Source organism: Pelobates fuscus, chromosome 8, assembly GCF_036172605.1.
Source record: "Pelobates fuscus isolate aPelFus1 chromosome 8, aPelFus1.pri, whole genome shotgun sequence".
Classification (NCBI taxonomy): Eukaryota; Metazoa; Chordata; class Amphibia; order Anura; family Pelobatidae; genus Pelobates; species Pelobates fuscus.
Genome location: NC_086324.1, coordinates 176,097,698 through 176,158,645, shown reverse-complemented (window position 1 = coordinate 176,158,645; position 60,948 = coordinate 176,097,698). Strand labels below are relative to the sequence as shown.

The window sequence follows — 60,948 nt, the reverse complement described above, 5'->3', positions numbered from 1 at the left end:
CATACTAAATCAGTTCATTCATTAGTTCATTAGTTCATTCGTTTTTCTACCATCCCCATGTAAAGCAATGAAAAAGCACGAATGGTTTGTGCGTTCGGCAGTTTGAATTCGGTAGTTTGAATTCGGTAGTATGCTCTCGTTCGGTAGTTTGCATTGCAATACATTACACAGAGGTGCTAAAATGTAAATTCACCCAGAGTATAATTCAAAAAGCCGAATGAACGAACAAACGAAAGATTTTCGGCAAACGGCTATTCGTTTGTTCGTTCTTTAGTTTGTATAGCCTTTCGTAATTCGGTATTCGGAAGAATGACCGAAAATGCATATTTTCGTACGAAAATCCATTCGTACGAATACGAATGCCCAAGTCTACTAAACACCTGAGAGTGCCTCTATCCTGGTGGGCATTTGGTTCCAGAGAGCCGCGAGGTCCCCAGAACTCAGCCGAACCCTTGTCCCTCTATGTTTTACCCCACTTCCCAACCAGCCAGAAGAGCGCTATTTGGAGAGGAGGTACTATGGACTAAAAGGACCAATTGCTCCCTGAGCCAAATGGACATTTACTAAGGAACTAATCTTCAATCTTTAGCGGAGATATCCTTTCGAGGTAGTGGAGTTCCACTATGAGTGGTGGCAGCAGTGTGATGCTACCTCGCTGTGGAAGCTAGCAGTAGCTGACCTGCAAGCAAAGTCTCCGAATGAACGGTGAATGGAGACAAACTCTACAGCTCTAAAGCGGACCACATTGAAGGAGATTTTGGAAGCGGGAGGCAAGGTAGCCAGCAACAAGTCAAAGGCTGCTTTGATTGCCGAAATAATGGAGCTAGACCAGTCTAGCAGCGCCTCAACCCTGTCTTAGGCAGACTAGACTGACTTCCAGAAGGAGGTGAGCTGTCCTTCTATGGCGGGCACCCCTCTGAAGAGATAGTGGTGAGAACTCTCTCCGAGGTAGATGCATACCTCATGACACAAGGGTTCAAGAGACCCAGATATGAGCAGCAGTCTCTGGAAGGATCACCAGCAGCTTCACCCACCCTGTAAGGTAAGCTGAAGATCCCCTATAGGGCTTTTAAAAATTTTGTGAAAGCTGAGGAGGATATTGATGGCTTCCTCCAATACTTGCAAATCTGCACAATATCAACGCTACGGATTGGGTCTCAATTTTGACTGGCAAATTTTCTCGCCGAGCAGTGGAGGCATACCGAGCAGTGCCGGACGAAGACATCCGGGGCTATGCCCAGGTTAAGGAGGTTATTCTGGCTCGGCATGCCATCAAACCCAAAGCATACCGGCCACGGTTTCAGGAATTAAAATAGGCCAAAAAAGATTCACACACCAAATGGACCTAACAAATGTGCCAAACTGCTGTTGGATGGATACAAGCGCATCAAATAAAGACAATGGAAGAACTACTCCAACTGATACTCGCAACCCTAGCACCCTAACCGAGCAGGCAAGTACCATGGAAGCCCACTGACATCAATGCCCTAGCCCACACATTCTGCTCCAAAGGAACAATAACTAATCCGTGACCACCTCTCCTGCCTCGAAGTGGGGGGACCTTTGAATCCAACACCCCCCAGGTTCCAACCATAAAGTGGAGTCCAGTGTCACTAGTGCCAGCATTTTATCAAAAGAGACTGTACTCAAGGAAGGGAAAAAGCCCAGTGGGTATGGCCAGGGCCACCTTCAACTTCCAGAGCGGATGCCCACTGCTATCACCCCAAGGTAGCCCCATGTGTTCATCTACCGAACACTTGGAGAAAGCCTGGGGCATTCTACAAGAGGCCAACCCAATTCAAGCTGCAACAAATAACGGCCAGCATCACCGGCAGTCCGTTTGCCTTAATGGATGACCGGTGCAGGGATTACGGGACACTGGAGCCCCTCTAACCCTGGTCAAGAAGCACTTATGTCCAGATTCCACTGGAACAGAAGGTTCGGTAATTGGTCAAATAGCAGGGGGATATGTCTACTGCCTGCCCACCGCAAGCATTCAGAATAGTGGATGTTGGTCGTATGCAGGAGTTACCAGCAGAAGTTTTGCTGGGGAATGATTTGGGCCAGCTCACCTCTGTCTTTGTTTCACAGCCGGTGCCCGAGGAAACCTGTCCCGTAACCACCAGGAAGCAAGTCCGCATCACCAATGACCGTTCACACTCTGAGGTTCTCCCTGTAACGGAGCTCCCTGTACCCCTGGCTGGGTACCTCAGCCAAGTACCGCTTCCTAGATGGAACAGGGGACAAACCGCAGCACTTCTGCCCACAGGGCCCTGGAATCGCTCCTTCTTGGAGCCAAATGGGGAATTAGTTCTAGTCCTTACAAGGACTTTCCCCGTTGACTCCCCTGTAAACTGAAACAGCAGACACAGAAGTAATTCTTCTTTTCCTCCAATAACAGGACGACATACAGTTTTGGAGTGTAAGTTGGAATAGATTTTAAAGGGAAACTCCAGTGCCAGGAAAACAATCCGTTTTCCTGGCACTGGAGGGTCCCTCTCCCTCCCACCCCCCAATCCCCGGTTACTGAAGGGGTAAAAACCCCTTCAGTCACTTACCTCAGGCAGCGACATGTCCCACGTCGCTGCCTGCTCCTCCCCCGCCGCTCCTCCTTCTTCCTCCGTCGGCCGATGGGCGAGACTGATCCCGTCCACCGGCCGAGGAGTCCCAATGCGCATGCGCGGAAATGCCGTGCATGCGCATTGGCGCACCCCATAGGAAAACATTGAAAATTTATTTCAATGCTTCCCTATGGGGAATAGAGCGACGCTGGAGGTCCTCACACAGCGTGAGGATGTCCAGCGACGCTCTAGCACAGATAATCTGTGCTAGGGACCAGGAAGTTCCCTCTAGTGGCTGTCTAGTAGACAGCCACTGGGGGAGGACTTAACCCTGCAAGGTAATTATTGCAGTTTATAAAAAACTGCAATAATTACACTTGCAGGGTTAAGGGTAGTGGGAGTTGGCACCCAGACCACTCCAATGAGCAGAAGTGGTCTGGGTGCCTGGAGTGTCCCTTTAATGGTGCCATGCAAGTCCCCAAGCAAGGGGTGTGCCCACATGGACCTTGTTGGGGACAGGGACAAAAACGTCCAAAGCAATAACAACACATTTACAATGTAAGGCACTCCAACATACGGCAAACAATCCCTCCCCTCTGCCTGGGAGATAATTAGATCAGATACCGCATTAACCCAATTACCTCCAGGCATTTCTAAAAAGTCCCATCCCCCTGATTGCCCTGATATGGGTGACCAACATATCCAAATACCACCCAGATCAGTTCAGGGGTTCAGAAATTCTTTGGAAGTCATTTATTTGACCGACCGCAGTCATGCTCCCATGCCCAAAGCAGTTCCAGAGAATCAGGGCTTGCAGTCGGTATAGTTCGGTAGTTTGAAAATGAACAAACTACCGAACAGAGTCAATGGTCTTACCCTGGAGCTTGTTCCCTTCATCCAGACGAATGATCTCAACGAACAGTGCCTTTCTAAGTTGAATAGAATCGAACACAGGTGATGATGGAAGAACGGTTTTCGGGAGTTTCTGTATGCGATTTTAGTTCCATGAGATTCATGCCCAAACACCACTGTCTGCGTTCATGCGAACAAGATGGCCACCGTCTATAGGAATTGCGGCCACACAGACGAACATTTAGAACACTGTGGTGAGAAATGTTCCAAGTTGTTAATAGGTGTTACCAAGCTCCATATAATCTCAATTGCACGAGCAGAGAATTTTACATTATTTTTCACAGGGTCCATAGTCTGTGGGCAGGAGGCTAGCAAGCAGGCTCCTCCAGGAGCTCATGGAAAACTAGGGTAAAAAGGGGAGTTTGATACAAAACCGCAGCACCTTTGTCCCCAGTCGCTGTGGCTTGACTGGGGCCCTGGGACCGCTCCCTCCTGGAGCCGAATGGGGAACTGGCTCTATCTACTCCCAGGCACTGGACGACACTCAGTCCTGAGAGCTCTAGTCCTTACAAGGACTTTCCCAGTTGAATCCTCCACACTGGAACAAGTTGGAGTAGTGATAAGCCCTTTCCCCTCCCAGTAACGAGACAACACATAGTTCTGAGAGTACAAACTGGAATGTTTTAATCTGGCCAGATGGCCTGCTTTTATACAATTTCAAACACAGTTAAGCATGCCCCCTACACTCCCACACAAACAGAATAATCCCTCTCCTGGACCTGTGAGGGGATTAGTTACAAGTACAAACTCCTCCTCTGTGCCTGAGAGATAAGTGAGTAAGGAACTGAACTAACTCAATTATCTCCAGGCACAGAAAAACATACAATATTACAAACCCCCCAGAATACAAAAGTTACATCCCCTTATAGCCCTGATCTGGGTGACCAACATATCAAAAAATCACCCAGATTGGTTCAGGGGTTCGGAATTTCCCTGGAAGTCATAAATTGACAGCCGGCACATGAGGCTCCTGCCCAAAATAGTTTCAGGGAAAAAAGTGGTAGCGGTCGGTCAAGTTCGGTAGTTTAAAAGAGAACAAACTACCAAACAGAATACATTGCCATACTGTGGAGCTTGTTCCCTTCATCCAGATGAATAATCACACCAAACAGTGTTCTAAGTTATATAAAACCGACGGAAGTCCATCGGTGTTCGGGAGTTTCAGTATCCATTTCCAGTTCCTGGAACTCGACGACCAAAAAACGCTGCCTGCGTTCGTGCGAACAAGATGGCCGCTACCACGTGTTCATGCATATAAACAGGCCCGAAACCCAAACTGCAGCCACTATCCTTCCCACTATTGCCCCAAACTATATGTTTGTGTGTCACTTTATTCTGTGTAAATGTGTGCGTGTGTCAGTGTCCTCTGTGTGTAAATGTGTGTGTGCAAGTGTGTCTGAGTCTTCTCTGTGTAAGTGTGTCAATTGTGTCTGTCTGTATGTGTCAGTTTCCTCTGTGTGTGTTTGTTTCAGTGGCCTATGTGTGTGTGTGTGTGTGTCAGTGCCCTCTGTGTATAAATATGTGTGTGTATTGGAGTTCTCTGTGTGTAACTATTATGTGTGTTTTATATTTTTATTTTGTGACTTTTATATGTCAGATAAATAGTTGATACACTCCTCACACACACGATATTCACATTATCTCATATATATTTTAAAATACTCTTTGCTTTAATCAGACTTGTTCTCCAATGCGGAATTAATATTCATGTCTACACATTTCACTTGGAATCTAAATCAATTGGAATTAGTTTCTTGAGCCATAGGTACTTGGGAATTGTATTAAGACCTGCAGAGATACTTCTCCATAAAAAGGTGAGAAAGTGATCGAAAAAATGCTGGATGGAGGAAACGGGATCGTATAGAAAGGAACTTTCATCTAAAACTGGGGATATATTGTTACAAAACTGGGGATATATTGTTACAAAACGGGATATATTGTTACAAAACTGGGGATATATTGTTACAAAACTGGGGATATATTGTTACAATAAAGTAAGAAAAATTATCTCTAAAATAAAATAAACATTTAGCACGGACACTGGCTAGAAGGGGTTAAATGGAACAGGAAGTAAGAAAGCACAACGTGTAAAATACTTTCACTTTCACAATTACTCCAGCTGAGCAAAGTCTCGAAGCAACATTTCATGGTGAGACAAAAAATATATCGCGGCTGAATGTGTAATACAAAGAGTTTTTATAATACAGAGAGCAGACAGACGGGTATATTAAGAGGCAGAAATACTGAGCAATGTATTTAAAACACGGTACAGAGAGGGAGACACAGATATTCCCCAGATATTATTTCAATGATATAATTTTTCTTTCATGTCTGCAGCCGAGAGAGAGCAGAAGTCCAATAATATGGTAAGATCCAGTTATAACGGTTACTAACTGTCTATCTATCGCTGCCTGTGAAACCCTCTAAAACCATCTCACATTATTCTATGCAAATACTCCTTCACTTCCTGGCACTGTCTCTTACCTCCCTACCCTCAATACCCCTTTATGGCATCAAATATTTTTCTGAGAATAATTGGTTTTTTTTCCCTCTATTTCTTTTAGGCATTTTTGAAGAAAATAATTTTACAGATATGGCTTATTTTTAGCGAGTTTTTGCACTCTATATTTTCCATTAAAAAAAATCACTGCCCAGTCATCGGGATATTCTCTCGAGATGAATGCCCTCCGTTGCTTGTTGATTTCCTACGGTCTCATAAATCTTTGATTAGAGAGGTGAGAACCTTCTATATATCCAACAATGGGAAGCGAGAATTTAAGGAACAGATTTCCGGGTGCGATTTTGGCATCCTATATCACACAAAAAGGAGAGGAAGGGTCAACATTACAGACGTGACGGACTCTTTGTACGATACGGAGCTGGTTGGAATGTCTGAACAACTAGGTGAGAACTAATATTTACCAGGAGATCAATTTAAAATAATAGTCCTATCGATCTTCTTATAATTAGTTATCAGTTTGGAAGATAGTTTCACTGTGACTTGTGTTATTTATTTATTTTATTTTTACCAAGACATCCAAAGTGACATGTCTGCTTTTACGGCGAGTCTCGGGGGGAGTAGTAAGGGAAATGTACTTACCTGATGCTTACACCTCAGTACCACCATGTTCATCATCATCTATCTCTTCAGTCCATTGTGTACTATCACACATAAGCAAGAAAAGAAAATGGGGATCTTTGAGCTTCCAGAAATGTCAGAAGCCAGATGTCGCCTGGGGGAACTGTAGATCCGGTGCTGGAGGCAGCCTTTGGGGTTAAAGCGTTTGGTTTAGCGCCTTTAGGTAAGAAAGTGCCTCGGGGCCACGGCCACCATAACAACTTAATTTAGATAAAGTTGATATGGTGACCAGGGTGTTCCTTTTAGAATACCCAATTAGCAGCCATCTGCTAAGCAGTTTTTTCTGTCTCGGCTTAATTTGGGCACTGTCCCTCTAATTACTAACAACTCAATGCTTTAGTTTATTGAATTTATAGCAGATAGCCTGTTGTTTGTGGGCTGTGCACTCTCCTAACGGCTGACAGAAGAGATCACACTAGTAGCTGCGTGTATGTGAAACAACCTGCCTGTTACACGCCGATTGCGGTAATTGACAGCGCAATGCACCAGCCTTGTCAGTGTGGCCCACGGGCAGGCGATGCTAATCACTGAGCGGTTCTGCTGTCCCTCTTGCTACTTACTAAAGCACTGTGGAGTTTTAGCACATTAGAACTTCAGTCCCGGAATCCGGCTTGCAGCACAGGGGCCCCCGCATTACGGTCATCTATTTTGGGGGGGATTGTGAGCTCCAACTGGATCTTATATTGCTATTTTTTGGACTGTTGGAGGTTTCTTGTTTGTTTTGGGGAGAGTTTTTCATCATTTTGGTGATAAGAGCCCTTTTTGTTTCTGCTGAGCAGGGCCGGACTAACATAGGGGCTGATGGAGCTGCAGCTCCAGGCCCAGGCCCAGGCCCATGGAATAGGCCCATTTAAAACGTATTTTTTGTTTGTTTTTTTTACACACTACTCTTAGGTTTGCCACCTGACTGGTATTTTACTGGCACAGCCGGTATTTGTGGCTGCCTGGCCATGCCGGTATTGCAGTAATACCGGCAATACAAATGCAGGTATTTTTCTCAGAATAAATGGAGATTACTCTGCAATACCAGCACCGGCCAGTAGGGGTCACTGTGTGTGGAGAGAGGCAGGGATAGGAAGTTACAGCATATCCCTGCCTCTCTCTACTACTCACTGGTCCGTGGGGGAGCAGCAACACAGCACAGAGTCCAGACAGCAGCTCTACAGCTCAGGTAAGTGAGGGATGGGGGGGAAAGGCAGCAGGGACACATGGGGACACTGAGACAGTAGGGGACACTGAGACACTAGGAGACACTGAGACACTAGGAGACACTGAGACACTAGGGGACACATGGGGACACTGAGACACTAGGGGACATATGGGGACACTGAGACACTAGGGGACACTGACACTAGGGGACACAGACACTAGGGGACACAGACACTAGGGGACATATGGGGACACTGAGACACTAGGGGACACTGAGACACTAGGGGACACATGGGGACACTGAGACACTAGGGGACATATGGAGACACTAGGGGACACTGAGACACTAGGGGACACAGACACTAGGGGACACATGGGGACACAGACACTGGGAGACCTGGGGACACATACACTGGGAGACCTGGGGACACAGACACTTGAAAACATGGGGACACTGAGACACTAGGGGACACTGAGACACATGGGGACACAGACGCTAGAGGACACAGACACTAGGGGACACATGGGGACACAGACACTAGGGGACACTGAGCCACTAGGACACATGGGGACACAGACACTGGTAGACCTGGGAACACTGAGGCACTTGGGGACACTGGAAAACATGGGGACACTGAGACACTAGGGGACACTGGAACACATGGAGATGCTGAGACACATTGGGAGACACTGGGACATGGAGACACTATGTCCCCATGTCTCCCAGTGTCCCCATGCCCCCCAGCCAGTGTCTCTAGTGTCCCCAAGTCTCCCAGTGTCTGTGTCCCATGTCTCTCAGTGTGCCTAGTGTCCCCATGTGTCCCAGTGTCCATATATGTCCCAGTGTCCCCATGTCTATGTCCACAACTGTCCCCATGTCTCCCAGTGTCCCCAAGTGTTGGTCTCCCAGTCAGTGTCCCCTAGTTTCCCAGTGTCTGAGTTACCATATCTCTGTGTCCCTAGAGTCTTAGTGTCCCCAAATGTTTCAGTGTCCCCATGCCTCCCAGTGTCTGTGTTCCTAGTGTCTGTGTGCCTAGTGTCCCCATGTCTCCCAGTGTCGCTATATTTCCCAGTGTCCCCATGTCTATGTCCACAACTTTCCTCATGTCTCCCAGTGTCCCCAAGTGTGTCTCCCAGCCAGTGTCCCCTAGTCTCCCAGCGGCTGTGTTCCCATGTCTCTGTGTCCCTAGTGTCATAGTGTCCTCAAATGTTTCAGTGTCCCCATGTCTCCCAGTGTCTGTGTCCCTAGTGTCTGTGTCCCCATTTCTCCCAGTTTCCCTAAATGTCTCAGTGTCCCCATGTCTCTCAGTGTCCCCATGTCTCTCAGTGTTCCCATGTCTCTCAGTGTCCCCATGTCTCACTGTGTCTTACTGTGTCTCCAGTATCCTAGTGACATGGGGACACACTGAGACATTGGGACACTGGGAGAAATGGGGAAACTGAGACACTGGGAGACTAAGGGACTGGGCGACATGGGGACACTGACACTGTGATACATAGGGACACTGGGGGACTTGCAAGACTGAGACACTGGGAGACAGGGAGACACTGGGAGCAATCCATCTATACAGCAGAATCAAACTGTGAGTAGTTTGTTGGTGATTTTTGCAGAATTTTCTCTGATGTCACTCCTTGTGATTTACATCATGTGATGTCACGCATAACTAATTAATTATACAAATGATTAAGGCTGGTATTTTTTTCCAAGAAAGGTGGCAACCTTAACTACTCTTCACATACTCTTGCTTAAAGGAGCACTATAGGGTAAGGAACACAATCATGTATTTCTGACCCTATTATGTTAAAACCACCACCCTGGCCCCTTCTTGCTTCCCTAAATATAGTAAAATCTTACTTGTATTCAAGTCTTCATCTGCTGGCTCTGCCTCTGAACTGACTGTCTGCTGACATCATCAGAAGTGGTGGTCTGAGCAAATTACAATACTTCCCCATAGGATTGGCTGAGACTGTCAACTAGGCAGATCAGGGGCAGAGCCAGCACAAGTCCAACGTAGCCCTGGCCAATCAGCTTCTCCTCATGAAGATAAATTGAATCAATGCATCTCTATGAGGAAAGTTCAGTGTCTGCATGCAGAGGGTGGAGACACTGAATGGCAGTGCTGCACACTAGGCAGTACTGCCCCAGGAAGACCCTCTAGCAGCCATCTAAGGAGCGGCCAAAGGAGTTATTTTCTCTGAAAAGAGTGTTTACTGCCAAAAGCCTGAATGGAATGATTCTACCTAGCAGAACAAATACAATAAGCTGTGGTTGTTCTGGTGACTATAGTGTCCCTTTAAGTTTGGAAGCTTAAGAGGGATGTATGGCAATTAGTTTAGGTAATGCAGACGTTGGCATCTCTAACACTGTGGCATGTTCCCTTTCTTCTATACTCACTACATACACCTTTTCTCTGTCTCAGACTATATACCAGGAACTTCTGCCTGATAGTAAGAAGGTAAGGAGACAAGTGGACCAGCGAGTGCTAGGGTAAAGTCCTTAGAAAGCATGGAGTGAGCGCATCATTAGACGCATTTATGTCAAGCTCAGGGTGCTGCCTGCATAGTATGCCCTTAGTTGGACAGCCTGCAGAATTGGCAGGCAGCCTGACATGCATTCATGCCAGGCTGGCCTTCCAATTCTTTGGACGAACATGCCCCCTTTTTGGGCATGTTCGCCCCTTTTGGCAGGTCTGGTCATGTGATTCGCACCAGTGGCACACCCTTTTACCCCGCCCAGTGACTTCCTGCTTCACTGGACACTGCTGTTAGGGGGTTATGGATTTACTTGAAAGATGAAAGCATACATTAGAGAGAGATTAGCATAGGGTATGTGTTTTCTTATAGCCGCATCCTATGAGTTTCCCTCCAGCACCATCTCCATCAGATACATGACGCTTGGGAGGTATGACTGTTTTAGTGTTTTTGGTCGGTAAGATTCCGTAATTAGGCCCATCATAATTGTCAGCACCAGGCCCAGTGTGCTCTTAATCTGGCCCTGCTGCTGAGCAGTGTCACTTTTTATTTGTTCCCTATATCTATTGTTGTTATTTAGCAGCGTGAATTTGTGACTAAATCAGCACTATTATTGTTATATATTTATGTTTTTTGATTTTATTAATTAGTTTTATTTATTTATTCCATTTTATTTTATAGTTTTAAATAAATTAATTGTTTATTATATTTTTGTGCGCATCCACCCATTTGTAAATATCTGCTAAACAGTGCCCTGATTAGATATCCATTGGAATAATGGTATCCATATTTCAGAAAAAGAATAATTTTTTTTTCTCTTCTTTCCAAATCGAATATCAGATGACCTGAAATTAAAAAATTCATGAATTGGATAGAAACAAAACTAAATAGTTGTTATGGTCACACAGATCTCTATCAGAACTCTAAGTAGTGTTTGATGTTTCTAAAACAATTCCAGGGGCAGCTTTGCAGTTCCATATGAAGGAATGAGATATGTTGTTTTCTCCCTGCGTTGCTGTATTGTTTGCCTTTGTGTAGTATAATATGTTCCTCCGATTTAAAGGTAAAGAGAAGGTCATTGTCTTGGTGGATGATCTCGATAGCAGCGGTTCACAGGAAAAGGAAAGAATCCTGAACAATCAGATCAGCATTAAGAAATACGCCCAAGACCTGATTCTCATCAGCTGCGCAGAGAAAACCGCGTATCAGACAGCTAATGGCGATGACTCAATACGAGAGAAATTGGACACTATGCTGGATATCATCAACACTGGAGGAGGTATTGGACGTTAATATATCGAAAGCAAGGCTTTGTTATATGATAAATATTTTATTTGATTAATCACAAGTTAATCTCTGTGTGCCTATAAACAATCAATGCAAGCAGTTAAGCCCAGAGTTTTGATAATTCATTCTGTACTGTAGAGGTAGGCCTCCTGTGGTAAAGAGTAAAAATCTGCCATTTTTTGTTTACCAAAAAAGGTAAAACTGTATTTCTGTTTTAATAATAATCTTTAAGGATAACTGACATGGAAACTTCACATTTCACTTTATGTTTTTTCAACATTATTAAATTTATTGAAACTTAAAGGAAAACTATAGGGACAGGAATGCAAACATGTATCCCTGACCCTATATCGCGTTAAAACCACCAGGTGGCTTAGGTGGCTTGCTCCCCCCAAAAAGTAATATAACTTACCTTAATTCCACCGCCCCCAATCTGTTTCCTTGCCTGACATCATCACCTATAAAATCTCAACTAATGGGATTGGCTGAGATTGGACAGGAGGCAGAGTGGGGGCAGGACCAAACACAGGCCTGGCCAATCAGCACCCCCTCATAGAAATGCATTAAATCAATGCATCTCTATGAGGAAAGTTCAGTGTCTGCATGCAGAGAGAGGAGACACTGAATGTCAGTCACACTGTGCAGCACTGCCCCAGGAAGCATCTCTAGCAGCCATCTGAGGAGTGGCCAGTGACGTTATCACTAGGCTGTAATGTAAACACTGCATTTTCTCTGAAAAGACAGTGTTTACAGCAAAAAGCCTGAAGGTAATGATTCTACTCACCAGATCAAATTGAATAAGCTGTAGTTGTTCTGGTGAATATAGTGTCCCTTTAATGATATATATATATGTATTTATTTTTATGTTTTATGTTGAGTTATTTCAGAAAATGTCACTTTTTATCTGGCTGAGCGGCCATGTAGCAGCCTAACCTGCAGGATGCTGTGATTGCTCTGTGGGAACCAGCAGCAGGAGACAAGTTGGGTTGAGCATTGGTTGGTCAGATTGATGTCTCTGAAAAGAGTACAATATTGCCCTATGTAAGCTTTACTCTTTTCAGAGACATCAAGACAAAGATCTGCTTTATGGGTACATGTATTGTATATCTTTCATATTGTGTAAAATACCCTGATATATTGTCTTGGGTTTTCAGTGCGCTATCCACTTTACATATATATACTATACATATTTTTTGCTTCATGCTTTTCTGTGAAACTGTGTGGTTGATTTCACTGTGGTTTTAGCAGCACATCATAGCGCCACATTACCACCACCCTCTCTTTTTGGCTAGTGGTGTTGTGCAGAGAGGCACTGAGGCTAGTGGTGTTGTTGAGAGAAGCATTGAGGCTAGTGGTGTTGTTGAGAGAAGCATTGAGGCTAGTGGTGTTGTGCAGAGAGGCACTGAGGCTAGTGGTGTTGTGGAGAGAGGTATTGAGGCTAGTGGTGTTGTGGAGAGAGGTACTGAGGCTAGTGGTGTTATGCAGAGAGGCACTGAGGCTAGTGGTGTTGTGGAGAGAGGCATTGAGGCTAGTGGTGTTGTGCAGAGAGGCATTGAGGCTAGTGGTGTTGTGCAGAGAGGCATTGAGGCTAGTGGTGTTGTGCAGAGAGGCACTGAGGCTAGTGGTGTTGTTGAGAGAAGCATTGAGGCTAGTGGTGTTGTTGAGAGAAGCATTGAGGCTAGTGGTGTTGTGCAGAGAGGCACTGAGGCTAGTGGTGTTGTGGAGAGAGGTATTGAGGCTAGTGGTGTTGTGGAGAGAGGTACTGAGGCTAGTGGTGTTATGCAGAGAGGCACTGAGGCTAGTGGTGTTGTGGAGAGAGGTACTGAGGCTAGTGGTGTTATGCAGAGAGGCACTGAGGCTAGTGGTGTTGTTGAGAGAAGCATTGAGGCTAGTGGTGTTGTTGAGAGAAGCATTGAGGCTAGTGGTGTTGTGCAGAGAGGCACTGAGGCTAGTGGTGTTGTGGAGAGAGGTATTGAGGCTAGTGGTGTTGTGGAGAGAGGTACTGAGGCTAGTGGTGTTATGCAGAGAGGCACTGAGGCTAGTGGTGTTGTTGAGAGAGGCATTGAGGCTAGTGGTGTTGTGCAGAGAGGCATTGAGGCTAGTGGTGTTGTGCAGAGAGGCATTGAGGCTAGTGGTGTTGTGCAGAGAGGCACTGAGGCTAGTGGTGTTGTGCAGAGAGGCACTGAGGCTAGTGGTGTTGTGCAGAGAGGCATTGAGGCTAGTGGTGTTGTGCAGAGAGGCATTGAGGCTAGTGGTGTTGTGCAGAGAGGCACTGAGGCTAGTGGTGTTGTGCAGAGAGGCACTGAGGCTAGAGGTGTTGTGGAGAGAGGCACTGAGGCTAGTGGTGTTGTGCAGAGAGGCACTGAGGCTAGAGGTGTTGTGGAGAGAGGCACTGAGGCTAGTGGTGTTGTGGAGAGAGGCACTGAGGCTAGTGGTGTTGTGAAGAGAGGCTTGAAGACTATGGTGAGGCCTAATAGAAAGCAGTTGTTGTTGGGGGATTCCATCATAAGAGGTGTGGAGATGGACAAGGGTGGTCTTGTGAGGTGTCTTCCTGGAGCTACTGCTCAGAGACAGGAGACGTATATGTAATATTGTTAAGCAAGCAAAGCAGGAAGGGGAATTGGATGTACTTGTCCATTTAGGGACACATGACTTGGCTTGCAATGAGGTTTCAGAGGTTAAGGAAGTTTTTAGTTTTTTTGCCAATGATATACGGCAGGTTGCTTCCACACTGTCATTCTCTGAAGTTCTGCCTGTGCATAACACTCAGAATGACAGGCGGATGCGTATTAGGGACTTTAACTTGTGGCTTGGTGAATGGTGTCGGGAGCAAGGATTTGGCTTTATTGCTCATGGTAGCTCTGTTTGGAATGGAAATAAACTGTACAAAAAAGATGGGATGCATCTTTCTCAAAAGGGAACAAATGTTCTCAGTGAGCAGTTCAGAGGTTTTGCTAGGATGTATTTAAACTAGGAGGGGGGGGGGCAAAAGGGTGATAAAACATAAATCCAATTGTCCCCCAAAACAAGGACAGAAGGTGCCTGTAGCAAGTGTGTTAAAAAATGATAAGCTTAGAGTCATGTCTACAAATGCTCGCAGTTTAGGGAATAAGATCCATGAACTTGTGGCAATAATGGCAACTGATAGTGTAGATTTAGTCGCTGTTACTGAGACATGGTATAATGAGAAAAATGACTGGGACATAGCAATACCAGGGTACTCTTAATATAGAAAAGACAGGGAAGGCAAGAAAGAGGGAGGGGTGGCCCTGTATGTGAAGGATAGCATGAAATCTAGCCTAATAAAAGGTTAGTGAGGCGAACATAGAGTCAGTTTGGGTTACGTTAGAATTTGGTAATCACACAGTAACTCGTGTAGGTGTGATTTATAGGCCCCCAGGACAAATTGAAGAGTTAGATAATCTACTAGTTGAGGAAATAGCTAAAATGACAATGAAGGGGGAAGTTATCATCATGGGTGACTTTAATCTTCCTGATGTGAATTGGAAAACAAAAATAGCTACTTGTGCCAGGATCACACAAATTCTAAACTCCCTACTGGGATTGTCTCTAAAACAAGTCGTTGAGGAGCCAACTCGTAAAGAGGCCATACTAGATTTAGTGTTAACTAATGGAGATTTGGTATCAGATATTACTGTAGGTAAAAGTTTAGGATCCAGTGATCATCAGTCAGTGTGGTTTAATATAAGAACAGTGACTGAGTCACACCACACAAAAACAAAAGTTTTAGACTTTAGAAAAACAGACTTTTCTAAAATTAGAATATGTGTAAATGAGTCATTATCAGACTGGAGCAATTTAAATGGAGTCCAAAAGAAATGGGATTATTTAAAAGTTGCACTACTGAAGGCAACAGAAAATTGCATTAGGCTTGTCAGTAAAAGCAAAAAATTCAAGAAACCACTGTGGTACTCCGCAGATGTGGCCAAAATAGTAAAAAACAAAAAGTTAGCATTTAGTAATTATAAAAAAAAACAGAGTGAGGAAGACAGAATGATCTATAAGATTAGGCAGAAAGAGGCTAAGCAAGTTATAAGAGCTTCCAAATCACACACAGAAGAGAAAATAGCACAGTCAGTAAAAAAGGGGGACAAAACTTTTTTTAGATACATAAATGAGAAAAGAAAAGTAAAACAAGGATTAGTTAGATTAAAAACAAAAGAAGGAAGGTATGTAGATGAGGATAAAGGTCTAGCTGACTGCCTCAATTAATATTTTTGTTCGGTATTTACAGATGAAAATGAAGGAAAGGGACCTCAGTTAAGAAAAAGGATAAATGAGTCATTTATTACACGTGAATTTACAGAGGAAGAGGTTCTATTTCAACTGTCAAAAGTGAAGACAAATAAGTCAATGGGACCTGATGGAATACACCCAAAGCTATTAAAAGAGCTCAGTGGTGTACTAGCAAAACCATTAACAGATTTATTTAACCAATCATTGTTAACAGGAGTAGTCCCAGAAGATTGGAAGTTAGCGAATGTTGTGCCCATTCACAAGAAAGGTAATAGGGAGGAGTCGGGCAACTATAGGCCAGTAAGCCTTACTTCAGTAGTGGGGAAAGTGATGGAAACCATGTTAAAGGATAGGATTGTTGAACATCTAAAAACACATGGATTTCAAGATCAGAGACAACATGGGTTTACTTCAGGGAGATCATGCCAAACTAATCTTATTGACTTTTTTGATTGGGTAACTAAAATTATAGATCAGGGTGGTGCAGTAGACATTGCTTACCTAGATTTCAGTAAGGCTTTTGACACTGTTGCACATAGAAGGCTTATCAATAAACTACAATCTTTGAGTTTGGATTCCAATATTGTTGAATGGGTAAGGCAGTGGCTGAGTGAAAGGCAACAGAGGGTTGTAGTCAATGGAGTATATTCGAAGCTTGGGCTTGTCACCAGTGGGGTACCTCAGGGATCTGTACTTGGACCTATTCTCTTTAATATTTTTATTAGTGATATTGCAGAAGGTCTTGATGGTAAGGTGTGTCTTTTTGCGGATGATACTAAGATATGTAACAGGGTTGATGTTCCAGGAGGGATAAGCCAAATGGCAAATGATTTAGGTAAACTAGAAAAATGGTCAGAGTTGTGGCAACTGACATTTAATGTGGATAAGTGCAAGATAATGCATCTTGGACGTAAAAACCCATGGGCAGAGTACAGAATATTTGATAGACTCCTAACCTCAACATCTGAGGAAAGGGATTTAGGGGTGATTATTTCTGATGACTTAAAGGTAGGCAGACAATGTAATAGAGCAGCAGGAAATGCTAGCAGAATGCTTGGTTGTATAGGGAGAGGTATTAGCAGTAGAAAGAGGGAAGTGCTCATGCCATTGTACAGAACACTGGTGAGACCTCACTTGGAGTACTGTACACAGTACTGGAGACCGTATCTTCAGAAGGATATTGATACCTTAGAGAGAGTTCAAAGAAGGGCTACTAAACTGGTTCATGGATTGCAGGATAAAACTTACCAGGAAAGGTTAAAGGAACTTAACATGTATAGCTTGGAGGAAAGACGAGACAGGGGGGATATGATAGAAACATTTAAATACATAAAGGGAATCAACACAGTAAAAGAGGAGACTATATTTAAAAGAAGAAAAACTACCACAACAAGAGGACATAGTCTTAAATTAGAGGGACAAAGGTTTAAAAATAATATCAGGAAGTATTACTTTACTGAGAGGGTAGTGGACGCATGGAATAGCCTTCCAGCTGAAGTGGTAGAGGTTAACACAGTAAAGGAGTTTAAGCATGCGTGGGATAGGCATAAGGCTATCCTAACTATAAGATAAGGCCAGGGACTAATGAAAGTATTTAGAAAATTGGGCAGACTAGATGGGCCGAATGGTTCTTATCTGCCGTCACATTCTATGTTTCTATGTTTCTATGTTTCTATGTTAAACAAACATCATTATGTTTCATTAAATGTAATAAACTTTTAAAACATGAAAAGGGAAATTATGATTACAGTTGTCCTTTAATTACATAAAATATTTTTGTTATCCAATTACGATCTCCAAACTGAACATGTTTTTCCCTCTGTTTACATTTACAGATTCCTGGTTGGCACAAATAACCAGGTTCCTAGTAAGTATTCAAGCATCCTGTCTGCTCTACTCTGTGTGAGGTGGGATGGGTTTATTATTTAGGTTATTCACTAAACTGAGACTTCAAAGTGAATTTCATATATCAGGGCAAAAACTCTAATTTAGCTATGCTTTCAGATCAAATGCTTTGGCCTTAAATTTGAAATTCACTTTGAATTCCCCAATTAGTGAATAATCCTGTAGTTATGATAATTAATAAAACATAGTTAATTGGAGGTTGCCCATTGATGAAGTGCAATGAATGAAATTTGCCCCCAGCACAAGCTATGTGTTGCTGTTAATGAGTCGATATTTCCAAGAAATATAATAACCGTAGATTCAGCTAGCGTAGTGTACCTATATTATTAACTTTATAACATGACAGACGGCTTCATATTTTGCATGAAACTCTCTTGACTGCTGACCCACATAAAACCACCCGTTGCCCAATAAATACACCACACCTGTATAGTGGATAAGGGCAACGGCCACACCTGATGGGGGTGATTCTTCCACCAGACAGATATCACATTCTGTTCCCAGAGTCCAAAGCAGCCTGCCTTCCATCTTCAGCCCAAGCAGGCTGCGACTCCCCAATCTGACTTGGCACTTGCCTTCACATGCGCTGGCGAGGTATCGCGCTGGTATCCCGCTGTGACAAAACGAAAAAAGGAACAACCAGACACAGACAACCACCACAACCACCACCAACCTTACAACGCACATTGCAATATTACCACACCAACGTCACGTCCCGAAACAGCACCATACAAAGGGCAATATCATCCTTTATGTCATGAATTAGATCAACTGTATGGACCCGGCCCAGGTCATTACCCCCTGCATGAATGACTAATATCACCGAACTGGGAACAAACCTGCTCAGGAAACGGCACTCTGGATACACCTGGCTCCATGACAAACCCCGAATGCCCCTCCATCGGACCCGAGCTAGGTCATAGGAAAACCCCAAGTTGCAACCAGACGGGCGCTCTGTGGCAAAACCAACCTCGCCACTGGGCATTGGAGAAGCCTGTTTGCCCGCCTCCTGCCTGCTGACTATGGCCCCTGGGAGATTTGGCCCTTCAAGTACAATATTTGGGCATTTTGGATTTGTATGGTGCTGCTGCTGGCCCTTTAAAAACCATCTGGGGACATACTGTGACTTTTGGGAACAATGCCTTTAAGGCAGTGTCCCCAGACTTATTTGGGACAATGTCCCTTTAAGACGGTGTCCCCAGTGTCCCCAGACTTATTTGGGACAATGTTCCTTTAAGACTTTGTCCCCAGTATCCCCAGACTGTTAATATACTGTGTTCCTGGCTTTCTCCCACTTTTTTCAGTAAATGGGGCTTACTGAACCAAGTACCACACAGGCGGACCACCAAGAAGTGGAAGTGTGCAGGCAATTTACCTCCCAGGCTGGGAGCCTGCTGTAGGTAAATTGCCGAATGCTGGGTGGCCGCCATTCGACAGACGAACACGTGGCGGCGGCCATCTTTAATTCAGCTGAAGTTTTACCCTCTCCAGACTTCAATGCATTCGACAGAATCCTTGGTAATCATCTAAGCTACAAGGTCCAGACAGTCTAGGACAGGGGTAGGCAACCTTTTAGCAGCACTGTGCCGATATAGGATTGTGATGTCCCGTAGCGTGCAGATCCTCAGGCCCGTCACTACCAGGCAAGCTAACCAAGCAATTGCTTGGGGCCCCGAGCTGGCCTGGGCCCCCAAGCAGGGCCGGCCATTTCTATAAGGCTGCAGCCGCCTGAGCGCTCTATAGAGAGCCTCAGGCGGCTGCAGCACTGCCTCTCTCGTCATCTCCCCTTCCCTGTAGCGTGGCCGAGCTCCTCTTCCTCCTGTCAGTCCGGCTGGGTACCACGCGGTACAGGAGATTTAGTTTCCTGTTCCCGGCCGGACTGACAGGAAGTGCACCCTGAGCTCGGCCACACTACAGGGAAGGGGAGGTGAGAAGAACACAGGGAATTTTCAATTGTGGAAAATGTTCAAGTTTTATGCACATTATATGCAACAGCAGTATTTGCACTGTAAACCTTTTTATTTATATAAAGTGTGGGTAAACTTAAACTGTATGGCTATGCTGTGGTTCCTGTAGGCTTTGCGTGCGGGGAGGAGGGCACCATGTCCATTTTGCATGGGGCCCCCAAATTCCTACAAACGGCCCTGCCGATCCTATTTTTTTAAAGTGAGGTGTGTGTGCTGCCGTATTCTGCTTGTGTTAGTTATACTGTAATTGCTTTGTATCGTTGTATTTGTGCGTATATGAGCTATTATATTGTATATGTTCATTAGTAGTTTATGGTATCGTGTATGATACATATGAATGTGGGCTGTGTATGAGGGCTGCTTGTGGAATTGTGTGTGGATGGATATGTCACATTGTGTGTAGTGTGTGGGGGCTGTTTGGGGTTTTGCATGTGAGAGGCTGCATGTGGGATTGTGTGCATGTATGTGGATTGTTAGTGGTGTTGTGTTAGTGGCGATTGTGTGTATGTTTGTGTGTGGGCTGTTCATATTATTTGTATGAGGGGAGGCTTATTCTGCAGGTCTGTGTATATCTAGCAGTGTGGGTGGCTTCCCTGGGTTCCAGTGGGGACCAGCCTAGGCAGGTACAGGTCAAGGACAGGAGCTGCAACATCAGCTGTGGGCTGCTCTACTACAGTGTGGATTCCTATTCACAAGTGCTGGAAGGAAGTGATCTGAGATCACTTCCTCTAAGTGCTGCAATGCATAAATTGAGGATTGTCCTTCACTACCTCTTTGTATTAGCAGATATCTGAAGTTTCACTGAGACTCCTGATAGGCCAGACCCTGTTTGGCTCTAGCAGCCTTGAGTGCCGTGGAAAGACAACTCGAGTGCCGTGCATGGCACTAGTGCCGTAGGTTGCCTACCTCTGGTCTAGGAGAACTAGAGAATGGAGTTCTCCATGAGGATCTGACAGTAGAAGAGATAATTCCAGCAGGTATGGGAACCATGATTGACTCAGCCTGAGGCTCGGCAATGAGAAGGAAGGATATCCCCTGGATGTGAACCTAGTGAAGGACATCTGACCTGTGCAGCTAGGCAGGAGCAGCAATAAGTAAGTGTTTGGGCTGTAAGGGTCTTATTTGGCATGGTATCTCTTATCTGACTGGTTGATTTTTCTTATTTTAATGACGTTTCGTAAAGAGAGTTTAATGCAATATATGAAGCCACCTGTCATGTGGTAAAATCACAGCGGCTACACAATGTTTATAGTGTAGTATGTGCGTGTAGAGGAGAAGAGAGTAATATATAGTGCAATCTGAATATAAGAATTGGAATGAATTGCTGAATCTAGGTTAAAATAACACAATATCTAAATAATTCTCAATTTCCAAACATGTTCCTGTCATTGTGCCATACTAAATCCCATTGCCTCCCCTAATTTCCCACAATTCACTGCTTAGTGAATGGTCCCCATTGTGTTGGGCTTTGGAGTTCATCATATGACAAACCGCTTCACGTCTGCTTCACAGAATGGGATTTGCTTGATGTTATGAATTCTGTCTGTTTCCTGCATACTCCATGTTAACATGTTATTGATCTGTGGGCAGAGTGCATGCTGGGTAGGATGTCATGCAAAATATCTAGAAATTCTAGTAACTGGTAACTTTGTCTTTTTCTACACCAAGTTAAGGACACTCAAGATGATAAGTCATACAGTCTTCCATTTCCTGGTAAGTAATGCTATGGAAGACATATTAAACAGGGAATATTTACATTATATTCACAGACATCCCAAAATGAAAACGCATATATACTTTCATTACTTGGTAAGTGATGCTAGGAAAGACATATTAAACTGGAAATATTTACCTTCAATTCATGCATGGTGTGATGGAGCTCCTGTACTCCGACCAAGTACCCCAGTCCATTTCCTAGCTGCTTGCCAGGACCCTGGAACTCTTCAGCACAGATTTGTTTGATGTTATTATACTCCGACTGAGTATATCCATTGTAATTCTCCCAAGTCCCAAGTGAAGCAGTGATTTGAGCTCTGAGCTAGTCAAACATCAGCCGTGACTCGATGAAGGGTACAAGAAGACTGTTGTATTATGGCCCAGTATCCTGCTTATATACACAACTCCCAGCAGGGGGTCTCCACACAATACAATGCAAGCCCCTCCCATAAATTTCTGTGCATGGGAGATAATTGTGTTAAAGACCGGTAAGCTAATTATCTCCCAGGAACACAAAGGCAAACATAAAAATATAAAACATCATAAAAAAATATAATAATCCCACATGTTTAAATAGCCCTGATCTGAGCACCCAAGTTCTCCAAATAGCGCTCAGATCTATGCAGTGTAGGGGAAACGCCACTGTGGTAACAGTTCCAGGGCATTTGGTGCTTTTAGCTAGGATATGGGGAAAAAGGTAAAGTGGCTACCTATATGGCAACCACAATATCTAATCTCCAAAATAGAGGGAGGTCACCTAAATAGTGCTCTCTGAAAGTAGGGGTGTATAGAACGATAAACAGAAGGTCTCACTGAGTCCTAATAAGTCTAAGAACTTGGTGAGGGAGAGCACAGTAGGAAAGAACAAGTGTGTACAAAAGATAAATGTAACAAGGGGGAGCCCTAATTAAAACGTGAGGACACTAGGGGAGGATAAATACCAAACTAAAATAGTCAGTAACAGGGATAACTATCAAAAAGGAAACCCTCTTGGTAGGAGAGAGGTTCTGGATTGTAGATGAGGACCAAAGCTAACTATTATTAGGAAATAGCAAGCAGACCCCAGAAAACGTACCATGAGTCTAGGGAATAGACCAAACGTGTTTGTGGTGCTAGCTTAGGTCTGTAGCAATTACTGGGATACAAAATCTCAAAAACCCTTAGGCAGACCTAAAAGAGCCCAGATAAATCTCAAGATGAGACAATGTAGTACATCACAGCTGGTCTTAAAGTAGATACACATACTCAAGCCCTGTATAAAGCATCCACAGAACTAAATAAACTAAGGTCCACTTAATGGAGAGGAAAAATCCAAATCTCATTTGGTGCTATTGCCGGTCAACTTTCGGGAGCTCCTGCAGCCGCAATACGGGGTGCTCCGGCTGGCTCTTAGTTAGCGTTTGTTCTCCTTAGTCTCAGGCCCCTTCCCTCCAAAAAGCACTCTCCTGGCTAAGTCCCAGTAAGGTGACTGGGAACCCACAGAGTTCTCATGCCGAATATAGTTCCATAACAATTGCAGCTAAGTACCACTGAGGACAATTTGTGGGTTTGGATCATGCGAATAGCCGCCATGGAGCCAGCTTTCAGTTCCATTCACATGAAGGGAAAGTGCCAAACCAGGGATACCCAGGGCAAGCAACTAATGCCTGTTGGGGATATTTAACTCCCGAACAGGGTCTTTGCATATGGCCCATAGTCCTGGGGCAGGAGGCTAGCTAGCAGGCTCCTCCAGGAGCTCGTGGCATGAATTATGAATTCTGTCTCCATGTTAACATGTCATTCATTCTGTGGGTAGAGTGCATGCTGGGTAGGATGTCATGAAAATATCTACAAATTTTAATAACTGGTATCTTTCTATTTTTTTTTTACACCAAGTTAAGGACGCTCAAGATGATAAGTCGTACAGTCTTCCATTTCCCGGTAAGTAATGCTATGGAAGACATATTAAACAGGGAATATTTACATTATATTCACAGACATCCCAAAATGCAAAAATGTATTTCAGGAGGTGGCTTCACCCCTCCCCACAAACACACACACCCACCAAATATATATGAACACCTTGACACACAGATACACACACACGCACATGCACACACTCAGATATACAGTGACACGCAGATACACACACTGACACACACTCAGATACACAGTGACACGCAGATACACACACTGACACAAACATCCAGATACAAACATAATAGGACTGTATAGAAAGCACACAGACTATCTCAGCATAGTATGACCGGCTCAGTACACATAGACCTCTAGCTCTCATTAATAGGACTGTATAGAAAGCACACAGACTATCCCAGCATAGTGTGACCGTCTCAGTACACATAGACCTCTAGCTCTCATTAATAGGACTGTATAGAAAGCACACAGACTATCCCAGCATAGTGTGACCGGCTCAGTACACATAGACCTCTAGCTCTCATTAATAGGACTGTATAGAAAGCACACAGACTATCCCAGCATAGTGTGATCGGCTCAGTACACATAGACCTCTAGCGCTCATTAATAGGACTGTATAGAAAGCGCACAGACTATCCCAGCATAGTGTGACTGGCTCAGTACACATAGACCTCTAGCTCTCATTAATAGGACTGTATAGAAAGCACACAGACTATCCCAGCATAGCGTGACCGGCTCAGTACACATTAACCTCTAGCTCTCATTAATAGGACTGTATAGAAAGCACACAGACTATCCCAGCACAGTGTGATCGGCTCAGTACACATAGACCTCTAGCGCTCATTAATAGGACTGTATAGAAAGCACACAGACTATCCCAGCATAGTGTGACCGGCTCAGTACACATAGACCTCTAGCTCTCATTAATAGGACTGTATAGAAAGCACACAGACTATCCCAGCATAGTGTGACCGGCTCAGTACACATAGACCTCTAGCTCTCATTAATAGGACTGTATAGAAAGCGCACAGACTATCCCAGCATAGTGTGACCGGCTCAGTACACATAGACCTCTAGCTCTCATTAATAGGACTGTATAGAAAGCACACAGACTATCCCAGCATAGTGTGACCGGCTCAGTACACATAGACCTCTAGCGCTCATTAATAGGACTGTATAGAAAGCACACAGACTATGCCAGCATAGTGTGACCGGCTCAGTACACATAGACCTCTAGCTCTCATTAATAGGACTGTATATAAAGCACACAGACTATCCCAGCATAGTGCGACCAGCTCAGTACACATAGACCTCTAGCTCTCATTAATAGGACTGTATAGAGAGCACACAGACTATCCCAGCATAGTGTGACCGGCTCAGTACACATAGACCTCTAGCGCTCATTAATATTACTGTATAGAAAGCACAGACTATCCCAGTATAGTGTGACCGGCTCAGTACACATAGACCTCTAGTTCTCATTAATAGGACTGCATAGAAAGCGCACAGACTATCCCAGCATAGTGTGACCGGCTCAGTACACATAGACCTCTAGCTCTCATTAATAGGACTGTATAGAAAGCACACAGACTATCCCAGCATAGTGTGACCGGCTCAGTACACATAGACCTCTAGCGCTCATTATTAGGACTGTATAGAAAGCACACAGACTATCCCAGCATAGTGTGACCGGCTCAGTACACATAGACCTCTAGCTCTCATTAATAGGACTGTATAGAAAGCACACAGACTATCCCAGCATAGTGTGACCAGCTCAGTACACATAGACCTCAAGCTCTCATTAATAGGACTGTATAGAAAGCACACAGACTATCCCAGCATAGTGTGACTGGCTCAGTACACATAGACCGCTAGCTCTCATTAATAGGACTGTATAGAAAGCACACAGACTATCCCAGCATAGTGTGACCGGCTCAGTACACATAGACCTCTAGCTCTCATTAATAGGACTGTATAGAAAGCACACAGACTATCCCAGCATAGTGTGACCGACTCAGTACACATAGACCTCTAGCGCTCATTAATAGGACTGTATAGAAAGCACACAGACTATCCCAGCATAGTGTGACCAGCTCAGTAGACATAGACCTCTAGCTCTCATTAATAGGACTGTATAGAAAGCACACAGACTATCCCAGCATAGTGTGACCAGCTCAGTACACATAGACCTCTAGCTCTCATTAATAGGACTGTATAGAAAGCACACAGACTATCCCAGTATAGTGTGACCGGCTCAGTACACATAGACCTCTAGCTCTCATTAATAGGACTGTATAGAAAGCACACAGACTATCCCAGCATAGTGTGACCGACTCAGTACACATAGACCTCTAGCGCTCATTAATAGGACTGTATAGAAAGCACACAGACTATCCCAGCATAGTGTGACCGGCTCAGTACACATAGACCTCTAGATCTCATTAATAGGACTGTATAGAAAGCACACAGACTATCCCAGCATAGTGTGACCGACTCAGTACACATAGACCTCTAGCGCTCATTAATAGGACTGTATAGAAAGCACACAGACTATCCCAGCATAGTGTGACCGGCTCAGTACACATAGACCTCTAGATCTCATTAATAGGACTGTATAGAAAGCACACAGACTATCCCAGCATAGTGTGACCAGCTCAGTACACATAGACCTCTAGCTCTCATTAATAGGACTGTATAGAAAGCACAGAATATCCCAGCATAGTGTGACCGGCTCAGTACACATTAACCTCTAGCTCTCATTAATAGGACTGTATAGAAAGCACACAGACTATCCCAGCACAGTGTGATCGGCTCAGTACACATAGACCTCTAGCTCTCATTAATAGGACTGTATAGAAAGCACACAGACTATCCCAGCATAGTGTGACCGGCTCAGTACACATAGACCTCTAGCTCTCATTAATAGGACTGTATAGAAAGCACACAGACTATCCCAGCATAGTGTGACCGGCTCAGTACACATAGACCTCTAGCGCTCATTAATAGGACTGTATAGAAAGCGCACAGACTATCCCAGCATAGTGTGACTGGCTCAGTACACATAGACCTCTAGCTCTCATTAATAGGACTGTATAGAAAGCACACAGACTATCCCAGCATAGTGTGACCGGCTCAGTACACATTAACCTCTAGCTCTCATTAATAGGACTGTATAGAAAGCACACAGACTATCCCAGCATAGTGTGACCGGCTCAGTACACATAGACCTCTAGCGCTCATTAATAGGACTGTATAGAAAGCGCACAGACTACCCAGCATAGTGTGACTGGCTCAGTACACATAGACCTCTAGCTCTCATTAATAGGACTGTATAGAAAGCACACAGACTATCCCCGCATAGTGTGACCGGCTCAGTACACATAGACCTCTATCTCTCATTAATAGGACTATATAGAAAGCACACAGACTATCCCAGTATAGTGTGACCGGCTCAGTACACATAGACCTCTAGCTCTCATTAATAGGACTATATAGAAAGCACACAGACTATCCCAGCATAGTGTGACCGGCTCAGTACACATAGACCTCTAGCTCTCATTAATTGGACTCTATAGAAAGCACACAGACTATCCCAGCATAGTGTGACCGGCTCAGTACACATAGACCTCTAGCTCTCATTAATAGGACTGTATAGAAAGCACACAGACTATCCCAGCGTAGTGTGACTGGCTCAGTACACATAGACCTCTAGCTCTCATTAATAGGACTATATAGAAAGCACACAGACTATCCCAGCATAGTGTGACCGGCTCAGTACACATAGACCTCTAGCTCTCATTAATAGGACTATATAGAAAGCACACAGACTATCCCAGCATAGTGTGACCGGCTCAGTACACATAGACCTCTAGCTCTCATTAATTGGACTCTATAGAAAGCACACAGACTATCCCAGCATAGTGTGACCGGCTCAGTACACATAGACCTCTAGCTCTCATTAATAGGACTGTATAGAAAGCACACAGACTATCCCAGTATAGTGTGACCGGCTCAGTACACATAGACCTCTAGCTCTCATTAATAGGACTATATAGAAAGCACACAGACTATCCCAGCATAGTGTGACCGGCTCAGTACACATAGACCTCTAGCTCTCATTAATTGGACTCTATAGAAAGCACACAGACTATCCCAGCATAGTGTGACCGGCTCAGTACACATAGACCTCTAGCTCTCATTAATAGGACTGTATAGAAAGCACACAGACTATCCCAGCGTAGTGTGACTGGCTCAGTACACATAGACCTCTAGCTCTCATTAATAGGACTCTATAGAAAGCACACAGACTATCCCAGCATAGTGTGACTGGCTCAGTACACATAGACCTCTAGCTCTCATTAATAGGACTGTATAGAAAGCACACAGACTATCCCAGCATAGTGTGACTGGCTCAGTACACATAGACCTCTAGCTCTCATTAATAGGACTGTATAGAAAGCACACAGACTATCCCAGCATAGTGTGACCGGCTCAGTACACATAGACCTCTAGCGCTCATTAATAGGACTGTATAGAAAGCACACAGACTATCCCAGCATAGTGTGACCAGCTCAGTACACATAGACCTCTAGCTCTCATTAATTGGACTGTATAGAGAGCACACAGACTATCCCAGCATAGTGTGACCGGCTCAGTACACATAGACCTCTAGCTCTCATTAATAGGGCTGTATAGAAAGCGCACAGACTATCCCAGCATAGTGTGACCGGCTCAGTACACATAGACCTCTAGCTCTCATTAATAGGACTGTATAGAAAGCACACAGACTATCCCAGTATAGTGTGACCAGCTCAGTACACATAGACCTCTAGCTCTCATTAATAGGACTGTATAGAAAGCACACAGACTATCCCAGCATAGTGTGACCGGCTCAGTACACATAGACCTCTAGCGCTCATTAATAGGACTGTATAGAAAGCGCACAGACTATCCCAGCATAGTGCGACCAGCTCAGTACACATAGACCTCTAGCTCTCATTAATAGGACTGTATAGAAAGCACACAGACTATCCCAGCATAGTGTGACCGGCTCAGTACACATAGACCTCTAGCTCTCATTAATAGGACTGTATAGAAAGCACACAGACTATCCCAGCATAGTGGGACCGGCTCAGTACACATAGACCTCTAGCTCTCATTAATAGGACTGTATAGAAAGCACACAGACTATCCCAGCATAGTGTGACCGGCTCAGTACACATAGACCTCTAGCTCTCATTAATAGGACTGTATAGAAAGCACACAGACTATCCCAGCATAGTGTGACCAGCTCAGTACACATAGACCTCTAGCTCTCATTAATAGGACTGTATAGAAAGCACACAGACTATCCCAGCATAGTGTGACCGGCTCAGTAAACATAGACCTCTAGCATTCATTAATAGGACTGTATAGAGAGCACACAGACTATCCCAGCATAGTGTGACCGGCTCAGTACACATAGACCTCTAGCTCTCATTAATAGGACTGTATAGAAAGCACACAGACTATCCCAGCATAGTGTGACCGGCTCAGTACACATAGACCTCTAGCTCTCATTAATAGGACTGTATAGAAAGCACACAGACTATCCCAGCATAGTGTGACCGGCTCAGTACACATAGACCTCTAGCACTCATTAATAGGACTGTATAGAAAGCACACAGACTATCCCAGCATAGTGTGACCGTCTCAGTACACATAGACCTCTAGCTCTCATTATTAGGACTGTATAGAAAGCACACAGACTATCCCAGCATAGTGTGACTGGCTCAGTACACATAGACCTCTAGCTCTCATTAATAGGACTGTATAGAAAGCACACAGACTATCCCAGCATAGTGTGACAAGCTCAGTACACATAGACCTCTAGCATTCATTAATAGGACTGTATAGAAAGCGCACAGACTATCCCAGCATAGTGTGACCGGTTCAGTACACATAGATCTCTAGCTCTCATTAATAGGACTGTATAGAAAGCACACAGACTATCCCAGCATAGTGTGACCAGCTCAGTACACATAGACCTCTAGCTCTCATTAATAGGACTGTATAGAAAGCACACAGACTATCCCAGTATAGTGTGACCGGCTCAGTACACATAGACCTCTAGCTCTCATTAATAGGACTGTATAGAAAGCACACAGACTATCCCAGCATAGTGTGACCAGCTCAGTACACATAGACCTCTAGCTCTCATTAATAGGACTGTATAGAAAGCACACAGACTATCCCAGCATAGTGTGACCAGCTCAGTACACATAGACCTCTAGCGCTCATTAATAGGACTGTATAGAAAGTGCACAGACTATCCCAGCATAGTGTGACCGTCTCAGTACACATAGACCTCTAGCTCTCATTAATAGGACTGTATTGAAAGCACACAGACTATCCCAGCATAGTGTGACCGGCTCAGTACACATAGACCTCTAGCGCTCATTAATAGGACTGTATAGAAAGCACACAGACTATCCCAGCGTAGTGTGACTGGCTCAGTACACATAGACCTCTAGCTCTCATTAATAGGTCTGTGTAGAAAGCACACAGACTATCCCAGGATAGTGTGACCAGCTCAGTACACATAGACCTCTAGCGTTTATTAATAGGACTGTATAGAAAGCACACAGACTATCCCAGCATAGTGTGACCGGCTCAGTACACACAGACCTCTAGCTCTCATTAATAGGACTGTATAGAAAGCACACAGACTATCCCAGCATAGTGTGACCGGCTCAGTACTCATAGACCTCTATCTCTCATTAATAGGACTGTATAGAAAGCACACAGACTATCCCAGCATAGTGTGACCGGCTCAGTACACATAGACCTCTAGCTCTCATTAATAGGACTGTATAGAAAGCACACAGACTATCCCAGCATAGTGTGACCGGCTCAGTACACATAGACCTCTAGCTCTCATTAATAGGACTGTATAGAAAGCACACAGACTATCCCAGCATAGTGTGACCGGCTCAGTACACATAGACCTCTAGCTCTCATTAATAGGACTGTATAGAAAGCACACAGACTATCCCAGCATAGTGTGACCGGCTCAGTACACATTAACCTCTAGCTCTCATTAATAGGACTGTATAGAAAGCACACAGACTATCCCAGTATAGTGTGACCGGCTCAGTACACATAGACCTCTAGCTCTCATTAATAGGACTGTATAGAAAGCACACAGACTATCCCAGCATAGTGTGACCGGCTCAGTACACATAGACCTCTAGCTCTCATTAATAGGACTGTATAGAAAGCACACAGACTATCCCAGCATAGTGTGACCGGCTCAGTACACACAGACCTCTAGCTCTCATTAATAGGACTATATAGAAAGCACACAGACTATCCCAGCATAGTGTGATCCGCTCAGTAACACATAGACCTCTATCTCTCATTAATAGGACTGTATAGAAAGCACACAGACTATCCCAGCATAGTGTGACCGGCTCAGTACACATAGACCTCTAGCTCTCATTAATAGGACTGTATAGAAAGCACACAGACTATCCCAGTATAGTGTGACCGGCTCAGTACACATAGACCTCTAGCTCTCATTAATAGGACTGTATAGAAAGCACACAGACTATCCCAGCATAGTGTGACCGGCTCAGTACACACAGACCTCTAGCTCTCATTAATAGGACTGTATAGAAAGCACACAGACTATCCCAGTATAGTGTGACCGGCTCAGTACACACAGACCTCTAGCTCTCATTAATAGGACTGTATAGAAAGCACACAGACTATCCCAGCATAGTGTGACCGGCTCAGTACACATAGACCTCTAGCTCTCATTAATAGGACTGTATAGAAAGCACACAGACTATCCCAGCATAGTGTGACCGGCTCAGTACACATAGACGTCTAGATCTCATTAATAGGACTGTATAGAAAGCACACAGACTATCCCAGCATAGTGTGACCGACCGGCTCAGTACACATAGACCTCTAGCTCTCATTAATAGGGCTGTATAGAAAGCACACAGACTATCCCAGCATAGTGTGACCGGCTCAGTACACATAGACCTCTAGCTCTCATTAATAGGACTGTATAGAGAGCACACAGACTATCCCAGCATAGTGTGACCGGCTCAGTACTCATAGACCTCTATCTCTCATTAATAGGACTGTATAGAAAGCACACAGACTATCCCAGCATAGTGAGACCGGCTCAGTACACATAGACCTCTAGCTCTCATTAATAGGACTGTATTGAAAGCACAGAATATCCCAGCATAGTGTGACCAGCTCAGTACACATAGACCTCTAGCTCTCATTAATAGGGATGTATAGAAAGCACACAGACTATCCCAGCATAGTGTGACCGGCTTAGTACACATAGACCTCTAGCTCTCATTAATAGGACTGTATAGAGAGCACACAGACTATCCCAGCATAGTGTGACTGGCTCAGTACACATAGACCTCTAGCGCTCATTAATATTACTGTATAGAAAGCACACAGACTATCCCAGCATAGTGAGACCGGCTCAGTACACATAGACCTCTAGCGCTCATTAATATTACTGTATAGAAAGCACACAGACTATCCCAGCATAGTGTGACCGGCTCAGTACACATAGACCTCTAGCTCTCATTAATAGGACTGTATAGAAAGCGCACAGACTATCCCAGCATAGTGTGACCGGCTCAGTACACACAGACCTCTAGCTCTCATTAATAGGACTATATAGAAAGCACACAGACTATCCCAGCATAGTGTGATCCGCTCAGTAACACATAGACCTCTATCTCTCATTAATAGGACTGTATAGAAAGCACACAGACTATCCCAGCATAGTGTGACCGGCTCAGTACACATAGACCTCTAGCTCTCATTAATAGGACTGTATAGAAAGCACACAGACTATCCCAGCATAGTGTGACCGGCTCAGTACACACAGACCTCTAGCTCTCATTAATAGGACTGTATAGAAAGCACACAGACTATCCCAGTATAGTGTGACCGGCTCAGTACACACAGACCTCTAGCTCTCATTAATAGGACTGTATAGAAAGCACACAGACTATCCCAGCATAGTGTGACCGGCTCAGTACACATAGACCTCTAGCTCTCATTAATAGGACTGTATAGAAAGCACACAGACTATCCCAGCATAGTGTGACCGGCTCAGTACACATAGACGTCTAGATCTCATTAATAGGACTGTATAGAAAGCACACAGACTATCCCAGCATAGTGTGACCGACCGGCTCAGTACACATAGACCTCTAGCTCTCATTAATAGGGCTGTATAGAAAGCACACAGACTATCCCAGCATAGTGTGACCGGCTCAGTACACATAGACCTCTAGCTCTCATTAATAGGACTGTATAGAGAGCACACAGACTATCCCAGCATAGTGTGACCGGCTCAGTACTCATAGACCTCTATCTCTCATTAATAGGACTGTATAGAAAGCACACAGACTATCCCAGCATAGTGAGACCGGCTCAGTACACATAGACCTCTAGCTCTCATTAATAGGACTGTATTGAAAGCACAGAATATCCCAGCATAGTGTGACCAGCTCAGTACACATAGACCTCTAGCTCTCATTAATAGGGCTGTATAGAAAGCACACAGACTATCCCAGCATAGTGTGACCGGCTTAGTACACATAGACCTCTAGCTCTCATTAATAGGACTGTATAGAGAGCACACAGACTATCCCAGCATAGTGTGACTGGCTCAGTACACATAGACCTCTAGCGCTCATTAATATTACTGTATAGAAAGCACACAGACTATCCCAGCATAGTGAGACCGGCTCAGTACACATAGACCTCTAGCGCTCATTAATATTACTGTATAGAAAGCACACAGACTATCCCAGCATAGTGTGACCGGCTCAGTACACATAGACCTCTAGCTCTCATTAATAGGACTGTATAGAAAGCACACAGACTATCCCAGCACAGTGTGACCGGCTCAGTACACACAGACCTCTAGCGCTCATTAATAGGACTGTATAGAAAGCACACAGACTATCCCAGTATAGTGTGACTGGCTCAGTACACATAGACCTCTAGCGCTCATTAATAGGACTGTATAGAAAGCACACAGACTATCCCAGCATAGTGTGACCGGCTCAGTACACATAGACCTCTAGCTCTCATTAATAGGACTGTATAGAAAGCACACAGACTATCCCGGCATAGTGTGACCGGCTCAGTACACATAGACCTCTAGCTCTCATTAATAGGACTGTATTGAAAGCACACAGACTATCCCAGCATAGTGTGACCGGCTCAGTACACATAGACCTCTAGCTCTCATTAATAGGACTGTATAGAAAGCACACAGACTATCCCAGTATAGTGTGACCGGCTCAGTTCACATAGACCTCTAGCTCTCATTAATAGGACTGTATAGAAAGCACACAGACTATCCCAGCATAGTGTGACCGGCTCAGTACACATAGACCTCTAGCTCTCATTAATAGGACTGTATAGAAAGCACACAGACTATCCCAGTATAGAGTGACCGGCTCAGTACACACAGACCTCTAGCTCTCATTAATAGGACTGTATAGAAAGCACACAGACTATCCCAGCATAGTGTGACCGGCTCAGTACACATAGACCTCTAGCTCTCATTAATAGGACTGTATAGAAAGCACACAGACTATCCCAGCATAGTGTGACCGGCTCAGTACACATAGACCTCTAGCTCTCATTAATAGGACTGTATAGAAAGCACACAGACTATCCCAGTATAGAGTGACCGGCTCAGTACACACAGACCTCTAGCTCTCATTAATAGGACTGTATAGAAAGCACACAGACTATCCCAGTATAGTGTGACCGGCTCAGTTCACATAGACCTCTAGCTCTCATTAATAGGACTGTATAGAAAGCACACAGACTATCCCAGCATAGTGTGACCGGCTCAGTACACATAGACCTCTAGCTCTCATTAATAGGACTGTATAGAAAGCACACAGACTATCCCAGTATAGAGTGACCGGCTCAGTACACACAGACCTCTAGCTCTCATTAATAGGACTGTATAGAAAGCACACAGACTATCCCAGCATAGTGTGACCGGCTCAGTACACATAGACCTCTAGCGCTCATTAATAGGACTGTATAGAAAGCACACAGACTATCCCAGCATAGTGTGACTGGCTCAGTACACATAGACCTCTAGCTCTCATTAATAGGACTGTATAGAAAGCACACAGACTATCCCAGCATAGTGTGACCGACTCAGTACACATAGACCTCTAGCTCTCATTAATAGGACTGTATAGAGAGCACACAGACTATCCCAGCATAGTGTGACCGGCTCAGTACACATAGACCTCTAGCTCTCATTAATAGGACTGTATAGAAAGCACACAGACTATCCCAGCATAGTGTGACCGGCTCAGTACACATAGACCTCTAGCTCTCATTAATAGGACTGTATAGAAAGCACACAGACTATCCCAGTATAGTGTGACCGGCTCAGTACACACAGACCTCTAGCTCTCATTAATAGGACTGTATAGAAAGCACACAGACTATCCCAGCATAGTGTGACCGGCTCAGTACACATAGACCTCTAGCTCTCATTAATAGGACTGTATAGAAAGCACACAGACTATCCCAGCATAGTGTGACCGGCTCAGTACACATAGACCTCTAGCTCTCATTAATAGGACTGTATAGAAAGCACACAGACTATCCCAGCATAGTGTGACTGGCTCAGTACACATAGACCTCTAGCTCTCATTAATAGGACTGTATAGAAAGCACACAGACTATCCCAGCATAGTGTGACTGGCTCAGTACACATAGACCTCTAGCTCTCATTAATAGGACTGTATAGAAAGCACACAGACTATCCCAGCATAGTGTGACCGGCTCAGTACACATAGACCTCTAGCGCTCATTAATAGGACTGTATAGAAAGCACACAGACTATCCCAGTATAGTGTGACCGGCTCAGTACACATAGACCTCTAGCTCTCATTAATAGGACTGTATAGAAAGCACACAGACTATCCCAGTATAGTGTGACCGGCTCAGTACACACAGACCTCTAGCTCTCATTAATAGGACTGTATAGAAAGCACACAGACTATCCCAGCGTAGTGTGACTGGCTCAGTACACATAGACCTCTAGCTCTCATTAATAGGACTGTATAGAAAGCACACAGACTATCCCAGCATAGTGTGACCGGCTCAGTACACATAGACCTCTAGCTCTCATTAATAGGACTGTATAGAAAGCACACAGACTATCCCAGCATAGTGTGACTGGCTCAGTACACATAGACCTCTAGCTCTCATTAATAGGACTGTATAGAAAGCACACAGACTATCCCAGCATAGTGTGACCGTCTCAGTACACACAGACCTCTAGCGCTCATTAATAGGACTGTATAGAAAGCACACAGACTATCCCAGCATAGTGTGACCGGCTCAGTACACATAGACCTCTAGCGCTCATTAATAGGACTGTATAGAAAGCACACAGACTATCCCAGCATAGTGTGACCGGCTCAGTACACATAGACCTCTAGCTCTCATTAATAGGACTGTATAGAAAGCACATAGACTATCCCAGCACAGTGTGACCGGCTCTTTAAATTTGAAATGTAAAAACTATAAATATAATCACACAATGTGTCGCCATGACTGATAAACTGTTTCTGGCTAAATCTAATCTTTTATTTTCTTTGTAGAATTGTATTTGTAAAGTCATTTGTGAGAACTTATTCCCTTTTTATTTGCCGAGACGGCCGATCCTGTGGTTAAATAAGGTAAACTAATTCACCTTACAATTATAGCTACTGCCTTGTGTCTGTAACTCTCTATAATAATAACATCAAAGTATTAAACAAGGAAAAAGTCTATTTAGCCACTGAGTAGTTACCGTGAGTCAAAATATTTATAAACTGAGTTTATTACTTTATACCCAGCGTTGTGACGCACAAAGGAGAATAGAAAGAGGTCAGCTTATTGCCGTCATGGGGCTTGGAGTAACCCTCAATTCAATAAATACAGTCCTGACACATCCTGCATGTTATTCAATAAACCCCAGTCTGGCCGTATCTGTAACCGGAACAGTAACAATCGCCAGACGAACACTTTATTCAGATCCAAACAGGAAAGGGCTTCATTCGACTCATTTAGCCTTTTTCTAACACAAAGTTAATCTGCTTCTATACACTGACAAATAACAGGTTAAAATGCGATATCTTCAGTTCTGTACGATTAGCTTTCTTTGTCCGCAGAATACGAACCGTTTGATCCTAACCCTGTATTTACATAGACGATATTTTTTTGGGGTTACTTTACAATATAAAATAAAGGTTTTTCCTCTAGATCCCACGTCCCATCCTCTCGATTGCAAAACAAGTTCCCTTTCTGTGCGCAGATCTGTCCCACCCTCTGGCACACGCCCTGCCCGTTACTGTATGAGAGTGACTCTCTCTTAATATATTGGATTTGTTTTTTATGAATTCTATGCGGAGCACAAAGCTTCCATGGGGTAGAATGCAATGCTCTGTATTGTACAGAAACCTGATTGTAGCCAGATAGCTGTATGTACTGTACGTGGCCATTATACTTATACACAAACACACATTCTGAATACTCAAAAACTCCAATCAGTTCCTTAAAATTATTCATAATCGTAGTATTTGACCAATTTTATCTTTGTATTTTAATCCCTAGTACTGTATACTCTGCTTTCACACTAATATTTCAAATGGTGCAAAAAAAGGGATACAATATAATCCGTAAAATGTTTACCTCTCATACTCGCTTTAACAGATGAAAGAGTAGATTAAAAATCTTAAAATTCTATGAATTTACAAAGCTTTCAATCTATGTTGTTGGTTCCATATTCTCACTATCGTTAAGGTTGTTGTTAAGAACTTATTAAAATGCCCTCGTTTGCTCGAGAACGAGGCAGACAAAATTTTCCTTGTTCTATGGAAAATGTTTTATGGCTGCCTTCTTCTCGACGATCGCGAGTGGCGGACATGTTTCCTGCTACTAGAACACCTATTAAGGTGTGGGACATTTTGTGTAAATTGATTTGTGCTTCTGCTATCTGGTCCTGGGCTACCCCCTTGTCTGTACTGCAATTGTTTTTACCTGAACTGAACATAGAATACTGGAATTCACACTCCGTCACGCACATTAACAATTTATTTTGTAACTTTTTTTGTCTTTTGTTGAGTTGAACTCATTCCATCCATCACAAAATTTCCAGTTGAAATATCCCCACATCGTTGTTTATAAATTTACTGGAAAACATATCCAAAAGTCAAATACTTATGTTGGGTTATCTGCTTATTTCTGCTACTTCCGCAATCCCCCGACACTGGAAATCATCACCTGTCGCTTCAGTTAGCGAGGTATTACAGCTCCTTTTTGAAAACAAACTTTGTGAGCCAGCTACGAGGTTACCATCAGACTCACATACCACCTTACAACTCGATTGGACGATTTGGGAAGAAGATATTTGGCATCAATATCCCCCCAACCAGTCACCAAACATTGTTACATATTTTATTGTTAATTCACTTTGCACTGCATTATGGTTGATAAATAGGGCACTAACAATGGCAAAGTTAGACTTATTATTGTACAATTTCTTAAAATTACTTAACATTTTTAGTTTTCAAATAGGATTGGATGATAAATAGTACTTGTATATTTCCCCCTTTTCCTCGTCTGTTTGATAATATTATTATTATTATTATTATGTTATATTATTATATTTAAAACTTTCAATAAAACATTTGAAAATAACTTATTAAAGCTTATTAACGTTTTTTGTTTGTATTCTGTGCCCGGCAGGTCTTTTGTTCTGCTCCTAACACGCTCGATGGTCAGGTCTTGTGTTCTGCTCCTAAGCCTCTTGTTGTTGGAATATTCTCTCGGTCAGCAGAGGAGGACTACCAATGGCTGGGGGAAGGACTGAGATTATTTAAAGATTCGGTTAATGAAATAAGATATTGTTACATTGCCAATAATGGATTTCATACATTCACCAAGGAGGTCGATCAATGCCAATTTGCGATCCTGTATCACACAAAGAATCGAGGGAGGGCTAACATAACTAATGTAACAGACTCGATTTACGATAAAGAGCTCAAACATCTATCCGATACAATGGGTAAGTACAGAACTATAGAGTCACAAGGTAAAATGGGTGACAATGGATGTCATATTTCCCATGATGCTCCTTGTTTGCTTTGAAGCATATTTGCCAATGGGTGTAAACTCTTTTTCTCACTTTGCTATAAACAGAAACAAAGTGATATAACTCTTAAATGGCAGAGAATTGAGCAATGAGACTGCGGGGGCATGATCTATGCACCAACACTGCTTTATTAAGATAAAGTTGTTTTGGTGACTATAGTGTCCCTTTAATATAAATCTATAGGCTTTGTGACAAACTAAGCATTGACCCATGTCAGAAGAGCAATTAAAGGGACACTCCAGGCACCCAGACCACGTCTGCTCATTGGAGTGGTCTGGGTGCCAACTCCCACTACCCTTAACCCTGCAAGTGTAATTATTGCAGTTTTTTATAAACTGCAATATTTACCTTGCAGGGTTAAGTCCTCCCATAGTGGCTGTCTACTAGACAGCCACTAGAGGGAACTTCCTGGTCCCTAGCACAGATTATCTGTGCTAGAGCGTCGCTGGACGTCCTCACGCTGTGTGAGGACCTCCAGCGTCGCTCTATTCCCCATAGGGAAGCATTGAAATTCATTTTCAATGCTTTCCTATGGGGTGCGCTAATGCGTATGCGCGGCATTATTAGGTCTCCTCGGCCGGTGGGCGGGATCAGCCTCGCCCACCGGCCGACGGAGGAAGAAGGTGGAGCGGCGGGGGACAAGACCGGCTTTGAGCAGAAATCCTGCATCCTGCGAGAACAGCAAAATATCGCTGATCAGGCCGCAGAGCTGTTCCTTATCAGCCCACACGACAAGATAAACCCACAACTATTAAACGTGGGACATGTCGCTGCCTGAGGTAAGTGACTGAAGGGGTTTTCACCCCTTCAGCAACTGGGGATTGGGGGGTGGGAGGGAGAGGGACCCTCCAGTGCCAGGAAAACTGATCGTTTTCCTGGCACTGGAGTTTCCCTTTAAACATTTCTTTACATTGATACATATGTAGGGAATGGGATGTTTACAATGAGGTTTATTCACACATATTGTTAAATCAGTAATGAAATTAAAAAAGTATTTCACAAATTTGGGCCAATATCGCCAATTAGAAGATTCTCCCACTCCACTATAGTCCTAGCTTGATTATTGTACCCTGAATTCACTGCATACAATTTACTGTTTAGAGGATAAACCCCCGGAGTCAGTCACTACACTGGTTATTGGGGAGAATTGGGAAGGAGGTAACTCATTGTAAGCTGTAATTCCAGAATTAGGACTGGAGCGACGTTACAGGGACATTGTTCAACGCAGCCATAATGACTTAAATATGGTGATTATCTCGTCAATTGTCAGTTTATTGAATAAATTACTATTTTGGGTAAGTTAATTCTGCTAAGGAGCTTCCGTCGACCCAAGCTGGATGATGTGAATTAGACAAAGAAAGACAATGAGTCTGACTACGTGTTTTATACAAACCAAGAGTAGGAAACAATAAGGTCACAAGAAGCGAGAGCTCTCAGTGTGTGTCACGGATTATTATTATTATTATTTATGGAACATATTTGGCAGCAGTTGCTATGTCGAACGTGTAAATAAAGCAGAAAATGATTAACAAGATAAGGTGATCGAACCCAGAGAGGTAGAGGGCTGTCCAGCTTCCCTGAGTTCATAAAATCTCTGCTTTGCAGGTCGAGGGAAAGTCATTGTGGTGATTGATGACCTGGACAAGACCGGCTTTGAGCAGAAATCCTGCATCCTGCGAGAACAGCAAAATATCGCTGATCAGGCCGCAGAGCTGTTCCTTATCAGCCCACACGACAAGATAAACCCACAACTATTAAACGAAAAGTTACGGCAGATAGAAGATCTCATAAATGCAGGTACCTGCTGTATCCACATGGGGGCAGCCACGAGGAGCATTAAATAACTGGCTACAGGTTCTCAGTCTGAGAGATATTAATACACTAGAATTAATATTTAAACTGAGCCGGTGCGGGGAGTCTAGGAGTCTAATGTCTGCTTTAAATATATGCGCTCAGTAAGGAATATTTAAAGTGCTTCTTTTACTGCTTTTCTGAGTCTTGGACATTTAAAATTTTCATATTGTATTAAAATACCTTTAAAAGAACTCTCAAAGCACCATAACCACTATAAGCCTCTGAAGTAGTTATGGTGCCAGAAGTGCCCTTGCAGACCTTCTAACTGGACACCAATTCGGAGCTCGAGGTAAATCCTGCATTTGACAACTTTATTAATAAGCACTTAAAAAAAACAAAAAAAACTTACAATTATTGAAAAGCTATACCCCCACAGATAAACCTCACTCAATTTTTAAATGGGAAGAGGATATGAATCAATCTTTCACTTTTGGTCAAATGGGGCGAGACTTTCATGCAAATTAAGAAATGCACTCACAGTTTAAGTTTATATGAGACTTTGGTTAAAACCTTACATAGATAGTATCTTACTCCTCATAGAATTCAGAAATGTAAATACAGTTATCCCGACACGTCTTACTCCTCATAGAATTAAGAAATGGAAATACTGTTATCCCGATGCGTCTTACTCCTCATAGAATTAAGAAATGGAAATACATTTATCCCGACGCGTCTTACTCCTCATAGAATTAAGAAATGGAAATACAGTTATCCCGACGCGTCTTACTACTCATAGAATTAAGAAATGTAAATATAGTTATCCTGACACGTCTTACTCCTCATAGAATTAAGAAATGGAAATACAGTTATCCCGACTCATGTTGGAGGTCCACTAGATCGATAGGAACATTGTACCATATGTGGTGGGACTGCGAAGGCTTGTCAGAGACTAAGAGAAGAATCTGTCATTTTCTTTCAGCCCTCTGCTCCCGTGATATTGAGTTATTTTGATTTAGCAAATTATAGTCTTAAACATAACATTCCAATGATACACATTCTTATGGCAACCAAACTAACTATTGCTAGGAATTGGAAATCCTCTTTATCTCCGGTGTGGTCAGAAATAGTTAATAAAAGTAACTATCAGAGTCGAAGGTTTTTTTCAATAATTCTGGTAAACTTTTCATTCACAAAGATATTTGGTCAGACCTGTCTAATATACCTAATCATAGGAGCACAAATTCCTCCCGAGTGTTGATTTCAAGTTATCACGCCCGAGATAAGTTCATTGTGATGGGTTAAAAGATCTTCCCTGCCCAATCCTCAACCCCGCACTGCAGTAAATTACAAATTCTTATTAAATATAACCCTCCACACCTCAACCTGATTCTTCAGGTTCCGGTATTTTTATTATTTTTTTTATTTTTGTCTGTATGCATGTTTGTTTAATCGCATAAATGAAAGAATTCATCAGTGAGTGAAGGTTAATTTAAGATACCGTTAAATTTTAAATACATGGATAGAAATCTGTATCGATCTGTTTTCACTCTACATAGTAAAGTATCAATTTCAAAAGTGTTATAAAGATTTATCAGTTTAAAAAAATGGGAATGAGCAAACCATTGCAAACCAGTTGGCCTCATTACTGGGAAACGGAGCCAGAGTACTCCTTACACCATAAACACTACAGCAGAGGCGGCTCTAGACTTTATGAGGCCTTAGGCGAAACGCAAACATGAGGCCCCACTAACAAAAAAAAGTGTCACATATACACATTGATGCACTGTCTACCTGTGTATGTGCCTGAGAGTGTGTCTGACAAAGAGTATCCTTGTGTGTGTGAATGTATGTCTCTGAACATGTTTGCGTTTTTGTCTGAGACCCTATGTGTATGGGGTAGCTGCTTGAAGTGTGTTGTGTGTATGGGGGGGGGGAGAGCCGGGTGATGGGGGGAGAGGCGGGTGATGGGGGAGAGGCGGGTGATGGTGAGAGGCGGGTGATGGTGAGAGGCGGGTGATGGTGAGAGGCGGGTGATGGTGAGAGGCGGGTGATGGTGAGAGGCGGGTGATGGTGAGAGGCGGGTGATGGTGAGAGGCGGGTGATGGTGAGAGGCGGGTGATGGTGAGAGGGAGAGGGGGGTTGATGGAGGGAGGGTAATGGTAATGTGAGAGTGAGAGGGGGGGTAATGTGAGAGTGAGAGGGGGGTAATGTGAGAGTGAGAGGGGGGATAATGTGAGAGAGAGAACGGGGATAATGTGAGAGTGAGAGGGGGGATAATGTGAGAGTGAGAGGGGGGATAATGTGAGAGTGAGAGGGGGGATAATGTGAGAGTGAGAGGGGGATAATGTGAGAGTGAGAGGGGGAATAATGTGAGAGTGAGAGGGGGGTGATGCTGAGGGTGGTGGTGGGGGGTGATGCTGAGGGTGGTGGTGGGGGGTGATGCTGAGGGTGGTGGTGGGGGGTGATGCTGAGGGTGGTGGGGTGGTGATGCTGAGGGTGGTGGGGGTGGTGATGCTGAGGGTGGTGGGGGTGGTGAGGCTGAGGGTGGTGAGGGGTGGTGAGGCTGAAGGTGGTGAGGGGTGTGATGCTGAGGGTGGTGAGGCTGAGGGTGGTGGGGGGTGAGGCTGAGGGTGGTGGGGGGTGAGGCTGAGGGTGGTGGGGGTGAGGCTGAGGGTGGTGGGTGGTGAGGCTGAGGGTGGTGGGGGGTGATGCTGAGGGTGGTGGGTGGTGAGGGGTGATGCTGAGGGTGGTGGGGTGATGGTGAGGGGGTGAGGGTGGTGGGGTTGAAGCTGAGGGGGATGATGCTGAGGGGGGGTGGGGGGCGAGGCTGAGGGGGGCTGAGGGTGAGACTGAGGGGGGCTGGGGGTGGTGAGGCTGAGGGTGGTGGGGGGTGATGGTGAGGGTGGTGGGGGGGTGAGGCTGAGGGTGGTGGGGGCTAGGGGTAGTGAGGCTGAGGGTGGTGGGGGGGTGATGGTGAGGGGGGTGATGCTGAGGGTGGTGGGAGTGAGGCTGAGTGGGGTGATGCTGAGGGTGGTGGGGGGGGTGATGCTGAGGGTGGTGGGGGGGTGATGCTGAGGGTGGTGGGTGGTGAGGGGTGATGCTGAGGGGGGTGGGGTGATGGTGAGGGGGGTGAGGGTGGTGGGGGTGAGGCTGAGGGGGATGATGCTGAGGGGGGGTGGGGGGCGAGGCTGAGGGGGGCTGAGGGTGAGACTGAGGGGGGCTGGGGGTGAGACTGAGGGTGGTGGTGAGGGTGGTGGGGGCTAGGGGTGGTGAGGCTGAGGGTGGTGGGGGGTGATGGTGAGGGTGGTGGGGGGGTGAGGCTGAGGGTGGTGGGGGCTAGGGGTAGTGAGGCTGAGGGTGGTGGGGGGGTGATGGTGAGGGGGTGATGCTGAGGGTGGTGGGAGTGAGGCTGAGTGGGGTGATGCTGAGGGTGGTGGGGGCTAGGGGTGGTGGGGGGTGATGGTGAGGGTGGTGGTGAGGCTGGGGGTGGTGATGGTGAGGGTGGTGGGGGCTAGGGGTAGTGAAGCTGAGGGTGGTGGGGGGTGAGGCTGAGGGGGGCTGGGGGTGAGACTGAGGGGGGTGATGCTGAGGGTGGTGGGGGTAGTGGTGAGGGGGGTGATGCTGAAGGTGGTGGGGGTGAGGCTGAGTGGGGTGATGCTGAGGGTGGTGGGGGCGGCTGAGGGTGGTGGTGGCTAGGGGTAGTGAGGCTGAGGGTGGTGGGAGGTGAGGCTGAGGGTGGTGGGGGGTGAGGCTGAGGGGGGCTGGGGGTGAGACTGAGGGGGGTGATGCTGAGGGTGGTGGGGGTAGTGGGGGCTAGGGGTGGTGGGGGGTGATGGTGAGGGTGGTGGGGGCTAGGGGTGGTGAGGCTGAGGGTGGTGGGGGTGAGGCTGAGGGTGGTGGGGGTAGTGGTGAGGGTGGTGGGGGCTAGGGGTGGTGGGGGTGATGGTGAGGGTGGTGGGGGCTAGGGGTGGTGAGGCTGAGGGTGGTGGGGGGTGAGGCTGAGGGGGGCTGGGGGTGAGACTGAGGGGGGTGATGCTGAGGGTGGTGGGTGATGGTGAGGGCTAGGGGTGGTGAGGCTGAGGGTGGTGGGGGTGATGGTGGTGAGGCTGAGGGTGGTGGGGTGATGGTGGTGAGGGGTGGTGAGGCTGAGGGTGGTGGTGGGGGGATGGTGAGGCTGGGGGTAAGGCTAAGTATGGTGATGGTGACTGGGGGGGTGAGGCTGAGTGTGTTGGGGGGTGATGGGGAGGGAGAGCCTACCTTTCCCTGGTGGTCCAGTGGGCTCCCTGGTGGTCCGGTGGCCACTGCTCTCGGTCTGCAGCTCTGCAGAGCTGCAGACCGAGTAGTCTCGCGAGATTTCAGAGCGTTGCCGTGGTAACCCGCGGCAACGCTCTGATTGGCCAATTCTCGCGAGTCACATGGTCTGCAGCTCTGCACACTGCGGAGCTGCAGACCAGTGTCTGCGATGGTGGCCGGGCAGCCAGGAGGGGCCTCGCACCCGGCGGCATACCGGGCAAGCCGCCGGGCCCCCTCCTGGTGTCAGGTCCTCGGTCACTGACCGAGGACCTGACACACTCTGCCAACAGGCGGTTTAGGCGGCCGCGAGGCCCCAGCCAGCGCGAGGCCTTAGGCGGCCGCCTAAACCGCCTAATTAGAGAGCCGCCTCTGCACTACAGAACCCATTAGTAGTTGTGATCTTTAGAGTAACCCGTTAAGGTGAGAGTGTTCTTTAACCCCTTAAGGACACAGCTTCAGAAGCTTGTCTTACGCTTAATGACAAAGGCCATTTTTGCATGTTTTTGCTGTTTGTATTCAAACGCAATTTGCATCTCTGTCATTTATTGCACCAACACATATTATACATCATTTTTTAGAGGGCAAACAGGGCTTTAATTTGATGTCACAAATACATAGATACACTCTTATTAATTATATAAAAATGCCAAAAAATTGGGGGGAAAATATATATATTTTTTCACAGTTTTGGCAATAATAGGCTAGCGTGTGCATAATATGTCCAGTTTAGAAAAAGTAACTCAAAATAAATTCATTTATGTGTCTTGATTTATAGAGTACATCATATGTCTAGGATTTTAGCTTATTTTGAAAGCTACAGGTCACAAAATACAAGGACTAAAATAAAATTTCAATTTGCAACAATTTTAGAATTTGGTATGTTTGTCTTGTAGGTTTAGTAGTCATCACAAAAAACAAAATTGCCACAAAAGTATATATTTATATAAAGTAGACATCACAGGCTGTTTACCTAAGGTTAGTTTGACACTTTTTACGTAGCCATTTCATCGCCAATTTCTGCTAAATATTGGAGTAAAATTGTGTTTTTTCTCTATTTTGGCATATACACATATAACAAGGTTTTTGTAATGTGTATTTTGTAAAGCTGGTGTGTGCTATTCCTGTACAGAACCCCATATTGTGTTCAGCTAGATATGCTGAGTATAACAATACCCCTATTGTATACCATTGGCACTATTCTGTGAAGCTACAATGCCGTGTAAGAGACATCCGGGGTACAGGGAGCTCCGTTACAGTTCCATGGATAACCTCCTAGGATTCAGGGCACCTATTGGAAGTTGGCACTGGATGGATAGTGGCACACAGATGGGATGTTGTACTTTGCTCCCCAGTGACTCAACTAATAACTGCGCACATTAAATATTGGTGGAATACAATGACAATATTTAAAAACTGCATAGACAGAAAATTACAGTGACAAACTACAACTACTAAGTTGCAGGGAGATGAAAAATGGAGAGACTCAGTATTGCTTGGTTCTGGGTGTGTGTACCATAAAGAGATACTTGTCAGTTCAATCTGTGCCGGTTATTTGTAAACTATAACACTGATCCAATAAACATCTATGTCTCTTCTTTTGCAGCAATTCCTTACCTAAAATAATCATTCAAATAATCATTCAATGGGGGGCGGAGCTCAGCCACCAGCCTGAACGGACGCCATACATGCAAGCTCCTCCAAGCGACAGAGAAAAAACCCTAAATAAACCCAAAACGAACACCCAGACGGAACCCAAAACCCGCCAGTCACGTTCCCCAATATCCCACAAGGCGATAGATGCCTTTTTTTCAGCCAAAGGCCCAACCCGGACGAAAACGGAAAACCGGGGCCTACCCCACGTTGTCCCTGCCAAGCCTAGAAGCACTCCTCCGGCAACGGGCGAACGACTGCTCTCCCCAGGCACCACCGGAGGCCTCACCCCACACGCCAGCGATGGGTCGCCGATCGCAAAAGACGGCAGTGGTGGAGCACAGAGACATCGGAACGATGTTCCAGAGGCCCATGCAGCTCCAATCCACACCCGCGGAGCCCGCGCGGCAGGCCGCTGATACAAGGCCTGAAACCCACACTAACTCTCACGAACAAGAAGGAGCGGAGGGGGCGATGGACACTCACCTGCAGCCGTCAGAAGCTCCCACAGACACTTCACCAACGACCAGGCAAGATCTAAAGGTACTACTGATGGACTTTCACAAAATACTAGCTGCCGAACTAGCTCCAATTAAAAATAGCATGAAGGCCATCACAGACCGGGTACAGGCCTCGGAGAGGGACATTGCAGAAGTCCAGACACAGGTACATGAACTCCAGACCTCGGTCCAACAATTATGGTCTCACCAAAGGGCTGTCACCTCACACATCACAGCAATGGAAGATCGTCACCGCCGCACCAATGTTAAGATAAGGGGTGTCCCAACTGCAGTTACAGCAGATGAGCTCCCTCACTATGCCAGACGGTTGCTGACTTCCCTCTTGTCCCCTGCGGTAGCCAAAAAAATGATTCTTGAAGGAATATACCGCCTACCAGGACCCAGGGGGACACCGACAACGGCACCAAGAGATGTGATACTAAGGTGCTCTACAACACAAGATAAAATACTCATAATGTCATCTCTCAAGGGCAAAACCCCCCTGCAATTTGAGGAAGCCTCCCTGTCGTTTTACCAAGATCTCAGTAAAACTACCCTCCTGTGGCGAAAAACGTTCCAACCGGTGACCAGCCAGCTTCAATCAGCTAAAATAAGCTATAGATGGGGAGCAAACGGATCCCTGACGGTATCCAGGAACGATGGCGTACACACGCTCACCTCCATGGAAGACACTGCATCATTCCTAACGGCCCTGGGACTGGCACAGCTACCGGACACCACAAGACAAAGAGCCTGCACCTCAACGTCGACCTGGAACCCGGTGCATGCAACACCCTTCATCCCGAGAATGAGGAATGAGAGGACGGCAGAACCAGGAACAAGCACCAGTGAGGACCCAACATAAGACGACAGCCCGGCCGAAGACCAGCCAGCCACACCAGCCGGTCTCTAAGTTCACCTTGAGACTGTCTCAGGACATTATGTATATCCCATTGTTCTCCCAGTTCCCCCCCCCCCCACACACCCTATACCAAGGGCCGTGCAACTGTTTATTCACACCAATAATAGGGCACTGCAGATACATAGGCAACCACACCTAAGGTTGGGGACATCACCAGCACTCTACCCCCATAACGGGGAATAGCAGCACCCCACCACATTCACACATGTGGCAACCGCCACACTTCTCCCACACTCACCCCCCCCCGCAGCTCCCATGGTCAGGAGCCACTACACACTACACTAGGCGTACTTTATATACTCAACACCCCCACGGGACTCACACAACTTACGCCTTGTACCGAAGAGGCTACAAAACACGCTACACCACAAGCCCATAAGCTGCACGAACAAACCATAGGACCCTCTACGAACAACCACAGCACACCGACTCTCACCCATAGATCAGCTAATACACAAACACCTCAGAACAGAGTGATGACACAATAGCGATCAAGGCTTACACAAACATGTTAAAAAAATAAAATAGTGCGAGAAAGTAATGTGACCCTGCTCAAACGCAAAATGTCTAAGTTCCTCTTACCGAATGCTGTAACGACCATACTTCGCACTGAAAAATAAAGAATTAAAAAAAAAAAAAAAATAATCATTCAATGAATTGAGGAAACTTCCATTTAGCACCAAGCAGGACCCTCAGGATCCTTCATCCATTCACATGAACGGAAGTTCTACACAACCTCACATCGTAAACTATTGGACCTGTCATAATGACAGACAGACAGACAGATATGGATAGATAAATACTGTTAGTATGGATAGACAGACACAGACAGACAGACAGAAACTTACACCCTGATACGTTCCCCGTGACTCATTGTGCTCTGTGAATGTATTACGTCACCCAGACCCCTTCATTACTGTCAGTTTTATGTAAATATATTTTTAATAATTTTATCCCAAATAAATGGATTATTTCTTTATTATCTGTCACTTTAAAATGAGCTGTATAAAATTGTGATATATTTATCTATTGCCATTTTTAATCAATAAATCTTGGCACTGATCAATGCGTCTTCTTATCCTGAAATGCTTCACATAATATTTATTTTTTAATGTTGGAAGTTGATTTATTTCTAAATCTGGAAATAACCCCTTCACTACCAGAATCATATTTACATTGTTAACGTTTATATTACATTATATAATAATGCATTGCAATGTATCCCAGAGAGCCTTGCGTGCCTTCTTTATAGTCATTGATTGACAATGTCAGAGAAAGAAATGTATCAAAGAAATCCCAAAATTAAACCCAGCTAACATGAAACATTATAATATATAAAATCAGATAAGAGATATATTGAATAATACAGAATAAATAAGCAGACACTAGAGGGGCATCATAATCATCTATTGTATTATTACAGCTCATTGTATTATTACAGCTTGTTGTATTATTACAGCTCAGTGTATTATTACAGCTTGTTGTATTATTACAGCTCAGTGTATTATTACAACTCAGTGTATTATTACAGCTTATTGTATTACTACAGTTCATTGTATTATTACAGCTCAGTGTATGATTACAGCTCAGTGTATTATTACAGCTCAGTGTATTATTACAGCTTATTGTATTATTACAACTCAGTGTATTATTACAGCTTATTGTATTATTACAGTTCATTGTATTATTACAGCTCAGTGTATGATTGCAGCTCAGTGTATTATTACAGCTCAGTGTGTGATTACAGCTCAGTGTGTTATTACAGCTCAGTGTATGATTACAGCTCAGTGTATTATTACAGCTCAGTGTATTATTCCAGCTTATTGTATTATTACAGCTTATTGTATTATTACAGTTCATTGTATTATTACAGCTCAGTGTATTATTACAGCTCAGTGTATGATTACAGCTCAGTGTATTATTACAGCTCAGTGTATGATTACAGCTCAGTGTATTATTACAGCTCAGTGTATTATTACAGCTTATTGTATTATTACAGCTCAGTGTATTATTACAGCTCAGTGTATTATTACAGCTTGTTGTATTATTACAGCTCAGTGTATTATTACAGTTCAGTGTATTATTACAGCTCAGTGTATTATTACAGCTTGTTGTATTATTACAGCTCAGTGTATTATTACAGTTCAGTGTATTATTACAGCTTATTGTATTATTACAGTTCATTGTATTATTACAGCTCAGTGTACACAAGACATCAATAATGACCTAGCTAAATACTTTAGCAAGCTGTACAACTTACATCATGATTTAAGCACATACAATCCAACCTCACAAGAAATAAACACATATCTAAACCTCCTATGTCCTTTGTGTGTCTCTTTCCCAGCCCCTCTGTATATCTCTTCCCTCGGAGGCCCTTTGTGTGTCTCTTTCCCAGCCCCTCTGTATATCTCTTCCCTCGGAGGCCCTTTGTGTGTCTCTTTACCAGTCCCTCTGTATATCTCTTCCCTCATAGGCCCTTTGTGTGTCTCTTTCCCAGTCCCTCTGTATATCTCTTCCCTCCTAGTCCCTCTGTATATCTCTTCCCTCCTAGTCCCTTTGTGTGTCTCTTTCCCAGTCCCTCTGTGTGTCTCTTTCCCAGGCCCTTTGTGTGTCTCTTTCCCAGCCTCTCTGTATATCTCTCCCCTCCTAGGCCCTTTGTGTGTCTCTTTCCCAGCCTCTCTGTATATCTCTTCCCTCCTAGGTGTCTTATCTCCCCAACTGTGTGTCTCTTATTCTCTTTACCATTATGAAGTCATGATTGTGATGGCCTTTTAACTGGTCATAAAGGCTCACTGCACACACCTAGAACACTTTACTTTGCAGAAAGGCTTTGTAACGGATCGACGGGCACCCTGACTGGGTACCTCCGTTAAAGGATGCTCCTAGCGTTTCCTGAGGACTCCAAGCACTCTGGCAGTCACCACAATCACCGAACCGGAGAAACATATCAATTATCTCAAGCATATGAATGCTAAAAAACAGCTGAATAGGTAAAACCATGTGAATAGGTTTACACTCTCAAACTGGAACAGCATACAATAAATCCTCCCCTAATAATGAGATGACACTTCACTTTGAGGGTTAAGCAGGAACTCATCATTTATTCACACAACCTCCTTTTAAGACATTCTCCCATGCAAGGGAGGGATTTACAACAATTAGTACAACAGCCAATAATGTACCAGTTACCTCCCACACATCTCCTCCTCTTAGTGTGACACATAATCCCATTATTCCAGACACACATTCCATGGGTTTCTGGATGTACCCCTAAACATAGGTGTTGCGGACCGTTTCAGCATAAAAGGGAATAAAACCCAGTTTAGGCGATAATCCCCTTTCTGAGAGACAGGCACAGCTACTGCAGAACACCAAATTCCCGATCTGGATACGAAATAACACTCCGAACTGGAACAGCTGAACAAGAAAAGCATACAATCCGCTTACACTCCTGGCAGTCAGCTTACAATCCAATTCCCCCCAAGAACGAGACGACACTTCATTTTGAGGGTTAAACAGGAACTCTGGACTGGCTCATCCAGCCTGGCTTTTATTTCCAACTCACACATACAGGCCACACCCAGGGGGAGGCATAAAAGAACCAATGACTTTAGATGTTACCTCCCACACATCCTCTCCCCTTAGTGTGACATATAATTCCATTAGGCATACAGTTACAAATATACTTTTATACAACTTTCATAACTTTGGAACCATACATCGCATCCACAATAACCACATATTCAGACTCAGCATACTTTAAACATAAACACTCTCAAAAATCATACCAATCCCTTCAGTCAATAAAAAGTTACACGGAAGTCCTTTTATGACCGACCGCAAGCACCTTCCTGGTATAAAAACGACTAAGTCCCGTTCGAAGTGTGTTCGGTACTTCGACTTTAGTCGAAGTGTCGAAGTGCAGTTGATGGTACGGGTCGGCGGTGTTCGAGTTAAAATGGCCACCGCCACGTGGTCCTTTGTCCGATGCCGGTCACTTCGACGACTTCGACACCTTCGGTCGCTTCGGCACTTCGGCTGCATCCGAAGTGCCCTCTAGTAAGTGCCAATTCTTCTCCCATAGTCATTAAATGGGCGAACACTGTTCTTAAAGGGCCCAATCTCCCAGGGCCATAATCGCTGGGCAGGAGGCTAGCAACCAGGCCTCTCCAGTTCACAGTGGCGAAGTTGGTTTCGCCACAATAGGGTTACCCCTTTAAATGTTACACCCCTGGTAGCCCTGATCTGGGTGAGACACATATCCCAAAATCACCCAGATCGGACCAGGGGTTCGGGAATTATGGAGGGTTAAAGTTTTGACCGACCGCATGGCAAAAGTATCCTAAAATAGTTCCATATACTTTGGCCCTGTGGTCTGTCACAGAAAAGGGAATGAAAACACACGAATTGCCTGGGTTATGGAGCCTGGGGATGATTCGTATGAATCCCCTTGTTCGTGGAATTCTTTCTACTGAACGGCGGGCCGTTCGGTAGTTTCTGCACGAATTGCTGGAAGTCTGGAGGTCTCAGCGGTGTTTGCCTAGTCGAGAGTCCAATTTTAGCTCTAGATACTCGACGGCAAAACACCGCTGTTCGGGAGTTTAAGATGGCCGCCGCCACTGTTTGTTTCCCCAATGGCGGCCACCCAGAGGACAAAGAACACATTACATAGATTGCCAATTACCCGTTTGCAACATTGTTATTCCTGGGTGGTCTGGTTGTTCGGTAGTTTCACTATATTCACAATATAATGAATGGAGTGATTCTTCCGAACAATCAGACGAATGCTGCATACACATATACAATTTACCGAACACATAATAACATACATAATAGTTAAGACAGCCTGAATGCAATCTGCTACACAGTCTTAAAGGGCATTGTTCCTCAAAGTCATAATATGTCCACGGATGGCCCGTAAAGGGCAAGTAGCAGCAATATACAATACCACATGCCCAAATATTGCATTCAAAAGTACAAATTTACCCGGGGCCATAGTCAGCAGGTAGGAGGCGGGCAGCCAGGCCTCTCAATGCCACAGGCTTTATGTGTGAAGAGTGATAATATGTTCACTTTACAAAAGGTTGAGATTTCAATCAAAATTGTCACTTTTATAAATGATCCTCGTTAAAAAAAAAAAACATCCGGCTGTCAATCAAACAACCATCCTGTTACTTCCTGAGTTGTTTAGCTCAGTAAAGATAAACTCAAGAGGCAGCAATTGTCCAGAGCACCTGTCTTACAAAGACTTCTCATTGAGCTCCATTGGGAAGTCTGTGATTGGTCAGCCACAGAAAGTCTGGGCGGGGTTAGAAGGGGAGGGCTTGCAAATGCTGCAGATAAGAGATGTACAGCTTTTACATGCTGTTTTTAGATATAGCCTAGTAAAAATGCATAAATGAATGCAAATATGTTCACATTTGGGGTATATCTACTGAACAGTGATTTTAATTTGCTATTTGGGCAGTACAGTGTCCCTTTCTATTGATTTTTAGGCACAGTGAGCTTTACAGTTTCATTTTGTAATGAAAATTAATTATGTGAACACAAATAGTGTAATAATTAACATTCTATTAATTAAACACTACTGCAAGAATAACCTAAAAACAGACTGTGTTCCGAAAACCAACTTGAATAATATTCATTGCAAAGCATTAGAACTACATAAACAAAAAATAAAACATAAATATTGGGAAAAAGTCAGACTTACACCATAGAATGCAATGAAAGATTGATAACGCCAAACGAGTCATTCATTTTTGAATAATAAATTAATAAACAGATGCAAATGTATACAATTAAATGTAAATAAATGTAGAAATATAAATGTATTTGGAATTTTCAGCCCAGACACAGAGATGCCATTTAATCAATTCGGAGGGGTTTTACTTTATATTTATACCAAACGTGGAGTGGAGATTGCCCGACGGGGGGGTTGTTTTGCATTCATTATGTTTGTGGAGATGATGTTTAGATGTTTTACCCATATTAGAGACAGAATAAATTCATGTGGTTTTATCTCGTGTTGTTTATTTGTTATCACTAGCGCTGGGTTTGTTCTGTAGTGACGCCCAGCCCTTCTAATCGTGATAAGAATACAGGAAATTGGTTCTCACTATTTGGATATTTGCATAATAAGTGAGATTTGCACATGTTGTTTTTTTGTGGGCAGAGTCTCTCCTAACAGTCTCTGGCCTTTCCAGACCACGTCCCACCCAGATAGCAGGTTCCAGGCCTGAATTAAGCCCTTCTTCACCTGATTAGAGAAAAAGAGGAAGAGCTCTTGCGGGGGCAAGAAATAAAAAAGGAAGGAGAGGAGGGGGCGATGGGGGGAGGAAACATTTTTTTTAATTTTTGATATAGTCATGTAGGAGACTAAAAATCCACTATTTGTGTTACTTTCATTTAAAAAAAAAAAAAAACTGAAAATTAAAGCAATTCACTTTCAGTTTCTGTTTAAGTCAAACTGATACTTAGTCACACACCCATGTTATTTCTCTCTCCGGCTGCAATAAGGTAAGAATCCGGTTTATAATCTATGTGAGAAATTAGGGAGCCGTTAAGGCAGGGGTTCCCAACCCATTCCTCAAGTACCCCCTACCAGTCCAGGATTTAGGGATTACCCAGTTGTGTCTAAGGTGTATTCAGAAAAGAAAAATAAACACTTTAGACACAACAGGGTAATCCCTAAATCCTGGACTGGTAGGCTATTACAGGTATCTACTACCCTTTCTATATCACTGTTACTGCTCCCACTGGAAGGCTATTCCAGGTATCTACTACCCTTTCTATATCACTGTTACTGCTCCCACTGGAAGGCTATTCCAGGTATCTACTACCCTTTCTATATCACTGTTACTGCTCCCACTGGAAGCCTATTCCAGGTATCTACTACTCTTTCTATATCACTGTTACCGCTCCCACTGGAAGGCTATTCCATGTATCTACTACCCTTTCTATATCACTGTTACTGCTCCCACTGGAAGGCTATTCCAGGTATCTACTACCCTTTCTATATCACTGTTACTGCTCCCACTGGAAGCCTATTCCAGGTATCTACTACTCTTTCTATATCACTGTTACTGCTCCCACTGGAAGGATTTTCCAGGTATCTACTACCCTTTCTATATCACTGTTACTGCTCCCACTGGACGGCTATTCCATGTATCTACTACCCTTTCTATATCACTGTTACTGCTCCCACTGGAAGCCTATTCCAGGTATCTACTACCCTTTCTATATAACTGTTACTGCTCCCACTGGAAGCCTATTCCAGGTTTCTACTACCCTTTCTATATCACTGTTACTGCTCCCACTGGAAGCCTATTCCAGGTTTCTACTACCCTTTCTATATCACTGTTACTGCTCCCACTGGAAGCCTATTCTAGGTATCTACTACCCTTTCTATATCACTGTTACTGCTCCCACTGGAAGCCTATTCCAGGTTTCTACTATCCTTTCTATATCACTGTTACTGCTCCCACTGGAAAGCTATTCCAGGTATCTACTACCCTTTCTATATCACTTTTACTGCTCCCACTGGAAGGCTATTCCAAGTATCTACTACCCTTTCTATATCACTGCTACTGCTCCCACTGGAAGGCTATTCCAGGTATCTACTACCCTTTCTATATCACTGTTACTGCTCCCACTGGAAGGCTATTCCAGGTATCTACTACCCTTTCTATATCACTGTTACTGCTCCCACTGGAAGGCTATTCCAGGTATCTACTACCCTTTCTATATCACTGTTACTGCTCCCACTGGAAGGCTATTCCAGGTATCTACTACCCTTTCTATATCACTGTTACTGCTCCCACTGGAAGGCTATTCCAGGTATCTACTACCCTTTCTATATCACTGTTACTGCTCCCACTGGAAGGCTATTCCTGGTATCTACTACCCTTTCTATATCACTGTTACTGCTCCCACTGGAAGCCTATTCCAGGTATCTACTACTCTTTCTATATCACTGTTACCGCTCCCACTGGAAGGCTATTCCATGTATCTACTACCCTTTCTATATCACTGTTACTGCTCCCACTGGAAGGCTATTCCAGGTATCTACTACCCTTTCTATATCACTGTTACTGCTCCCACTGGAAGCCTATTCCAGGTATCTACTACTCTTTCTATATCACTGTTACTGCTCCCACTGGAAGGATTTTCCAGGTATCTACTACCCTTTCTATATCACTGTTACTGCTCCCACTGGACGGCTATTCCATGTATCTACTACCCTTTCTATATCACTGTTACTGCTCCCACTGGAAGCCTATTCTAGGTATCTACTACCCTTTCTATATCACTGTTACTGCTCCCACTGGAAAGCTATTCCAGGTATCTACTACCCTTTCTATATCACTTTTACTGCTCCCACTGGAAGGCTATTCCAAGTATCTACTACCCTTTCTATATCACTGCTACTGCTCCCACTGGAAGGCTATTCCAGGTTTCTACTACCCTTTCCATATCACTGTTACTGCTTCCACTGGAAGCCTATTCCAGGTTTCTACTACCCTTTCTATATCGCTGTTACTGCTCTCACTGGAAGACTATTCCAGGTATCTACTACCCTTTCTATATCACTGTTACTGCTCCCACTGGAAGGCTATTCCAGGTATCTACTACCCTTTCTATATCACTGTTACTACTCCCACTGGAAGCCTATTCCCGGTATCTACTACCCTTTCTATATCACTGCTACTGCTCCCACTGGAAGGCTATTCCAGGTATCTACTACTCTTTCTATATCGCTGTTACTGCTCCCACAGGAAAGCTATTCCAGGTATCTACTACCCTTTTTATATCACTGTTACTGCTCCCACGTGAAGGCTATTCCAGGTATCTACTACCCTTTCTATATCACTGTTACTGCTCCCACTGGAAGGCTATTCCAGGTAGCTACTACCTTTTCTATATCACTGTTACTGCTCCCCCTGGAAGGCTATTCCAGGTATCTACTGCCCTTTCTATATCACTGTTACTGCTCCCACTGGAAGGCTATTCCAGGTATCTACTACCCTTTCTATATCACTGTTACTACTCCCACTGGAAGCCTATTCCCGGTATCTACTACCCTTTCTATATCACTGCTACTGCTCCCACTGGAAGGCTATTCCAGGTATCTACTACTCTTTCTATATCGCTGTTACTGCTCCCACTGGAAGGCTATTCCAGGTATCTACTACCCTTTTTATATCACTGTTACTGCTCCCACTGGAAGCCTAATCCCGGTATCTACTACCCTTTCTATATCACTGTTACTGCTCCCACTGGAAGGCTATTCCAGGTATCTACTACCCTTTCTATATCACTGTTACTGCTCCCACTGGAAGGCTATTCCAGGTATCTACTAACCTTTCTATATCACTGTTACTGCTCCCACTGGAAAGCTATTCCAGGTATCTACTTCCCTTTCTATATCACTGTTACTGCTCCCACTTGAAGGCTATTCCAGGTATCTACTACCTTTTCGATATCACTGTTACTGCTCCCACTGGAAGGCTATTCCAGGTATCTACTACCCTTTCTATATCGACGTTATGGTGCTCCCACTGAAAGGCCGTTCCTGGTATGTACACTATTATATCACTCCGTTTTCAATAGCAGATTGTAATAAAATGTGTAATATGTGTATTGGTTGTGAAATTCATTGTACTGTCTGTTATCTCTTTATTTATTCAGATTCCAGGACAATGTCAGTTAGTATAAAGGTAAGAGATCGATGAGTGACTGCAATATGGTGACCTGTGTGCATTGTATTAACTGCTTCCTTCCCGGTAACATGGATACTCAAACTAATTTATCACTACGCATAGCACAACAACAAGCATGCAATACAGTATTTATACCACAAAGCCCCTTCACTAGCATTGCTGACTAATGGATTCATTTCACTAGGCACGATTCCCCAGTTCTACGTCTGGAGCTTTAAATCCTCTCATACGTTACAGTAACTTGTTTAGGATAGAATTCACGGCTGGATTCTAGCCGTCACGAAGGAGGTAGGATGGGGCAAGATGAGTACACTACAGTGAATCCTTGCAGGATGCAATGACTTCCAATATCCTTAGTAGCAGAGATAGACGATATAACGGTACTTACTGTAATTGGCCATTAAACGCACTTATTAATAAAACATTCATTATTAATATCAGCTTTAATACTGTTTGAAATGTGTGTTTAGCAGTTAATCTTGGTTGTGTGTTTTTACCCAGTTAATATGAAGTTTACGAGGGTAGTAGCAGTTATCTAAACATGGGAGGTGTATTGAAATGATGAAGTGCCTCACATAACGAAAGAACACACAACCTCGGACGCGCTGGTTATAGCGTGACATTGGTGACATTTTCCTCAATTGTCATTTTTGCCAAAATTTTGGAATTTTACATTTTATTTCATAATTCGTCTAAATTTTGTAAATAATTTAGAAATATCTGGATTTACATCATTTTATTAATTTATGTATATCTTGGAACAAATCTGTGACCGCTTTATCCCAAATTATCGGATGAGTTCTACTTCCCATATTTTAGATAAATGCTAATTGAAGATATATGTTTTATTTTAACAGTCAGGAAATTAAATTGGGAATAGTCCTTGTTGGTTGAAGGCAGGATTAGTAATCACACAATCTGTCTCTGTGACTGATAAACTCCTAATAATACTGATAGTACGGATAATATCTGGCTCACTCGAATCTTTTATTCTCTTTGTAGAATTATATTTTTCCAGTCATCGGTGTGATCTTATTCCCTTTTTATCTGCTGGGGAATCTGTTCCTGTGGATCATCCTGTGTATAAAAAAGGTAAATTATCAGCTTACGTTTGTAGTTGTTGCCTTGTGTCTGTAACTCTCTATAATAATCACATCAGAGTATTAAACAAAGAGAAGTCTATTTAACCACTTAGTAGTTACCGTAGGATGAGTCATAATGCTTTGTAAGCCTAGTTTATTTCTTTATACCCAGTTTACGAGTCAGGTAACATGCAGCGATTGTCAGAGTTACACACTGCACATATTTAACCTCTTTATAACACAAAGTTAATCTTACATACTTACATAGTTACATAGTTACATAGTTACATAGTTACATAGTTACATAATTAAATAGCTGAAAAGAGACTTGCGTCCATCAAGTTCAGCCTTCCTCACATTTGTTTTTTGCTGTTGATCCAAAAGAAGGCAAAAAACCCAGTCTGAAGCGCTTCCAATTTTGCCACAAACTAGGAAAATATTCCTTCTTGACCCCAGAATGGCAGTCAGATTTATCCTTGGATCAAGCAGTTATTACCCTACAGTGCTTCTATACACTGACAAATAAAGGGTTAAAATGTGATATCTTCAGCTTTCTTCGTCCGCAGAATATGAACCGTTTGATCCTTACCCTGTATTTACATAGACGATATTTATTTTTGGGTTGCTTTACAATATATTAATGAATGAACAAGAATTGAGTTCCCTAATAGACGTTTAAAACGTGACCTTTATTGTTTCTCAATAAAACTAAATCGACAGAATAAAATGAAATCGGTTATAGTTGGTGACAATGGTGCTTTAGTGCTCAAAGTGATGATTAAAAAGCCGGGTCTGCATTTGATAAGTGAGTTAGCCTGCCGAGTTTCTAAGTGTCACTGGCAAGTCGGTTACAATAAATGTATCGGTATACAGCTAGTAATGTTTCCTAGGTGAGATGCCACAGTTGTTATAGTTACTAGTGCATAATTCTACCTAGGGTTGCAAATAATGTATCAATATATCATTTGTGCTATTTGTAAGATTCAGTGAACACAGTTGTTATTATTCACAGAATAAAATAATATCAGGGTTGTTGCATGATACATTTCTATTTGTGCTGCCTCTTAGTCTTATACACCTTTGTTTAAATAAATTAAAGAAGTTGTTATAACATTAACAAGTGTACCAAGTGGGATGAAAAATTCAGACAGAAAAATATTATTAATATATATGTGCAGATAGGATTTAGATATTGGTCAGACAGTTATATACTAATCGCCTACGATGCAGATCGATACGGGAGAAAAAAGGCAAACTGCTATAGTTACCTAAACTTAAACGGTCCTGCCTAACGGTATAGGAGAAGGAAGGCAGGCTGCCGCGGCCATCCACTACCCTCTCAGTAAACTCCTTTACTGTGTTAACATCTACCACTTCAGCTGGAAGGCGATTCCATGCATCCACTACCCTCTCAGTAAAGTAATACTTCCTGATATTATTTTTAAACCTTTGTCCCTCTAATTTAAGACTATGTCCTCTTGTTGTGGTAGTTTTTCTTCTTTTAAATATAGTCTCCTCCTTTACTGTGTTGATTCCCTTTATGTATTTAAATGTTTCTATCATATCCCCCCTGTCTCGTCTTTCCTCCAAGCTATGCATGTTAAGATCCTTTAACCTTTCCTGGTAAGTTTTATCCTGCAATCCATGAACCAGTTTAGTAGCCCTTCTCTGAACTCTCTACAACCCTCTGTTGCCTGTCACTCTTCCACTGCCTCACCCATTCAACAATATTGGAATCCAAACTTAAATATTGCAGTTTATTGATAAGCCTTCTATGTGCAACAGTGTCAAAGGCCTTATATACTGAGAGGCTCCTGTATAATCAGAGAGAGATATTTAGTGTTTCCTTTACTTGCAGCACTTTGTGGCTGATTGCACATATTGTTGCACTGTGTATTGTCTGCACTTTGTACATTAAACAAATACCACTCTGAAACGCGCTTTTTAAAGTTGCACTTTATATTTGTTGTACTTTAGTTGCGTCTTTGTTTGCAAGGTACAGCGCACCTTCTTTTCTGGTTTTTATTTTTGGGAGTATACTTTATATGGGCTGTTACACTGTGTAGGTGCTGCTTTTTTATTATTATGTGTATTGTTATGGGTTTTTATTTTGTATAATTCACTTGTTTTTTAGACACATGTTTGGGTATTATTACTTTTTTTTGTGTTTCATGTTCTGTTTTCTCATTAATATTTCAAATGGTGCAAGGAAATGGATACAATATAATTCATACAATGTTTTACCTCTCCCACATCCTTTAGAAGATGAAAGAGTAGATAACACTATTAAAATTGCACGCGTTTACAAAGCTGTCATTTTCTTAGCCCTGAATATCAAGCCATACAAACAGATACGTTTTGCCTTATGTTTATTTCTTTGCTCCACATTCTCAGTATCAGTCTCATCCTATTGTTATTAAGAACTTATTAGACCGAGTCGTGTTAACGATTTGTTTTGTTTGTATTCTGTGCCCGGCAGGTCTTGTGTTCTG

The 60,948-nt window shown here is 43.9% G+C and overlaps 1 protein-coding gene and 1 long non-coding RNA gene across 2 annotated transcripts; both read left to right on the top strand.

Annotated features, from left to right (window-relative positions):
* Positions 1 to 5,587: 5,587 nt before the first annotated feature.
* LOC134571060 (uncharacterized) lies at positions 5,588 to 46,209 on the top strand. The gene is made up of 7 exons (XM_063429106.1): positions 5,588 to 5,622; positions 6,038 to 6,377; positions 11,297 to 11,512; positions 17,613 to 17,644; positions 38,088 to 38,406; positions 40,099 to 40,290; positions 46,184 to 46,209. Exons 1-7 carry the CDS (start codon positions 5,620 to 5,622, stop codon positions 46,201 to 46,203), a joined length of 1,122 nt encoding a protein of 373 aa, XP_063285176.1. The 5' UTR covers positions 5,588 to 5,619; the 3' UTR covers positions 46,204 to 46,209.
* A 7,868-nt stretch (positions 46,210 to 54,077) lies between these two features.
* On the top strand, positions 54,078 to 58,462 carry LOC134571055 (uncharacterized). The gene is made up of 3 exons (XR_010085179.1): positions 54,078 to 54,171; positions 57,343 to 57,371; positions 58,377 to 58,462. It is a non-coding gene; the product is annotated as an uncharacterized LOC134571055 (long non-coding RNA).
* The last annotated feature ends 2,486 nt before the right edge of the window (positions 58,463 to 60,948 follow it).

What these genes read in the sequence shown, in the direction of transcription:
- LOC134571060 (XM_063429106.1), top strand. An exon ending in CACAAATAACCAGGTTCCTA is followed by an intron (nt 17,645 to 38,087) that starts GTAAGTATTCAA and finishes TGTGCCCGGCAG; the next exon opens with GTCTTTTGTTCTGCTCCTAA. An exon ending in ACATCTATCCGATACAATGG is followed by an intron (nt 38,407 to 40,098) that starts GTAAGTACAGAA and finishes TCTGCTTTGCAG; the next exon opens with GTCGAGGGAAAGTCATTGTG.